We start from the raw sequence: 71,983 nt of genomic DNA, 5'->3' as shown, positions 1-71,983 counted from the left end.
CATAACCCAATGCTGTCTCATAAGGGGAAATTGTTTAATTATCTTTTCTATTGTATGTATAATATGTTGTTGTGCTTGTTTTTTCCCCCCATACTCTACTGTGCTGTGTAATGTTGGCACCATATAAATAAAGTACAATAAATATTTGATATTGATAAAGGATTAGGCTCTCCCTATTCCTACCTTACACTTTAAATGTTAACATGTCACAATAACAAAAACTATACCAATTCTGATCATTTGCTTCTAACTGAAGTGTCCCCAAACCTATTCTAGCGCAATGTTTCCAGTTGCTGACTGTTCTCTGAGCACCATTAGAGAATATGTTTTGCCCCTATTTAGTAAGGAGTGATGTGAAGTAACCCACACGTAATGATTTAGTCCTTTCCATTCAGGTGGGTGGAGATTCATTCATTGTGTTTTACCCCGCTTCTCATTATATGAAGTCTCTTGACTAGAGGAGCAATAAGAGCAGGAATCGCACACAACACATTTCAGAGATGTAACGTGGAGCTTAACATATTCTGTTTTCTTTAAGACCCAAATGTGAGGTAAAAGTTTATAGGTCAATGGCAATTTTTTAAAACTAAAAACGTTAATTGGAGTAGAAAGAAAGAAAGATGCACTTATTTGTATTATTATAAAAAAATATATATATTTTCTCTTTGTTTTTCCATCCCTGTAGACAATAAATGCAGTAGAAACGAGCCATTGCTGATCGTGGGTGATCACTCCTAAGGGAATCGGGGAAAAAGAATCCCCCCCCCCCCCTGCTGCTTGGCTTACAATGTTCAACACCACGGAGAATGGAGAAAAGGAGATTAAGTTTAAGCCATGTCCTAAGGACATTGGAAGTTGCTCAAAGCTCCCACTTTTTAGGTCTAATAGTCACACAGTGATGAGCACTTCCGTCCAGTCTCTCCATGATGGAATGGCTATGAAGCTAGGAAACCTGCAGAAATCAGAGGTGCCAGAAGTCCCAATAATAAAGGTCAAAGAGGAGCTGGAAGAAGTTGAATACCACCAGGCGTTGCCTGTGTCTGGAAGGGTGCTCAGCTGTAACCTCTGTTTTGAGACGTTTCAGTATGTCTCTGAGCTAATGTTCCACGAGCAAATCCATAACGCTACTAATCACTTTGAATGCCAACTCTGTGGCCGGCAATTTCAGAGCACCTCCAACTTGAAGGACCATTACAATGTTCACACAGGCGAACGTCCCTACAGCTGTGACTTATGTGCCAAAGCCTTTACTCAGTCTTCCTCTCTATTAACCCACAAGCGCACTCACACAATGGAGAAGCCCTACAAGTGTGAGGTGTGTGGGAGACTTTTCAAAGACTCCTCAAATTTTGTAAAGCATCGTCGTCTTCATGGCCAGGCACAGGAGCTGGGCAAGCATGCACAAGTAAAAAGCGAAATTCTGTCAGAAAAACCATATGGATGTACATATTGTGAAAAATCGTTTAAACGCACTTCAGATTTAAAAGACCATGAACGTGTCCACACTGGGGAGAGGCCATACCGCTGCAGGATATGTCAGAAGTGTTTCACTCAGTCTTCTGTGCTGACTGGGCACATGCGTATTCACACTGGGGAGAGGCCCTTTCACTGTGATATCTGTGGCAAGACCTTTAACAACTCTTCCAACTTCAAGAAGCACCAGCGTACCCACTTGGTGCAGGATGTGCTGGAAAAAGTCTCAAGAGATGCCAGGTTCACCCAAAAGAAGCATCCCCTACGGAGCAAGAATGGTTCTGGGTACTCAAAGGGTATCAATGCGGTCTTGTATAATAAAGGAATAGGAGTAAACCATAACAGGGCATTTCCAAAGATGATGCATGAAGAAGACTGCAAACTAGTGTTGGAGAAAAAAAATACTCAGGGAAACCGTGACAACGTCCCCAATATAGATGGGGTGCTACCTCCTTGTAGTGGAGTAACAAATATTATAAAGGACAAAGACAAAAAAAACTCTGACATAAGAGACAAGAAAACTGGGACAATTGTCCTTTTTCATGATGCTGTGGTAATGGCAGCTGGGTGTTCTGACTCTAAAGATGGCCTAAATGCTGAATTTGAAGCCAAAGTTTGTGCAGACAAAAATAAATTAGAGAACCACACAAAACCAAAACTGATCAGGTCTCTTGGCCATGGATACAAAAGCACCAGTTCATGTGAGGATGAAGGTGTAAACATGGACCATAATACAAAATATGAAAGCGAATTAGGTCAGCGAATGGTTGACGGTGCTAATGCCAAACACTCACTCCATTCTCAGATTACAGATTCTGAAGATGCCAGCGGTGAAATAGAGCCCAAAGGCCTCCTTTCTGGAGACTCAGAAGTAAGTGATCCTGATGAATTGGCGCAATGCAAAATGAAGAATCGACAAGAAGGTGCAATTGATGCGGAAATCTGCAGCGGAGAAGACCAAGCCGAGTCCGAGAACACGTTGGTAGAAAGGACCATGGAATGTTGGGATCCAAGCACAGCTGACAGTAGAGTTTGTGACCAGGAAGACCCTCAGTTTCTTGAGATGGAGACTAAGCCCTATATATGTTTTGTGTGCTCAAAGCGATTCAAAAGGGCAACTGATCTAAAGGAGCACTTGCGTGTCCACACGGGTGAAAGACCCTTCGTCTGCCAGGTTTGTGGAAAGGGTTTTACACAGTCCTCTGCTCTTTCCAGTCACCAGCGTATCCATACCGGTGAGAAGCCCTTTCAATGCGATGTGTGCTACAAGAGATTTAACAACTCTTCCAACTTTTCTAAGCACAAGCGGGTACACACAGGAGAGCGCCCACATAACTGCCCTCTGTGTGGCAAGAGCTTTCAAGAGAAGCGTAGGGTGAAGCGGCACTTGAAAGCTGTTCACCATATCCAGGAGTGAGGAGGTGCCTTTTTGCATCCATGCTGATGGAGGAAAGAAAAATGTATCTTTCAGAAAAGGCCATTTTATGGATATTAGTAGTTATTTAGTTAATAAATATTCTATCAGGATAATAGGGCTTAGAGCTCAGAAACAAGGCATCCAACATAAACGTGCATTGTACCAGTGCAAAATGCAGCAAGTATACATCTTTAGCCAATCTTTAAAGTTCATTAGATTTTATAGGTTACACATCATTTTAATTTTTTAACCAAGTGACTTTTTTTTTTTTAAACGTCAAGAACGCAACAGAAGGGGATTTAGGACCTGCCCTATAGTGCCTTTGGTGGGTACGGCCTAGTTTATGGTCTCATTACTGGTACATACGGACTAGTTTTCTCTGCTCTTATTGTTATCGGAAGCCTGAACTTTTTCCAAGACTAAAATTGTACACAATATCATTTCAAGGATACAGTGTTATTATCACAATAGAATAAATATTAGAAGGGCCATAAACCTTTTACAGAAAATCAAAGTTACCTGGTGAAATGTTTGTCACTCTTTTATGTTTCTTTAGGGGAGTTGGAATGAAACTGTACAGCTATTTCACGCTCATTTATAATATTTAATCACATGACATATTTACATGGACACTTTGGCCACAGTTTGAGGAGGTGATGGAACTGGGAACACGGGCTCAAATTTAATTTGTTGAAGTGGATTAATAATCAAGTGTATCAGGGTTCCATGTTATATTTGGAGGAATGACCCCCACCTTTTTGGCTGCCTTCTCCCCTTTGCAGACCCTCCAACATTTTGGACTTAAAAATAGGTCCTACTGTAGTTTCTGTACATCTGCTGGATAAAGGTATGTCCGAGTATCTATGCAGCTTGCATCGCCCAAAAACTGTTTAGTAAGTAAAGCTGGTCTTACAGGACCCCAAAACATGTAGTGTACATCTGCTAAATGGGTACGGTTGAAGGATTTGCCTTCCAGATACTCCAACAGTGATTGCAGCCAAAAATTCTTCCTAGGATGTTGTCGCTCCCTTGAGACATCACTGGAACGCCCCAGAACAGCACCAAGCCCCTTGAGCTTCCTTACCACACTTCCTATAGTTGGAGGCAGTGGGGAAAACGAAGTGAATGCAAACTACTACATAGATGACTGCCTTAGCCTGCTCATGATACTGAATAGGTGGGGAAAGACTGTTTTTTTTCAACCCACTATTGCTATAAAAGTTCATAAACTGCATTATAGGACTTGGGTTTTCTGTAGGGTATCCCTAAATCAGATTATGCGTCACAGGTCCACAGCGACAGTAATTTCATGGATACAAGTTTGTTTTTATTTCCTCTTCTGCCAGAAAGGGCACATAATTGTTTGCAATGCGCAAGAATGTTTTTGAATGAAGGAAATGGCTGGTTTTCTTACCTTTCATTACAATAGACTCCCTCTCTCCCCCCCCCCCTTTAAATCAGTCTGTCAATAGTGATTCATGTATTGTATACATATGCAACATACTACTGTGACTCATCCCGAATAAGCTCTTGTGTGTTGTACATGACAGTAAAAAAAAAAAAAAAAAAAATATTTTGTTTTCCTTCTTTTAACCCATTTGATTGTGGGATCAGCACTGTAATGAGGGCATTCACTGCCAGGAAGGTTTGCAAAGCTTTGCTATGCAGTGCAGGTGCCGCAGGCAGTAATCCAGTCTTGTGGAAGCTAAGATTCTATTTTGTTTTTACTTTACCTTCAATAAATTGTTTTAGGAAACTAAATATCACAGGGCTAAGCAGTTCCCTTTGGAAAGATATCAAAACAGTGGAAGGCCATCTTTGATCAGACTAGTTTTAATTCCATTGACATTTTAAGAGGTTCTATGATATCTCTGCATCTAGATAACTTATTATAATGGGTAATATATTTAGTGGGCAACAGTTTCCATGCTACCTATTACATTCTGTTCTGTATGTCTAAATGTACATGTCTATCTTCCTGTACATTTGACAAGAATTGTACAGTATAAACACTTAATAATTGTCATTTATATACGTGGTTTGTCCCAAGTAATTCAAAGGCATCTGCCAGAGGTGCAGTTCAGTGTATTCACACTCGCATAGGCTATCACTTACATTTTCCAATGTCTGTACTTTCATATAGTTTATGCATCTCCGTAGCTACCTCAGATGCTGTCTCGACATCCACTTACTTTGTAAGCCGCTTCCTATTAAACCAGACTGCGTATGCCGAGTTGGGGTTTACATTGTGGAAAAGGCCGTAAGTTATTTTTAAGAGCAGTGTATTATGTGCGTTGGTACGTTTTTGACAACACCAAAAAAATGTATTCTAGAGGAGAAAAATAAATGATTTAGTAGTATGTGGCAGGGCTCAACTTATAGTACATACAGTATATGTAAAAATCACCTCAAATATTAGATATTTATTTGCGGCACACATCCATATGCTAGCTGGGGATAGCCCCATGCTATACTTTGTATCGGGTGGCTAGCTCTAGTCCTCAAGAGATACCAACAGATCAGATTTCCAGGATATCCCTGCTTCAGCACAGGTGGCTCAATCACTGCTGAAGCAGCGATATCCTGAAAACCTGACCTGTTGGTGGCTCTTGAGGACCTGGAGTTGGCCACTCCGGCTTTAGATTGAGATCTTCCGTATTTTCCCAGTTAAAAGATATCTGTGGCTAGGTGCTCTTGATTAGTATTCCTAGGTTTTGAGCTCGGTTGCCATGTGCATCAATAACAATTTTTAGTTTAAATGGTAAGCCACATAATGCTTTACGTGTGTGTTTTCCTTTTTAATCACCATAAACAATGCTAATCTCCCCAGGATTCTCTCCTTTCTGTAATGCATCATGTTATGTCTCCCACTGCTCTGTACAACTCCCAAGTTTATTAGTGATGTCATCCCTATATCGGTGTGGCTTTTCTTTTTCCCAGTGGCCTTACTTTAATCTTGTGCATTTTTACCAATCTAGGACTCGTGTTTGGCCTACTTAGTACAGAGTACATCTTTTTTACATTCTCTTTAAAAAATAAAACATAGATACAAATTAACCATGGTGGATTACTGGCTCCCATGTTATGAGAAATAGTTCCTGGACTGCCAAGCCCTGGGCCCCCCACTCCACATTACAAAATGGAGTTATAGTAAGGACATGTCCAGACACGCGGATCCGGTTATTGGACACACGTTAGCAACTCCAGCCCTTCCGTACGCAATGCTTTGGGGAAAATAAGAAATGAAGTCACTCTTAATATTTAAGGTTGGTTTGTATAATTAATTTTTTTTTACTAACTGCAAGAAAACAGCTGTAGTGCCCTGTCACAGAAGAGAGGGGGGAAGCGCTAATATCTGATCCTTAGCTTTAGAAAAGAAAGCTATAGTTATTGTAGAAGGCATACAAGTGTGTAATATATTTTATTTCCTGAATAATATAACATTTAAGAAATGCATAAGTCAGAGGCATACTGCTGGGTAGGGTATGTATACAATATAACTTCTAGCCTCATGCATTTTCCAATACAGTTGCATTGTCCTGACAGACCAGGAGAGGCGTTCATAGTATTGCTGGGCCATCCAGTGCTTTAGTGGAAAATAAAGGGGTGAGAAGATGTCTCCTGATGTGCTCAATAAGACTGTCACATGAGTAATGTCCAGGTTCAATGGGCGATGGGGGTAGGATAACGTCTAAATATCACAATGGGAACAACACCGCAAATAGTGAAAAAAATTGTGTTTTTACTAAACAGTTGTAATAATAATGAAATAAAATCTTAAATCAGACTTGTTTTTGTGTTTGAATACGAACTCTTATTGTTCCCCTGCTCCTGCCAAAGATATTAACATTTTTTTTTGTTGCTGGTGTTTAACAATAACAAACACACAAGTAGGATCAGCCATAAGAAAGCAATAACGTCCTGAGCAAGGCTGTGAGGGAGTCAGGCCCCAGGTAATAGTTGAATGGGGAGAGGTACTGTACTGTGAATGCCCGTGCCAGAGGTGGTAGGCCTGCAGAGAGGCTGGCGGGTCAGGCCCCCTCACTCCCCAGGCTATATAGTGTCAGTGCCAGCCCATGTCATGATACAATAGTGATGTGACTTGCTGGGTCTGGAAATATCATTGATTTCCCCATAAATAAACAATAAAAAAAAGTGAATATTTTTAAATGTGGGTTATTTACCTGAGCTATACATACCACAGCGGTCTGCGAGACGTCCCAGTTCAGGATGATAAATGGCCACTTACGTTTTCAGCCTTCTCTTGCTATATAATTAAGTGAAGTAGGTGCTGAAGCTAGTGACAAACTGTGCTGTTCAGTAGTGGATCTATAGGATAGATCAGTGTTGACTAATTTTCTCTATAAAGTGTTGCTAATCTCTGCAGCCAGATTTTTTTTTCTATGATTGTGTAAATTCGCAACACAAAATCGTTCAATATTTTCCAAACCTATACCAAAGAAATTATGACAGAGCTTCCGTTTGGTGATTTATATGGCTATGAAGAAGTAATGCTGCAGTGATTATTATGGGGTTAGAGAACAGTCCTTAAAAAAAAAAGTTCAGGAAAGGTTATATTGAATAAATAGTAGAGATGAGTGAAATTGTCAAAATCCAATACACAGATTTTCTACATTTTGTACCAAAATCTGACAGTAGATTGGGAACTAAAAAAAACCTAGAGACCTATTTTAGTAGTCTCAAATATATATACACTGTGTGTATATATAGATATATATAGATATATATAGATATATATAGATATCCTTTCAAAATAACATGAAGATACTTGTACTCAAATAGGAGCGCACCTGGGAGAGATATAAATTATATTTAAATGACACACCCCACACTTCTTAATATGATTTCCATAAATCCTACATTAACAAACCTAAGGCACATTATGATGAAGGGGGTAGTGGTGATCAGAACCCACAACCTCTGCTCATCAGGACAGCAGCTCTAGTTACATAGTTACATAGTAGATGAGGTTGAAAAAAGACATGCGCCCATCAAGTTCAACATATGCTAAATTTAGATGACAGATACTTTATCCTACATCCATACTTACAGTTAAGTGTTAGCTAAACCAGCTACTTGGTAGCACCACTGTCAGCATACTTTTGAGCTCTACTTATCACTGCTCACATCTGTAGCCCCTTCCCCCTGGCTTCCTCTAAAAACAGTCCACTTCCTGGTTGCTAGTTCAATGTTCCTTGTGCACAAAAAGGAGCACACATGGGAGACATGCTAATAGCCAGTGGTGCTACCTAGCTGCTGGTTTAGCTCACACAGCTAGAGCTGCTGCCTGGAATACTAGAGGTTGTGGGTTCTGATCCTGCTGGACCTGACACCAGTACACCCTTCCTCACAGGGTGGCTTATGTTTGTCAATGTAGGTCTTATGGAAATCCTTCCGTAGGCGGTGCAAGTCATTTCAATGCACTTTGCATATCTCCCAGACATCTAAGGTGCGCTTCTTTTTGAGCACGGATGTTTTTTCATATGTTATTTGGAGGGAGGTTTGAGAGAATATACTGTATATAGTGCTTGAGACGATTCTCATAGCTAGCTGTCGTAAACAGAATGTACCAGTAACAATTCACAATAAAACTTCATCTGGAAGGAAATGTGACAACTATGTGTAACAATAATGTAACGGGTATTCCCTGTGAATACAGACGCTACTACCTGCTGTGTATACCTGTGTGGCTCTCAGGAGCCTAAGCCTCCGCTCGGGGAGCCTGGGGTACATACATATAACACAATCTCGTGGTGCAACGCCTCCACCTGTGATGGCTCCCGCCAGAGGAGGAGTGGTTCCACGCAGGATAAATATATATATATCACTCCACACACCGCATGTAAAATAACCAATGACTTTACTGTAGCAATACTTATTCATATATAACAGGTGTCCCTCTCTAGAGGAGACACTGACTACTGCGTCTCGCAGGACGCTCCCACCTACACCGGGTGATCCCACCCCGTGTCCAATAACCCCACACAATATGTCCCGCACCCTTAAAGGGAGATGATATGTGTGACTGCGCAGCCACTAGTCCCGTATTAATAATATATGTAGGATCGTTGGTGCACTTGTTGATGGTTACCTGCCGAGCACTCCAGTGCCCGGGCCTGCCAAGGAGCTTCACAAAGGATCCAAAGGCTGACGAATCCAGGAACTACCGTCCGGGGCGATCCCACCCGGATGGCTGCTGCAGCGGCAGCGGAGGTCTGAGCCCAAACACCTGCATGGACGCGCGGCGTCCGCTGTGTCCCTAACTGACTCTGTGTAGTAAGGGGCAGGGTCCCTAACCTGGCACCTGTCCCTACAACACTCAAACTACCGGTGACTCAGGGCTATCTGGGGCCTAGGGGGCTGCTGGCCTAGTGCAGGGAGTCACTGACTCCTGCACCCTACCTCCTTCCCCTAGCTGCTCCTGACGCCGACTAACTTGCTCCTAAACCCCGCGAAATGTATCTATCCCTTAGCAGGGAGATAGTGTAGCCCTATTGGCTCCCTGGGGTCACTTGGGGCGCTCCTAAGGCTCATGGGAGATGTAGTCCCTTCTGTGAGCCCTCTCCTGATTGGCCCTCATTCGCGCGTGTCTCCTGCGCATGCGCGAACTTCCCTGCTGGCCACCGCACCGAGATCTGCACTGCGCATGCGCCAACAATTAGAAAATGGCGACACCCTCGCCGCCCTGCTTCGGGAGCGCCGGGAGCCCTAACCACGAATGCGGCCCTGGCAACCGGCCGCATGCGTCCGAGGCAACCCCCAAGCAGGATCCTGACCGCCCCCACTCTTACGATCGGCCGACGGGACCGCCATTGGGCTCGGTGGCACCCGCGATCGCCAGGAAGGTGAGGGGGGGGGCTTGGCAGACAGGGGGAACCTGGCTACATCAACAAAGAAAGATATTTTTGGTGTAAGTGGGACGTTTAACAACCTAGCTGTTTTTGCTGTGACTTTCTCAGAACAAGTGATATTTGAGTGTACAAATCAAAAGGATGTTGTTCGTTCATGTCATAGTGACTATTACAATGGTGACAAGATAGAGATCCCATGAGTGTTTCTTCATGTCTTCTACAGGTTCCCTAATCCTGCTTCAGCCCCCCCCAACCCCCCCCCCCCCACCCTGCCCCCTCCATCACATCACACAGTGGTTAAACTGCAGGCTCGGATTCCAGCTAGTGACAAGCAAATGAGCATCTATCCATTTTTATGCAGACTCCGTAAACCTACAGCATCACATTACACAACCCTGGGTCTGCAACCCTGTCTTTAACCATTATCACCCAGCAAACAGCACTTCCACTGCAGCAAGGGATTCTGGGAAATGACATGCAAATGAGCACACAGTGCCACTTTTTATCTCATGCTCACATTCCATGAGCAACCCTTAGTCAATGCATGCTGCTTTAAACACAGCTTTTAAGCAATGACTTGGGAGATGCAAAGTCAGTTAACCCACCTTAATAGTCATATATATATATATATATATATATATATATATATATATATATATATATATATATATATATATATGCAAATATAGCTGTATGCTCATCTGCATGTCTTAGGCAGGTCTGCAACCCCGCCTTTCCCCATTATCACCCAGCATACAGCACTTCCACTGCAGCAAGGGATTCTGGGAAATGACATGCAAATGAGCACACAGTGTCACTTTTTGCCTCAATAACCATTGTTAATAATGGTTATTGAGGCAAAAAGTGACACTGTGTGCTCATTTGCATGTCATTTCCCAGAATCCCTTGCTGCAGTGGAAGTGCTGTATGCTGGGTGATAATGGGGAAAGGCGGGGTTGCAGACCTGCCTAAGACATGCAGATGAGCATACAGCTATATTTGCATATTTGCTTTCCTGTGGAGGGTTTTTGTCACTTTTTTCACTCACCATAACGTAACTCAGTATTATGGTTTTATATATATATATATATATATATATATATATAAAATCAAAAAATAAATAGATGATACCGTTCTGTGGCTAACGAAATGCTTTTATTTGTGCGAGCTTTCAAGATACACTGATCTCTTCTTCCGGCGATGTTACAATGAATGAAGCAAGGATAACTTAAAAACAGTGTCTCTTGGAATGTTATCTGTGCTTGTCCTTCCCCCGGTGTGGATGTGTTTTATGGCTAGAGGTGTCAAAGGGTAACTGAAAGCAAGTGAAGAAAGAGTGTGTATGTGTATCAGTGTGAATAAAAATGAATGGAGAGCCCACAGTATAAACAGTGCTCTACACAAGGTGTGTGTGGAGTGAGAGGGATATAAATGGTGTGGGTGGGTGTGGAAATGTGAGAGTTTGTAGCACAACTAAAAGTGTGTGTGGATACTATGTGGTCCCTATTGGTGTATATGGATGGAAAAATAAGGAGTATTAGTATGTGTGAGAGACAGCTGTGTGTGCATACATATAGCACAGTGTGTACAGACATGGCCTTTAGCGCTCATGGGAAGAGAGTTCGCTAGTGTCAGTAATGACTCATAAAATTTCGATCTCTGTTTAGGCCACTGCTAAGTGTCCCGAACAGTTGCATAAATTTGTATTCATGCAGCTGTCTCTCTTTCGGGGTCTTAAGATTACCTTTGAGTATGGCAACCCTCAGATCGTTCATCTTATGGCCAGAGTCAGAGAAATGTTCGCCAACAGGACTGTCTCTTGTTCCGCGTGTGATGCTGTGGCGATGCAGGTTCATTCTCTTGTTTAGCTCCTGTCCTGTCTCACCTATGTAGTAGCAGCCCCCTGGGCATTTCATGCACATGATGAGGTGCACGACATTGCTGGAGGAACAGGTGAACCCTCCTCTGATTTTGTATTCCCGATTCTTGTGTGGTATTTGTATTGTGTCCGCTGTGTAGAGCATTGCGCAGGTTTTGCATCTTGGGTCCTGGCATGGTTTTGTCCCGCATTCAGTTGTACTGCTGAATACTTTACTCCTCACCATAATATTCGATAGATTATGGGGTTGTCTGTATGATAATAAGGGTGCTTCAGGGAAGACCTGTTGCAGTCTTGTATCTTCCTGGAGGATGGGTTGTAGTTTCCTGGCGATCTTGCGTAGGGCTCCTAGGTGTGGGTTATATGTGACCACCAAAGGAACCCTGTCGCTTGTCTCCTTCTGTTTGTATTCAAGGAGATCACTTCTTGGTATTCTGGTGGCTTTGTGAATTTGCTGGTCTACAATTCTGTGGTTATATCCACGGTTTATAAAGTCTGATCTCAAGGCTTTAATCCGCTGGTCTCTGTCTGCTGTGTCGGAGCATATCCGGTTGTATCTTATGGCTTGACTGTAGATGGTTGCATGTTTGGTGTGTGTCGGGTGGAAGCTGTTGTCCCTCAAATAGCTGGCTCTGTCTGTAGGTTTGCGGTATACAGAAGTCTGTTGTTGGTTGTTCTTTATAGTAATGGTGGTGTCTAGAAAATGTACTTCATCCGGGGAATGGGTGAGTTTGAGGTTGATGGTCGGGTGGAAAGTATTGAAGTTGTCATAGAACTGTAGGAGGTCCTGTTCGACAGAGGTCCAAATCAGGAGGATGTCATCGATGTAGCGAAGGTATGTAAGTGGTTTCAAGTGACAGGTGGACAGAAAGTCACTTTCCAGTTTTGCGCAGAACAGATTGGCATACTGTGGCGCCATCCGAGTACCCATACCGGTCCCGGTTGTCTGGAGGTATGTGTCATTTCCAAATGTGAAGTAGTTATGGGTCAGAATAAATTCAATGCATTTAGTCACTGTCTCTGTGAGTGGCTCCTGCGATCCCAGAAAGTATCTGCAGGCTGAAATCCCATCCTCGTGGGGGATGTTTGTATAAAGTGACTCTACATCCATAGTTGCTAGTAGTGTTCCTGTAGGGAGGGGGCCAATGGCATTCAGTTTGTTTAGCAGGTCGGTGGTATCCTGGATATAGCTGGGTGTGTTCCTGACAAGTGGTTTTAGAATGCCCTCCACCCAGCCAGAAATATTCTCGGTAAGTGTGCCAGATCCAGAGATAATAGGGCGCCCAGGGTTACCCTCTTTGTGAATTTTAGGGAGCATGTAGAATGTGCCAGGTTTTGGGTTAGCTGGTATCAGGTCCAGAATTTGTTCTCTTGTGCAGATCGGGAGTGTTTTAATGATCCTGTTGAGTTCTCGCATGTATTTTTTAGTTGGATCCTCCTGCAGTTGGGTGTAGTACTTTGAATCAGAGAGTTGCCTGTGTGCTTCCCGCAGGTAGTCTGTGGTGTTCATTATGACCACTGCTCCTCCCTTGTCCGCAGGTTTGATTGTTATGTTGTGGTTGGCCTTTAGCGATTCTATGGCTCTCCTCTCCATCAGTGTCAGATTATATGTTTGTTTCCTTACTTTGTCCAGGATGGTGGTTTTGGCGCTGTGTCTGAAGCTTTCAATGTACCGGTCCAATGTGGGGTTGCGCCCAGTTTGTGGGATCCAGTTTGATTTTTGCTTCTCCCTGCTCATGTGCAGCGGCTCTCCCTCTGCAGTGTTGGCATAATCTTGGTTGTGTCTGTCATGGAAGAACTCCTTAAGACGCAGCCTTCTGAAGTATTCTTCTAGGTCACTGCACAGCTCAATCTTGTCCATAGGCTTGGTAGGGCAGAATGTGAGACCCTTTGATAATACTGAGGACTCTGCTTGATTAGGTGTGTAATCTGAGAGGTTAACAGTGCAGTCCTGCTCTTGGTGACTGTCAATGTTTGTATTATTAGTTGTTGTGCTGGCTGCTGCAGAGTATCTCATTCTTAGCCTCAGTCTGTGCAGTTTCTTTTCCTTATTGCTAATTAGACCCTTCAGGAGTTTTTCATGGAATGTTTGGAGTCCTCTCCATGTGTCTGTGTGAATTTCTCCTGTCTCCAGGATGCTGTCTATTGTCACCTTTGTCTTTCTCCTGTTGCTGTAACAGATGCTGATGAGATGGTTCCTTAATCTTTCTGAGTTCCTGGTGCACAGTTGTTGGGAGGATTTTGTGTTGTATGTGGTAGCAAGTGGGTTTTTGAGGACGAGTCCTTTTGGGATCAGATGCTCCTTCTTGCATTTGCTGAGGAAGATGATATCGCTGTCTAGTTGTGCCTGTTTTTTCAGTAAATCCTTTAGCTTCATTTGGGTGCGGTACAATGTGGTATCTTCCATATTTTCATGTAGAGGTATCAGTACCGTGTTAGCCGAGCTTCAATAATCAAAAAATAAATAGATGATACCGTTCTGTGGCTAACGAAATGCTTTTATTTGTGCGAGCTTTCGAGATACACTGATCTCTTCTTCCGGCGATGTTACAATGAATGAAGCAAGGATAACTTAAAAACAGTGTCTCTTGGAATGTTATCTGTGCTTGTCCTTCCCCCGGTGTGGATGTGTTTTATGGCTAGAGGTGTCAAAGGGTAACTGAAAGCAAGTGAAGAAAGAGTGTGTATGTGTATCAGTGTGAATAAAAATGAATGGAGAGCCCACAGTATAAACAGTGCTCTACACAAGGTGTGTGTGGAGTGAGAGGGATATAAATGGTGTGGGTGGGTGTGGAAATGTGAGAGTTTGTAGCACAACTAAAAGTGTGTGTGGATACTATGTGGTCCCTATTGGTGTATATGGATGGAAAAATAAGGAGTATTAGTATGTGTGAGAGACAGCTGTGTGTGCATACATATAGCACAGTGTGTACAGACATGGCCTTTAGCGCTCATGGGAAGAGAGTTCGCTAGTGTCAGTAATGACTCATAAAATTTCGATCTCTGTTTAGGCCACTGCTAAGTGTCCCGAACAGTTGCATAAATTTGTATTCATGCAACCGTCTCTCTTTCGGGGTTTTAAGATTACCTTTGAGTATGGCAACCCTCAGATCGTTCATCTTATGGCCAGAGTCAGAGAAATGTTCGCCAACAGGACTGTCTCTTGTTCCGCGTGTGATGCTGTGGCGATGCAGGTTCATTCTCTTGTTTAGCCCCTGTCCTGTCTCACCTATGTAGTAGCAGCCCCCTGGGCATTTCATGCACATGATGAGGTACACGACATTGCTGGAGGAACAGGTGAACCCTCCTCTGATTCTGTATTCCCGATTCTTGTGTGGTATTTGTATTGTGTCCGCTGTGTAGAGCATTGCGCAGGTTTTGCATCTTGGGTCCTGGCATGGTTTTGTCCCGCATTCAGTTGTACTGCTGAATACTTTACTCCTCACCATAATATTCTTGAGATGATGGGGTTGTCTGTATGATAATAAGGGTGCTTCAGGGAAGACCTGTTGCAGTCTTGTATCTTCCTGGAGGATGGGTTGTAGTTTCCTGGCGATCTTGCGTAGGGCTCCTAGGTGTGGGTTATATGTGACCACCAAAGGAACCCTGTCGCTTGTCTCCTTCTGTTTGTATTCAAGGAGATCACTTCTTGGTATTCTGGTGGCGTTGTGAATTTGCTGGTCTACAATTCTGTGGTTATATCCACGGTTTATAAAGTCTGATCTCAAGGCTTTAATCCGCTGGTCTCTGTCTGCTGTGTCGGAGCATATCCAGTTGTATCGTATGGCTTGACTGTAGATGGTTGCATGTTTGGTGTGTGTCGGGTGGAAGCTGTTGTCCCTCAAATAGCTGGCTCTGTCTGTAGGTTTGCGGTATACAGAAGTCTGTAGTTGGTTGTTCTCCAACAATATGCTCCGACACAGCAGACAGAGACCAGCGGATTAAAGCCTTGAGATCAGACTTTATAAACCGTGTATATAACCACAGAATTGTAGACCAGCAAATTCACAAAGCCACCAGAATACCAAGAAGTGATCTCCTTGAATAGAAACAGAAGGAGACAAGCGACAGGGTTCCTTTGGTGGTCAAATATAACCCACACCTAGGAGCCCTACGCAAGATCGCCAGGAAACTACAACCCATCCTCCAGGAAGATACAAGACTGCAACAGGTCTTCCCTGAAGCACCCTTATTATCATACAGACAACCCCATAATCTCAAGAATATTATGGTGAGGAGTAAAGTATTCAGCAGTACAACTGAATGCGGGACAAAACCATGCCAGGACCCAAGATGCAAAACCTGCGCAATGCTCTACACAGCGGACACAATACACATACCACACAAGAATCGGGAATACAAAATCAGAGGAGGGTTCACCTGTTCCTCCAGCAATGTCGTGTACCTCATCATGTGCATGAAATGCCCAGGGGGCTGCTACTACATAGGTGAGACAGGACAGGGGCTAAACAAGAGAATGAACCTGCATCGCCACAGCATCACACGCGGAACAAGAGACAGTCCTGTTGGCGAACATTTCTCTGACTCTGGCCATAAGATGAACGATCTGAGGGTTGCCATACTCAAAGGTAATCTTAAAACCCCGAAAGAGAGACGGTTGCATGAATACAAATTTATGCAACTGTTCGGGACACTTAGCAGTGGCCTAAACAGAGATCGAAATTTTATGAGTCATTACTGACCCTAGCGAACTCTCTTCCCATGAGCGCTAAAGGCCATGTCTGTACATACTGTGCTATATGTATGCACACACAGCTGTCTCTCACACATACTAATACTCCTTATTTTTCCATCCATATACACCAATAGGGACCACATACTATCCACACACACTTTTAGTTGTGCTACAAACTCTCACATTTCCACACCCACCCACACCATTTATATCCCTCTCACTCCACACACACCTTGTGTAGAGCACTGTTTATACTGTGGGCTCTCCATTCATTTTTATTCACACTGATACACATACACACTCTTTCTTCACTTGCTTTCAGTTACCCTTTGACACCTCTAGCCATAAAACACATCCACACCGGGGGAAGGACAAGCACAGATAACATTCCAAGAGACACTGTTTTTAAGTTATCCTTGCTTCATTCATTGTAACATCGCCAGAAGAAGAGATCAGTGTATCTCGAAAGCTCGCACAAATAAAAGCATTTCGTTAGCCACAGAACGGTATCATCTATTTATTTTTTGATTATTGAAGCTCGACTAACACGGTACTGATACCTCTACATGAATATATATATATATATATATATATATATATATATATATATATATATATATATATATATATATATATATATGACATACATACAAACAACAGTCATTTCTATTAAATGTGTCTATTTTCTTAACTCACAAGAGACTAAGTAAATACCACATGCAGACATGATTTCAGCCGAGCAGCAGTAGGACCCTGCTCCGTGATCCGTGCTGTTACTAGGAAAGGAACTGCTGGACACGGCCGCTGACATGGGGGGAGAGCTGGGACAAGAGTCCTGAGCCCAATGGCTGTGGGGGGCCCGGCCAGTTGGCACTTCAAGTTACTTCTGCGTCCAGCTGTGGGGCCTCTGGTTGCCGCCGCCGGGCCCCGGCTCTCACCCAGCTGCTCTGCCTGCCTCTTCCCACACTGGACCTCACTCTTGGCGGTGCACGCTGGAAGCTGGGAACGCCCGGAGGTCGAGCCCAGCTTCCGTCGCGCACCAGCTGGAGAGAGAAGCTCGGCATGGGAAGAGCAGAATGGGACGTTTTGTCTAACTTCTGAGAGTGCTCTGCCGCTGAACAACTCACCGCCAGGACACCTCGCCACTTGACATGTCGCCGCTCCGATTTCGATCCCTGCTGCCGCTGAGATCCCCACTCAGATGCCATGCGAGGACACTGCTTCATTTTTAAATGTCCCGCACGCATGGGACATTTAAAGATGGAGCGGCAGGATGTGTAGGACATCTGAGCAGGGATCTCAGTGGTAGCGCGGAACAAGGTCGGAGCGGCGACATGTCAAGTGGCGAGGTGTCCTGGCGGTGAGTTGTTCTGCCAGCGGAGGTTTGGTCATTGGCCTAAATCAGTGGTCTTCAAACTTTTCAGTACGAGGGACACATCGTATAGTCCAGCGGTGCGCAAACTGTGGGGCGCGACCCCCAGGGGGGGCGCGACACTGCCGACGGGGGGCGCGGGGTTTACAGAGGCCCCGCGCGCTTCCCGAAGGCACTTAAATTAAGTGCCGGGGGAGCTGCAGGGCCTCTGTAAACCTAACTTACCGTGGCTTCGGCGGCTTCCTCCCTGCGGCGCCATGGCAACGCGGCGTCAAAATGACGCTGCGAGGTCATGTGACGTCACGTTGCTATGGCAACGTGACGTCATTACGCCGGAGCGCGGGTAAGTTGGGGTTGGGGGGGGCGCGGGAGCGAGGGGACAGCCGTCAGGGGGGCGCAGGGAAAAAGTTTGCGCCCCCCTGGTATAGTCTACACATTTTTGTGGGCCAATAAAAAAAATATTTTATAATTATTATATATTTATATATTTTATAAATTAATGAATAAGTTTTATTTGGATCTTTTGGGGGTAATCAGCATGATATGATTCAGAACAACAGAGAAATGTGTTACAAAGAAAGGATGCCGTGCTCACACTGGGAAATTATATATAATGAGCAAAAATATATATTTCAAGTTGCTGCGGGCCGGATAAAATCTTGTGGCGGGCCTGATGTGGCCCCCGGGCCCTAGTTTGGAGACCCCTGGCCTAGATGGTGGGAAGAGGCAAGCAGTAGCTGGCCAGAGACGGGACCGGTGGCGGCAACCAGAGGTAAGTGGCAATTGCATCTGGGGTGGGTGTTGGTGGTAATCATATCTGAGCATGGAATTAGTAATTGTATTTGGGGGGGGGGGGTAGTGATGGTGTTTGTATCTGGGGTGGTGCAGTAGTGTCTGTATTTGGGGGTGGGGTACTGTTGTCTGTATTTGGGGGGGTAGTGGTGTGTGTGTGTGTGTGTATTGTTCATGTGTGGCCAGGGGAGGAGGGAGAAATAAGTGTGAGGAGGGGATAATTGAGTTATAGTGGCGGGGCGGGGGAGAAGAGTGACAGACAGAGGGATGACAGAAATACAGGTGTGAAAGGAGAGGGCTAGCAAGGCCACCAACACGGGGGAGGAGGCCACCAACACAGGGGAGGAGGCCACCAACACAGGGGAGGAAGCTGCCAACACGGGGGAGGAGCCCGCCGACACAGGGGGTGGGGGACCCCGGTAAAAACGCTAGTCCTGGGCCCTGTTAAATCTATCGGCGGCCCTGCTGCTGGACACCAGATTATCAAATGAAGAGCTAATGTTGCTGGTGCTTCATGTTGTTACCAACTATCCCAAGCTATTTAGCAAAGAGTCTCCCATCACCACAGCATAGAAAGCTGCTCTATGGAAGGGGAGTTAAGCAGCCATCAGTGCCACTTGTTTCTTTTTGGGGGGGAGGGGGGAATCATTTTTTGACGACATTAACTGGTTTAATCTTGGAGATGATCCGCAGCCCCACATCCTCCGTGGCCCCCTTGGTTCCTGGGATATTAGAGATTGTATCCACCATGCAAATATACTTACCCAGGGCAATCCTACTTCCGTGGCCAAAAGAAAGTCATTGACGCTGCATCTTATCTGTAGTTTTTTTGACTCACACACTGGCAAAAAAGACTTCAAATATCTTGGGGGAGGGAGTTGCACAGAGGTCAAGGGAACAGAGATCAGCTCTGGGGAACCACCCTGTTTAGTTACTTAAAAAAAAGTGTTGGGGATGGCTGCTTTAAGTGAATGTGTCTGTGTACAGTTGACATCTGTAAGAAATGCTGAACAGATGAAAGAAGAAAGAGACAAGTTGACTGCACACTCCACCTGGCTGGGAAACTTATCCAGCCTCTCCTACTGCAGGAAACAGTGCTACACCACAAGACTGGCACATTGGGTACATGGTAAAACAAATTAAACATGTATAGCCAGGTCCCCCCGGTCTGCCTGTTTGCCCCCCCACCCTTACCTCTGCTGCCGCGATGGATGTTGCGGGGAGGTGCAGTGGCGACGGGCTTGTCGGCGGCTTCTGGCAAAGGGCGCCGCCATGTTGGAGTGCGGGCGCATGCGCGGAGACTCGCGCATGCGCAGAGGGAGCGCCGGTGGCCATTACCAAGTTGCGCATGCGCTGTCCACTAGGCGCACATGGTGGCTGTTAGGGATAGGCTCTGTGGGGACTACTAGCCCCATAATGCTTAGGGACAGAGAGTCAGTTGGCCGAGCACAGCCAATAGGGCTGCAGAGATAGATACATTTGGCTCGCTCAGAGCTTGCAGACAGTCGGAGCTGGGACACGGATAGGAGGTTGTAGGTGCAGGGCGTCTGTGGCCCCTGCACTAGACCAGGTATCGTCCTAGGCCCCGACTCACCTGGGTAGATTGTGGCTGATACAGGGACAGGCCCTTAGGTAGGGACCCTGCCCCATTAGCTGTTTGATAAGTTCAGGGACACAGCTGCAACGCTGCACAGCCCTGATAATTGTGGTCTGGGACAAGATACAGAGACTATCTTCACGGTGGGACCTTTCAGCGGGATACCACCCCACACGGAGGCGGACTCATCGCTGGATGAGCGGATCCACTCTGTCTTCATGTCAGCGCGCTCAGGTGTGGACACACCCGGCAAGTACCTCACCACAACACGTGCACCAACCAACAACTCAAATTAGTGGGCAGCGCTGTCTCACACATTGGGGTTGGGTGTGGGACTCTTGGGACACAGTGTGGGCTACACGGTGGTGGGTTATGGCTGTGCGAGGCTTGGTGGGTAGTTGTACCTATTAGTGACCATTAGAACCGTTAAGAGTTATATGTTGCCAGTAAAGGTATTGTTTTATACAAAGTGTGTGATTATTGTCATTGGGTCATGAGAGGGGCTCCTCCCACTGCGCGGTATTCCTGACAGGTGGAGGGGCTGCACCGAGACGTTAATTGTATCACCCCAGGCTCCCCGTGGTGGAGACTTAGGCCCCTGTGGGCCAACAGGTAAAGGCAGCTCCGGTAGTATCTTTATAGCGAACACCCCACTCTCACGGGGGTGGGTGGGTGGGGGTACGAGGGCTACACGTGTATTATCTTAGTTCTCAACCTTTTTGGTGAGCAGGGAAATGTAATAACAAAAAATGGCTACTTGTTTTTATTACAACAATAAAGCAAATTAACGTATAAACATAGTATCAAATCAAGCAGCCTTTTACAGGTTCAAATTCTACATACACCAACATTATTCAGCCCACGTGTTACTTCATGGGCACACACAACCCCTGCTGCAAGCTCAGAACACAAACCCACCACACCACATCCATTTGTGGCAAAAGGAGTGCTACTGGGTTGTAACCTACAGTAATGTATACAACAAAAGACATCACTTCATAGTTGCATGGCCTTGCTCTTTGTATGTATTGGAAATGTAAATTTTTAGGAAGAAAAGTCAGCTGCTGCTAACGAAATGGTCATCCTTCTCCTGCAGCATGTCAGAGGTTCATCCAGCAGCTGTGAGGACACTAATACAGAGCGGGAGCAGAGGCAGAGCAGAGGCCGCAGCCTGACTGTGCATCCTGCCCATGTGGCAGCTGCATTTACATCGCTGGCCACAGAGCTCCTCCTACACTACAGGAACCAGTCCAAGCCATATAGGGTTGCCTCATGTCTGACCTCTCCGCCCTCTGCAGTATCGCCATCTGCCATTCTCTCAACACAGAGCATCAACATCAAGGCACAGATATAACTGCTCCACTGCATACTACCTCCAGCAGCCTTTGCTCACTGCAAGAGAGGGAGGAGATGCATATTGTTCTGTTTGTTTCTTGTATATTAAGGCACCCAGGCCTCAGTTGCAGTAAATAGTGAATAATGTCTATGTTTATTATTTATCTGTTGTATTTTGTACTGAATTAAGTGGCATATTATGACCAGAATTAAAACGAATAAGAAGAACAAATCCAAGTCGTGTCTGTGCTTTATTATGGGCTGTATGTTGGCATTCTTTACACATATAATGTTTGTTACATTTACTTTAAAAATCGTTGGTCTTATTTTACCTTGTCACTATGGTCATTCTAAAGAAATGAATATTTTGAATATACTTCTATGTAATCTTGTGTGCTGGAAACACGAAGGGCAGCGCCACAGTACAACTTGGTACACAATTAACATTTCCCCGTGCCTTTTCTTACATGGCATGCACATGTAACGGGTGGATATTTATTGAACATGCCCAGTGTGGACAGCCGTTCCCTTAGAAGACTGACATTAGAGATCCTTGGGTTACATTGAATTTCACTGAAGTATAATGGGAATGCCATGCAAAGGAATGCCTTTCTGGACACTACTGCAATAAAACATACCACTGTATATACAAATTATTTAAATTATAGACACGGTTTTATAATCTGCTGTGTAACAGCTCTCTTTAATAAATAAAGAAATATGACGTATACGTGAAGACATATGACATGTCACTTTGATCAGTTTGGGTACATGCAAACCCAAGAAGCACGACTCATCACATGCAACTCGTGCAGATGTTGGTAAAATCTTGTGTAACTCTTGCTCAATTCCAATCAGCATGAAAGTCAGATTGCTTCATGCCTTGTTACATTGGTGACTGTTAATCTGTTAGAATACATTAGTACTTCAGTGTTTATTTATTTATAAAATATTTTACCAGGAAGTAATACATTGAGAGTTACCTCTCGTTTTCAAGTATGTCCTGGGCACAGAGTAAAACAAAATAATACATGGTTACAAATACAGTTACATAAATGAACAAGGTATACATTATATACAAGACATTGCATGCACAGTTAAAGAAAATATATATTATGAGCGTATGAAACAGTTACAGACCAGATTAAAGTGTGAGACAGCCTTAGATTTGAAAGAACTTAAGCTGGTGGTGGATATGAGAGTCTCTGGTAGGTGGTGTGTGAGGTGATACCTTTTTAATTTGGACTAACAATCTGTTAGAATAGAAATGAGAACTAAAGAAAGGAAGAATCCCTCCGTGCTGCACTAGAGAACAACTGTAACAGGTTAAAAAGATACTTCATTAATATTAAAAGTAACATATTATGCTTGGGGCTTGATTTAATCAACACAAAAAAATAGAAGTGTATAAAAAAACTATTAAAAATTGAGGCATAATATTTTACTTTCAATATTAATCAAGTATATTTTTTAACCTGTTAAGGGTGTTCTCTAGTGCGGCACCGTGGGATTCTTCCTTTCTTTAGTTCATATGTAACCTATTACCTGCTAGCACCACAGTTATGTTTTGGTCTTTACATACATCACACCAGTGTTTCCCAAATGGGGTTCCCCCCTATCTCCCCACTCCCCCATAGCGGCTGTGGAGAGGGTGAGCAGCCATGAAGAGACAGACTGGTCGCTCCACTGAGGCTCGTGCGGGAAGCCCCGGCTCTGCGCGCTGCTCGTTCGGGGAAGATGCCGCTAGCGCAGCTGGCTGACCCGTGGCAAAAGCTGCCGGTGAAGAAAGTGGAGAGTGAGGTGCGTGAGAAGGGAGCGCGGGGAGGGTGGCGGTCACAGCTCGCGCCGGAGCAGGAGAGCAGTGACAGGAGAGGAGGGCGCATGGGATATCTACTTATACGGAAAGTGTATGGCAGTATAGAAAGGTGTGAGTGAGCAGGGGAGGTGTATAGGAAGGAGTGAGGGGAAGTGTATGGGAGAGTATAGAAAGGAGTGAGGGGAAGTGTATGGGAAGGAGTGAGGTGTGTGTATATGTGTATGTATATAGTATATATATTATGTATGTATATATAAATGTGTGTGTGTGTGTGTTGTATAGTAAAGGAGCAACATGTGCATTGTAGAGCAGCATTTCCCAAATGGGGTTCTGCGGAACCCTGAGGTCTTCTAAAAATGTTTTGGGACAGTGGGGGACTTTTAAAAAACCCTGGCGTTCTGTGAGGTAAAATTAAGTGTTTTGCGAAAAAATAAAACATTTAAAAATTGCAGCCGCCAGGAGGGACGGAGACACCAACACCACTGCGCTCCCTTCCCCCCTACACCACTGCGGGCTCCCTTCCCCCCTATACCACTGCGGGCTCCCTTCCCCCCTACACCACTGCGGGCTCCCTTCCCCCCTACACCATAATAATAAACAAAGAATCTGATGCTATATTTATCATATAAGTAAGAGTAAAACCTTATCATTTTTTTCCCTGATGGGCACGTATACAGGGCGGCTGCATTTATTTATGGGACATGAAAGAGGACATAACGTGTAGTTGCCTTCCCCCTGGGAAAATATAACTTTCAATTTAAAGGTAATTGATCTTGAACAAAAAAAAAAAATTCTGCTTTTTTTTTTTTCACGTGCTACGCTAAAAATATTTAAGGGGTTCCATTTTGTTGTGCAAAATAAAAAAGGGTTCCACGACTAAATTTAATTGGGAAACACTGCATCATACTAATACCCTCTTGGGTATTGAGCAGGGTCTACACCACGCCCCCACGGGTGTAAACTTCCTCTTACAAGAATAGAAATGAGGACACAGAGGCAACCATCCATGTCCCCTTCTAGCACTTAGACGTTCTTTCTTGAATCTCCTGGAACACCAGGTTACCTACCTGTCCCAGCAAGGGAACCTCACCACTGACCTGACACATGGAACATGCCGCCCATGGCCCCATCTCTGCCAGTTCCAGCAAGAGGCCCAAAATAGTTAATTTATGATATATTTATTTGGGAGAAGGGTGGAGGTCGGGCTTATTCTTTCTTTTGGTGGGCGTTTTAACTTCTAGATCTATAATTAATAAAAGGGTCATTTATCAGAAAGACACCCTGCAAACGCTGTGCACAAATACTGCCCCACATTTATCAAAGGTGAAACAAGCCTTGTTTTTTTGCTAATGGTTTGCTTTGATAAATTAGGTGCACTGTTTTTAGGCATTTTTTTCAGCAAGGACACTTTGATGAACTACCCCCAACAAATGCATTAATTACTTTTTTTTGCCGGTATGTGCCAGAAAGTTTGGCTTAAATATTTAGCTACTCTTATGGACCAGACCAGTCATAATCTATTAGGTATTTTCTTTTATATTGGAGTAAAAACTCGATGTTTGATTTTTTTGAATGTAGTCATGGAGAGAACAAAAATCTCTGTGAAGTCTCTCCTCCTGCATCTTACTATGCCCCCCCTACTGCTTTTTCAGTTTACTGTTTCCTCACTCCTTTGTGAATGTCTCTGTTCTCTCCAACTTCCCCACTCCACCATTATTTATACACCTCTCCCAACAACTTCTATACCCCTCAATAAAAAACACCCACACAAATCCTCCACTCACACCCTCTATCTACTCCTTCCCACTGCTGGGGACCTCCCCATAGCCCGAAGTCAAACATACACACCTGATCTCACTCATGTGTCCCTGCCATCTCTTCCCCTGTAAATGCTGTTAACCTTTTCATTTAATACTGACCAGCCTTAAATCTCACCCCACAAATCAAGTATCCCAATAGCCTGCACTCATGGCTATTGTCCCACACTCAGTCACTCCTACCACACATTGTGACCAAGCACTGCCATCTACAGCACTTATTGTCTCTAAGTTTCCCATTAAACCTCTTAGATTGCAAGCTCTTCGGGGCAGGGATTTCCTTTCCTATTGTCTGATTTTGCTGCACTTATTGTATAATTATAATTCCCTGTACTGTATTCTTTGTGAAGCGCTGAGTACACTTCTGGCGCTATATAAAGACATACAATACAAATCTCAGATACAATGGACAATATATTCTTTTTAACTTCCTTGATGTGTGTGTGTGTATGTTATGACAGCAGTGCGTAAACGGGAGAGCGAGCCCCCCATGGGGGATGGGAGATTTGTCTGGGGGGAGCAGGCGGTTGCAGAGGTCTTGCGCTCCTCCCAAAGGTATTTAAATTAATGCCGGGGGGTTCGCGTGAGGCCTCTGCAACAACAAAACTTACCGTGATTCAGATGTGTCTCCATGGCAACGCGGCGTCAAATGACGTCACCAGTGTCACATGACGCCACGGGTCACATGACATCACGTGACCCCTGGAGCATCATTTGACGCTACTGCAAGGTAGGAGAGGGGGCACATGACTGGGGGAGGCCTGGCAGGGGGGCGCAGCATCAAAAGTTTGTGCTCCCCTGTGTTATGCTATGTGAAATTAGTATGTTATTGTGAATGTAAGATTTGCCTTGTATGCGTGTGTATATATATATATATATATATATATATATATATATATGTACTTCGGTATTAGGTGATACCTTTTTTAATTGACAATTTATGTCATAGGACAAGCTTTCGAGAGTTCTCCTCTCTTACTCAGGTCAGCAATACTGGTTTACAAAGGAATCTGTGGCTAAAACAGAGGTTAGAACAGAACAAAAACCCCAGAAAGTAGATAAGGTGGGGTGAAAAAGGGATGTCGGAAGACATTGGAAGGGTAATATTATGGTGACAAGGAACAGCATGAACAGGGAAGGGGATGCTGTGGGGGGGAAGGAAGGTGTGAATAAGAACATTGGCAGAGAGGCAGCCAGGATAATTACAAACAATTGTGATAGTGTGTGAGAAACCCCATATCCGCATTAAGTCCTCTTGTTTTAGTGTCAAAGAGTCTTATCATTCTGAGTTCAAATGTTTTCCGTTCTTGGGTGGGTTTAAACATTCCATTGAGGATTTTGATTTTTAAATCATTTATGGAATGATCTGGTTGTGAGAAATGATGTCCCACAGGTGAGCAGTATCTTCCTTCTTCATGGTGTTGTATAGGGTGCCTGTGCATATTCATTCTGCCTTGAAGTTTTTGGCTGGTTTCACCAATGTAGCATCCTTGGTCACAGTTACTTCAGAGGTATCTGTACCGTGTTAGCTGAGCTTAATAATCAAAAACGAGTAGATGATACCGTTCTGACAACGAAATGCTTTTATTTGTGCAAGCTTTCGAGATATACTAATCTCTTCTTCCGGCAATGTTACAATGGATAAACCTCTCTTGCTTTATGCGTAACATATACATATATAACCCCCCCTCTTCCTGGTGTGGTTACTAAAAGTACACTAGGAGTTAATAACAATATATAATAATATAATACTATAACAATAGAAGTAAGCTCCAACCAGTGGTGACACAGCATGCTGTGTCATCAGAGGTATAAAGGAGAGGAGCAGAGGATTCTGGGAGAGTGTTCTGGCATGGCAGAAGAAGAGAAGTTTCATAGATCAGAGTTAGGGAAAGAGTTCCCCATAGTATAGCTTAGCTCAGGCTCCACTTTTGTTGTGTTCCAGTTGGGGACAGTGCCCCAAGGATTAGGATCCTCTAGTATGGCCATATGTAAGAGCATGCCCTACATAAGGTAATGCAGAAATACCTCAGTGGCCCATGCTGAAATGCTACCTGGATGTCTGGGGAACAGCTCTACAAGCAAATTCCCATCCAGTGTTCAGTGTTCCCTGAGGAAGTAGCAGTTCCAAAGCGGGGTTGGAGAAGTACAGATGTAGCACAAAGGTTGATCGCGCAGTTAGCACAGAATCCGCCACGAATACGGTCCTGGCACCCGTGTGCTCATGAAACCCTGTGACCAGACTAATGGCTGACACAAAGCTACGCCCAGTCAATTGCAGAGCTTCCAGGTAATCTCCATCAGGGACCCATCAATCATCCTAGTTCAATACCCCTTACACCCCCCTAGGCCCATACCTTACCCTCCCCAGGCCTTAGATACCCTTCAGTCTAGGGTATCCCATCCCCATCAGCCTAAGGTACCTTCCGTCCAGCCATACACGAGCCTGAGGTATCCCTTGCTGTTCATCCGTCTGGGCTTGAGGCAGCTCACCATCAACCATCCTACTACCAGTTTTAAGTAAGGCACACTTGTCCTTCTAGACATATAAAAACACAAACTGCTGATGTAGCTGAGAATATATAGTTTGGAGGTTCCAAGTGTAGGGAATATATCCCTACTGTGTATTAATGAATAAATAGAATCAAATCAGCTAGCACATACCCGATAGGTATGATAAATATATAAATAATTATGCAATATATTCAATCTGCATGTTTATCAATATTCAAGGTGTATAACCCATAAACATCACCATGTATAAAAAGAGTCCAGCATAAAAAGTGTCTACATCAAACCAAAAAATGATACAAAATTATATATATAAAAAAAAATGGGTGATGCAGCTCTCTTCACTGTGTCAGCGCTTACCTGTGTTTGAATCCTGTACCCGACAACCCCTGGATGGCGCCTGTGCATGGGGTGCGTCTGCAGAGACGTCATGTAGGCGTGGCCTAATCCTGATCCTCAGTGTCTTTGCAATGTTACAGAGCCATAGACACAGCGCCCCTGACGAAGAGATTATACTTGAAACGCGTAGGGCTGTCTCCTATGGCTTGCATGCTGTGATTCCAGTTGGACTACTCGTGGCTGACACAGATTACCCAGTGCGAGAAGATTATCGGCTTAAACCCAACCTCAGAGTGATGTAAGGAGCACGTAGCGTGCGGACGTCACCTGACACGTTAACGCGGAAGCAGGACAGCTTCGGTTGCCGAGGGAAGACAACAGTGACTGGTGACAAGTACCCGGCAGGAGATCTTGGACGTTGCAGGTGTTACAGCTTAGGCTACACAGCTCATCGATCTACACTTGTGTGCTCACTAATGACTCACGTCTGTAAGTGATTTTTAACAGTTTCTCTTGATCAATTAAACAGTCTTCCCTATGGGCCTTGCACTCTCTTTTCTTTTCGCACCTGTCCTTCTGTAAGGTGTATACCTCTGTAAGGAAAGCGACATTACATTGTAATTTCTGTACAGTTGCTGATTTTTGGGTTATCTGAATAAGTTATCAAAGTAATATTTACGTTTTAATATTAAGTATATTTTATTTGCACATTGGTTTGAGTTGTGATTCGAAGTGACAGTTAATTGAAGAGTTCTTGTAAGAAGGGTCATAGCACCTGGTTTGTAGTCCTCTGGTTAGCTTAAAGAAACGGTCACCCTTATACACAGTATATTCTATATCATATATTATAATAACGAAGCACAGAAAGTCCTGTTTCTATTACCTACTATTAGTGCAACACATTGAAGTTTTAAATGTGACACTACAAGTCTGGTTCTCCGAAACAGAAACAAATGAAAGAAAGAGAAGATGAGGATGACAGATTGAGAAACAAGAAATTATTATTGAAGTTCTTAACCAGCCTAAATCCAACCAGCAAGATGTTGAAGATAATTTATCTTCTGAGGCAGAAGTCGAAAAGGACGATAAGGAAGCAGAACAAGCGGAAAGTGCTCGTTGTAGCACTTAGTCTTTCACCAATGAGACTGCAAGTCAAGAAGAGATGCCCGAGGTAGAAGAACAAGCTCAAAGTAGTGTCTCAGTTTGAAACAAATTTGGAAAAAGATGTTGACTGGAAGGATCCAGCTATATGGCCAGATGCACCGCAAGACAACGACAGAGAAAGGATAGTGCTCTGTGGCAAAAAGACTGACAAAGAATGAAGGGAAATGATTAAATGCATGCCCATGGATTGTGAAGAAGGCTCATGCCCAGAGTTTCTTTTGTATGTGAAATCATCAGTCGTGAAAAACTTACACAGGACTGGCTTGGATGGAGCACTAGCAAACACGTATTGTACTGTGTCACTTGTCTTGCATTTCCTCACGACCCAAGCAAAACTGGCAGTTTACTCAGCAAGAAAGAAGGATTTAATCCGTCAAAAATCAAGTTGCATAAACTATACGATAGACTACCAGAACACAAAAAGAGCAGTCACCACAAGCAAAGCTGTTGGAGTTGGAGAAATCTGCAAAAGTCTGTTGGAGGACATGGAGTAGATGCTGAAATGCAAAGGAGTTTACAAGAAGAAACTGAGAAATGTGCTGCCCTGCTAGAACGATTACTGGACGTGATATTGTTTTTGGCATCAAGGAATATTGCATTGAGAGTGCGTTCTCAAAATATTGGAAATTTACAATGGGAATTTTTTTTCTTGGTTTACTCGAGTTGATATCACATTATGATCCTTTGCTGCAAGAATATTTAGAAAGAGTGAAGAATAGCCAAGAGAATGGAAACCCAAATGTAATTGATTAATTTATGTGGAAAGCGTATTCAAGACAACATTCTATCAGAAAGGGAAGCAGCTATTTCTTTTTCTGTGATATGTGATGCCCCGCCAGATGTTTCGCTCAGAGAACAGAATGTCATTGTTCTGCGATACATCCCCAGAGACTTCGTGACAAACGATTGGATCATTCAAGAGAGGTTCATTGAATTTGTCGACTTTTTTCACAAGACAAGTGAGGAGATTGCTCATGTAATCTTGACCACAACATTTCCGCATAGTATCAACGTTGAAGACTGCAGAGGACAAGGATTTGATAATGGAGCTAATATGTCTGGCAAAATAAAAAAAGGAGTAAGAGTGAGCATACAGGAAATATACCAAACTACTATATTTTGCCCCTGTGCAGCCCAGTCCTTAAATCTTCCGGGTGTGCATGCAGCATCGTGTTGTACAGAAGTGACCAAACTTTTGTGGATGTATGAATCGCTTGTATGTTCTCTTCATTGGTTACCCAGAAATGTGGCACATTTTGAAAGATAAAATTGGGTGTTTACTGCATGGTCTAATTCAGGGGTGCTCAAAGTTTTCTCTGCGACCCCCTGCCTGCTCGCACCCCCCCCCCCCCCTGCTTGGCTCCGGCGTCAAATTACATCACGGGGTCATGTTGCCATGGCAACATGTCAACCCAAGGCGTCATTTAACGCCAGGTTACCATGGCGACGCATCGCCTAAGACCAGGTAGAAGTTGCAGAGGCCTCGCGCGGTCCCCTGGCATTTAATTTAAATGTCTTAGGGGAGAGCACGGGGCCTGTGCAACTGCCGCACCCCCCCCCCTTGAAAAATCTTGCGCCCCCCTGCTCTAATTGATACTAGATGGAGTGGAAGCAGTTCATCCAATTGCTGAAAAACTTCCAGGGATAATTGAAGCTTTAAAGAAGATAATTTATCCAAAAAGTTTTCAAGTGAAGCTCTATCCCCAGCAGTCGGCCTAAAAGATTATTTCTTTTTATCCTTCAAAGCAGTTTTACTTGTAACATTCTGGATACAAGTTTTGAAGAGAGAAACCTGATTTTGCAATCAAGATCTATTTCAATCGAAATTGGAGCAGTAAATATTAAAGCTCTTTCTGCAGAAATGCAGTCACTTCGGGAAAAGTGGCAAGATATGAGAAGCCAGACTTGTTGCTGATAATCTTGATATACCTAAGGAATTAAGCACACGTCCACGTCGTCAGAGGAAAAAGACAAAGCATCTAAATGAATCTGAAGACCATCATGAATGGGAAGATGCTGAGACATTCAAGTTAATGTTTTCATGTGGTACTCGATTCCATTATTTGTGAGCTTAACCAATGTTTTCAATCTATGGAATATGTATGCTACTTGTTTCCTCCCGTTTTAAAATTGACAACTATGACAGAAGAAGTTGTGACAATCGCTGAAACTCGGGTCTAAATACCCTGAAGCAAAACAAAGAAGACAACCGTAGAATCACAGAGGGGATGGGCTAGGGAAGAAGCTCCCTAGTCATATGCACTCAGCTGCAACTGAGGCTGCGGCCCCGCTGCCTGCGCTGCACACGAGACTGGCGGCGTGTTCAGCCGAGTCCCCCAGTCTGCAGGGGGAAAGACAGGGGGGGGGAGCATGACGGGGGTGCGGCCATCACCCGGCAGGTTTGCCCTCATTGGCTGAACTGCCGGGGGGAGTGGCCTAGCACTACGTGGCCACTCCTGCTCTTAATTTTCGAGAGCAGGAGTTTCACTCGGTGCAGCGCTGCAGTAGCCAGTGGGGACCTGATGTAGTAAAGGGGTGCATTACCCAGGGCAATAAGCCTGTTAGAAGTCAAAAGAACGTCTCTGACAAGTGATAACTGTGCTTAATTGTATATAATTTAAAAAAATCATTAAGTCCATAGACTAATCAAGAGGGACACATCCAAAAAAAAAACAAATAAAATGTTAAAACTGTTGATAACAGCGATGAAAAGTAGCCAACATATAGTTAGAAGTCCTGGTAGGTGGATCGCTGTGGACAGCTATATTGGAAAAACTTTCCCAAAGGATCAATCACTATGCTTTGCTTGTATAATTTGTTTTAAAATGATATGCCATTAAGCCCAGTTATCATCACTTGTTGTCAGGGATGTTCTTTCGACTTCTAGAAGGCATATTGCCTTGGGTAATACACCCCTTTACTACATTTAGGTGCAGCTGAGTGCATATGAGTAGGGGGCTTCTCTAACCCATCCCCTCTGAGGTGGTTCTTGAGCTCTTTGTTTTGTCACTATTATTCCTAGTGTACCCTGCCTTCCCCTACATTACGATTATTAAGAGGCTGTGCGGGTTTCTCCACCGCCCCCATCCCCCTTTATTCTAAATACCCTGAAGATCTTACACCATCTTTAGCAAGTGAAATTCTGCATTTTCGAAAAGTATACGACACCACATTTGCAAGTGACTCTGTTCCACTCAACTTATTGAATGTGATTTAGAAGCTACAAAAATCGAGGGAATATTTATTTGGAGGTATGCATTGCTCTCAGAATTTTCTGCACCCTACCTCTATCTGTGGCTGAAGGAGAACGATCATTCAGTAAATTATCAATGATAAAAAACTACTTCCGTTCAACAATGAGTGCACAATGCCTCAACAGTCTAGCAATGCTGCCCATTGAGCACAAACATGCTCAAAAACTAAATTTTTGTGACCTGATAAAAGATTTTGCCAGACTAAAAATGAGGCAATTGTCGACTCATCAGACTTGGAACCATTACAGCGATTATTTTTGTGAAGATTCATATAGGTTTAAATAGCAGCCCCTGACAACTTTTGAGATAACTTAATACAAATATTAAAATAAACAGATTGCATTGTAATGTTTTCAGAATTCCAATAGCAAGAGAACATTTAGGCAGTTGGAGTGAAGGGGGAGGGGCAGTTGGAGTGACGGGGATGGGGCAGTTGGTACAAGGGGGTGACAAGGGAGTAAGGGGATGACGGAGGCAGTTGTGGACAAGAGGGTAATAGGGGCAGTCAGGGTGATGTGGGTACAAGGGGGTGACAGGAGGGTAAGGGAAGGCAGGGAGGGTCAGTTGGAGTGACAGGGGAGGGTCAGCTGAAGTGATGGGGCAGTGGGTACAATGTTTCTGAAAAGAGAACAAGTTTGGAAATTCAAATTAATGGGTCACTGACACATAACTCTGCCTACTTATGTTTGCATTGGTATTCCGTTAAAAAACATTTAATAGTTTAATATAAAAAATAACCAAATGTCTCCAATATTACATTCTGCCCAGTGCCTAATAAGCTATCTTGTACTCTTATCACTATACTGTAATTCCCCTGTATTTTATATACAATTAAAGTAAATTGGTATTTTCATGCGAGTGTCCTGATCAGTATTATCCCAATTTAATGAATAAATCCTTTTGAGTCAGCTCTTAAATACTTATCACATGTTCCATGATCAAATATGCAGTGACCTCAAAAGGCATAATATTTAACTTTAAAATTCCTGATGAAATAATTGACTGAATGATTCTATGCAAGAAAAGCCAGCGTCTAAGGCAGTGGTGCGCAAGATTTTCTGGGGAGGGGGCCACGGCGGTTACAGAGGCCTTTAAATTAAATGCCGTGGATCGCACGAGGCCTCTGTAACTTTACTTACCCCAATTTTCCAGCGATGCGTCACCATGGCAACCCAGCGTCAAATGAAGCAGCGGGGTCACGTAACGGCACATGACCTCGTAGCGTCATTTGACCCCGGAGCCGGGCAGGCAAGGTGGTGCAGAGAGAAGAGTTTGCGCATCCCTGGTCTAGGGGACTAACTGCTGGGATCCAATGTTTCACTGGGAAAATAATACAATGTACAATTTGAGCAAAGCACCACAAGTTTTCTACAGCTACAAGTGTTGCAATACCAAAGTGTGGTGCTAAAGTTTTATTTGCCATGAATCGTCTATAGCCTAAAACAGTGGTACTCTAGCTTGCTCTTCTCACTTTGGATTGTGTTGCAGAGTCCTACATGCTGATCATAATTCTGTGCACAGATTTGGCTAATTGAACACAGTTCTGGAATGGCTTCATGTTCACACTCACATTCCTTGCACTTCATCCTGGATTCTCTGAATGTTTGCGATAGTTTATCATGCATACAAAAGGTAAACATCAGGCCCTGCCTGTAGCATTTACAATGTGGATTTCATCAAGGTGCACTCAACTGCTAGGATTCAGTCAGCAGTAATGCAGGGTATGGGATGGATGAGAATGGCAGTTAACGTGGGGTCTTCGTACGATAACCCACATTACCTTCCCGTAAATTGTTCTTTCATGGACCGGTCATAAAACGTAACATCTGGTGTACCTGAAGGAGAGAAACACGTTGGCTAGCCTCAGACATTCAAGGGATTATCTGCACAAGGCTCCAGTGGGTAGTTATATTAAACTGGTGGTTTATTCCCTAGTCTGTCTCATTTCCTTTACTATGACTCCTTTCTAACTTTTCATATTTAATGTTACATTTCTGACATTAAAAACATCATTTATTAGTGCACACCAAAGAAATACAGAGGGTCTTGGGTTTCGTCTACCCTTTGCTTTTCTGTTATACAATATACAAGAAGAGTTCAGGAATCAGCACATGTGCTTTCACTGTATAAAAATCAATGGAATAACATTAAAATGAATGGCAAAAATAAGGGCCACATGGACGTCCATGTATCCCCATTATTGCACAAATCAGACCACCACAATCCATGACCTGGTTATACAACATCCTAGATTTCCTTGTTGCTATACCACATTTGAATTTATGTGCCCCTATTCTTCAATATGCTGTGAACCTGTCTCTACATCAGGGTTAGTTAGGGGGTGCTGCTGCTTTAACAAGTCTCCTTTGTGTAACAGTGTCAAATACTTGAATGATTAGGTGTATTAGACCTTTCCTGGTCTCCTTCTGCCCATCCATCTTCTGGATTTAGTATTAGAATACCTGGACTTTAATCGTTATGTTGCTTTATTTGAATCTAAATTTGCAGACATCGTCTTGTTCCCGGTGCCGTAAAAGTGTTTTAAAAACAAAAATTATACAATAGCACAAGATGGCATAAAATAAACTCAGATTTTCAAGTGAATTTAGTAGAGCGATAGCAGCATATAATAAATTTGACTCAAAATAGTGAGGGTAATATTTTTGTTCGATAAACATTTGTTTTTCCAAGTTCAAATAATAATCAGATTTTAGGTACAAATAGTTAAAAATGTCTACTTTGCCTTTGTGTTACAAATACCACATGTGAAATCTAGAAAAAACAGACCGTTTTCTTTAGCACATTTTTTTTTACTTAAAGCCTTGAATAACAGATATGCGAACTCACAGGTCTTAACTTTTCACTGCCCACTACAGTCAATGACATATTAATATATACAACCATTCAAAACATAATTTCAATGCAGGGGATGTAACTTCTGCTTTAGCGACGACCATATTCTTCATGGTGGAAAAAATAATTGAGAGCAGGTTGCTTTTAGTAAGAGGAAAAATTATTCCGTTATAAAGATTGCTCAAAAGCATTACTATATTACTATCCCTCAAGTGGTCAATACCTCCATCGAACACCAAGGCAGGTGACTGAAAGTTTGACTTACAATAATGCAGACATGAAAAAAAAAATTAAAAAAATTTTGGGGATTAAAAAAAAATAAAAAAAACACCTACAGTATAATTTTAATGTGATGTGTTTTCTTCTAGCCACACGGTTTTAAAGTTTGGATTGCATAGTTATCTGCCGAGTACATAGTCAATACAAACTCATTCTATAATAACAGGAACCAGACTAGCTGCATAATGCTGACAATTAAAATGGTCTTATTTTAGGAAGGCTAAACCATAATGCTTTCAATAGGCTTTGTATTAAAAAAAAAAAAAAAGAAGTAGTATAATAATTGATACTATTTGGGGATTATTCATACCGGATTTAAGTTGAAATGTACATACAGTACTCGCCTTATCAGGCCCGCACACTTTGAGCCAATCAGCAGTCAGATGTACGGGGTAAAATAGAGGAAGCTCCACTTTGGAGGCCATAAGCAGCCATGTTATTTGTGGCAGAAAGTTTAAACTGAGACAGACACGGAGCGAGAGTGTATAAAATGTTTTCTTGCCAGCTAGCTGCTTCTAAAATTAGAGGCTTAATCTATAAATACGGCAAATATGGTAATATTGGTGTTTTCCTTTCATAGCCAGAGCCACAGGGTGGTAATTCCCAGGAAATACCGTCTGTCAATTGTTCTAAATGCATTTATGGAGATTAGGAACTCTGTCAGGTAATATTCGCCCTTATATATGGGTTCCTGATCCAAAGAACGGTGCAGAAAATATATCGTTTCTTAATGACTAACAAGATGCAGATAAATTCATAAATGGAGTTGTATACGCATGTGGTCACAAGCATCATCATTCCAAGATATTTCAGCAATGGCAAAGTTAGTGAAATCATCTGTAAGTGGAACAGAAGCCAGAACTTCCATCACATTGCAAGTGGCAAGAGGGTTGTGTACAGAGAGATGAAAACAATGTATAAATGAACAGTGAAAAACACAGGTGTATGAAGAGGGAGCTGAAGGGAGAGACAGAAAAACATTTAGTAAGGCTCCGGAGGGCACAGAATAACATTAAGGACATGCCAAACCTTTTCAAGTGGACAGTACTAGAGAACATATTTAAGCAACTGTAAAGAGATAAATCGCTCTCAGGAACACGTCCTTGGTGTCTATGCCCTTTTAAACCCAATGTAAAGTAGATTTTTTGGTAAAGACCATTTGGACTAGATTAATAAATGCTTAGTTTTAAAGTAAATAAACAAAACACATTTGAACACTGAACAGGCCTGTGTTGCTGATGCCAAGTAATCCTGGATCATTTCTATTTTTTCCACAAGTCACTTCATATCAGACATTACATCTGCATCTGCAAATAGAACAGGATTCCCAAACAGGATTAGGCAATATAAAAGTGTGTTGGCCCATGCTGTTTTGATGCAAAAGCTCCAAGTTTGCAAAGAGAATAAAATGTGTAAAATTGCTATCAGAGGGAGACACAAACGGACAGAACAGTTAAGAACTTCATTGTTATAAGTCTTTCACAACCAAAACATATGTATTACCAACATTTGTATTTAAAGCAGCAACCCCCCCCCCCCCCCCCAAAAAAAGTCTTAATATAACCTGATGGAAATAGATAAGCACAAGAACGTTTCATTTAAAAAAAAAAAAAAAATAAGAAACCTTAATTTTCTGCAGAGTTTTCACTAGATTATTCCACTGGCACCAAAACGGTCTGGTCTTAAATGTTAATAGCAGCAGCCATTTTATTCTCCCAGGGAGGCAAATTTCCAGCAACCAATATGTTCAGAATTCAAGTGGATAACTTAAAATGGTGGGATTGTTAGGAAGAGAAGAAAAGGGACTTCACAAGGGTTAAAAATTTAAATAAAACAATTCACACAATATATTTGTTATATTGAGTGGACTGCTGCTTCAACGTACAAAGTAGATTACATGTATCGGCTATGAGTATATGCTATCCAAGAAACATTTTTTACTGGCTCATTTCTAGCCCTTCATGTCCCTTTTACATAGGAGCACATATATCTTAAGTAGGAATGGAAGCTTAAAGAACCGCTACAACCTATTCTGACAAGATATTTTAAAAGAAAAAAACTTCAAAATAGTAAGAGTAATCAGAGTACACTGAAGAAGCCATGTTTAAAATGTATGGTACAAAATCATATTCAGTAAATGCAGGAGAATTTTTTTTTTTTACCGCAAAATAAAAATCAAGAGCATCCCTATATTATTGAGATATAGGTTGCCATAGAGGACCAGAAGGTAGCTTGGCACGGAGGATAAAGGGGTTCATACCAATACAGCATTAATGTAACCTTTGGACCAGCGAAATGAATGTGGAGCGTTATTTTAAAATCACATTTCCTTTCCCCCCTGATTGCATACTTCATTGTGAGTTTTGCCTTGTCCATTTTGGAAAAAAGAATTGTAGGATAATTTGATTGAGTGCAATAAAGACAACAACTACCAATATAAATCATTGATAGTGTAAGTTACTAAACAGATTCACACATGCGTCAGCATGATTGCCAAGGTTGCAAACTCTTCATTGGCTATTGTGATAAGTTAAGCACAAAGCCAAAAATAGCTCTGGCAAAGCTATTAAACATGTAATATAATAGCAAATAATGTTAACAGCAAAAGTGCTTTAACTTAAATATATCTTCAATAAAAAATGTGTTTACTTTAAAAGATCAGTGCCATCACCGATTTGTTTCATCCATAATCTACCAGTGTTGTATGCACTAAATCACTTTGCAAAATGCGTCCGATATACTAATAAAACAGATTATGGGCTGGCTTTGTTCTAACCGGTAGGTGATCTTCTGAAATGTGACGATGTACTTCCTACCATATTTTTTTAATGGTAAATGTGAAACCTTACAGACATTTCATTATATGTTAGTTAAGAAAACCATTTGCTCTTTGCAATGCTGTTTGTCTACTACCATTTAAGTATCATTACTGGTACCAGCTTTCCACCCTGAAACAAAGTTGCTTTTGTGTCTGCTAGAGGTCTGGGTACATATAAAAATTAATAGGGGGGGGGCGGAAAAAGCCAGCATAAAATATTGAAACCATTCTGGACTCCGTTATATAGTTAAAAAAAAAAAAATGTTAGGTCTGATGTGGCAAAACCATCTAATGCGATCGCAAATAAACTCCACTAGCATGAAAAAGAAAACAATCTAACAAGTTCTTTTTCACAGCTGCCTAGGGTTGAACCCACGTCTTTGCCTTTTTAGGTCCACATTCATGCCAAAAATCACTATTAAGGCATGGGAATTATTTGTCTGATGAAGGGGCCATTCTACATAATTCTTTGGTTAGGTCTCTGCACCATATCCTGTTCTCAGGAGCTCTTCATAGGAATACGCAAAGGTTTTCTTCAGTAGCCCCTAATCATGTGCTGTGCCTCATCCACAAGTTATGCTTCAGATCTCTTTTATGACGACCCTTTGTATAATACCTGGAGCCTTCTTTTGCATTTATTTCTAAATCACTATTGGAGAAGCTCTTACTTATATAAAACAGTTAAAAATATGTTTTTTTTTGTTGTTTTTTTTTTTAAAGGTATACATGTGTGCATTTTTTCCCAAGAAGCAGGTGTTCTTTAAAATGGCAGTAATTCACAACACTGGCTTTATCAATTACATCCATCAATGTATGTCAGCAGATGCCCATCCTGCTCTTTCAATGAGCTTAGAGTCACAGGCAATGACCAGCTTGGTTCATAGCTTGGCTCGGAACTTTCACACGCAGCATGGACCCTCCCAAGGAGAGTTGGGTGGAGCTGCAGCTTCTCGTAATTTTTTAGTTGGGGTGGGAGAACGGTGGCAGAAAACTAAGATTAGATGGACTGCAAAGTGAGCGTGTAAAATGTAAACCAGGTTTAAAGTTGGTTAAGAAGTCTTCTGTCCTTCTGCAAGTGTGGCTGCAGCCAGTCTCTCCATTTTATGTGCATGCCGGTGCTTCTTCAGTCCATAGGTATTGCTGAAGGCCTCCCCGCAGGCTCCACACTTGAACGGCCGCCCACCCTGGTGGGTTTGTACGTGTTTACTGAAATACTTCGGGTCCTTGAAGAGCTTGAGGCAACAAGAACAGCGAAGGTCAGGTTTCGCATCATGGGAGCGTTGGTGACGCAGAATGGAGGAAATGTAGAAGAAACTCTTGCCGCATTGGTCACAGCGGTACACTTTCTCACCAAGGTGCACCCGCTGGTGCTCTAGAAGATTGGAGCGGTAACGAAAAGTCTTGTTGCAAGTTTGGCAGCGTTGAGGACGAGCCACAATATGCAGTCGCTGGTGCTCTGCCAAGCTGGATGACTGGGCAAAGCGCTTGTTGCACAAGGCACACTTGTAAGCTCTCTCCCCGGTGTGTACAACCTTGTGCTGGCGAAGGTACCAAGAATGCAAAAAGCCCCGTCCACATATAGTGCAGCGGTAAGGCCTCTCCTCAGTGTGGCAGCGCTGATGGCGCATCAGGAGAGCTGCTTCCCAAAAACGCTTGCCACATACAGAACAACTGAAGTGCCGTTTCTGGAGGTGGGTGCGACGATGAAGGAGGAGATCATAGGCTCCAGCAAAGTTCTGACCACAGACATTGCAGGCTAGAGTGCGTCGTACTAAATGCACATACTTATGGGTCACCAAACCCAAGAAATGCTTAAAGCTCTGACCACAAATACTACAAGAGAACCTCTCCCCACTGGGGATCATTGGGTGTTCCTCAAATGGGGATGCCACAACCCCAGCTGCTGCAGCTGCTGCTGCTACTACTGTGCCGGTTATCATATCACTTGGCAGCCCGTTCTCCATGCAGCTGACCTGTTGGTTGTCTGTGGCCTCTTGGCACTGACCCACTGGGAGTATGCGCTCTGGAGCAGTCTGGTGGACTAGTTTATGCCACATCAAGTTCTCAATGAAACCAAAGCATTTGCCACAGGTATCACATACATATGGCTTCTCATTCATGTGCAACTCCTTGTGGCTCATGAGGTGAAAGGAATCTGGAAACCTCTCACCACAATCCGTGCACCCAAAGGTGAGTCCATCAGGTGGGAGGGTGCCAGCCGGCAATAAACAGGGCAGTTGAAGTCGATGGATCTGCTTGTGACGGGTTAGGCTCTGGGGGTAGCCAAAAACCTTTCCGCAAAGGTCACATTTGTATGGTCGCTCTCGAGTGTGTACCACATGGTGCTTAGTGAGATGGAAAGACTCTCGGAAGCGCTTCCCACATACTGAACACTGGTGAGGCTTCTCTCCAGTATGAATGCGTTCATGGCGTTTCAGTGTTTCCCTTCTACCAAAACCACGACCGCAGACAGTACAGCAGAAGTTTTTGATGGCATGGTTTGAGAGAGATGAGTGCCTCCTAAGTGGAGCAGAATTACCATAAATAGTTTTCACAATTTCACCAGTGGCTGCTGGACCAGGTTGGGCAACATCTGAAGATAGAAGTGATGTTGCTGCAAATGTAACTGGTACAGTAGGCTCCTTGCTTCCCTCGTTGATAGACTGCTCTGGCTGTGCTAAAGGCTGCTGCAAAGGAAGACCTTGCTCATGTATCTGCTTGTGTCTTAATAGGCTCTGTGGTGCAGCATACGACTTTCCGCACACATCGCACTTGTAGTCCGGTCGCTCACCTGTGTGAGTTGCTTGGTGTTTCAGCAGGTAGGTTGTGTCACGAAAGGCTTTACCACACACCTCACACTGTACTTTCATTGAGTCTGAGTGGGTCTTCACATGGCGCTTCAAGCTCTCGCGCCGATTGAAGCTCTTCTCACAAATGCTGCAGCTGAATGGCTTCTCTCCAGTATGTATAATTTGGTGCTGGTGAAGGTGGCTTTGCTTCTTGAACACCTTCCAGCACAGGTTGCAGGTGAACGGTCCCTCCATCAGGGTGGGGACACTCTGTTCAGTGCCAGTTACAGGCATCGCAGCTGCCCCTATTGTTGCCTCTGCCATTGCGGCTGCAGCTGCTGCCACCACAGCTGCCGCTGCTGCCGCCTCTCCGTCTTGGGTCGCCACAATGCCAGAGCCTTCGGGGCCTTGTTCCTCCTTATGGCAACGCCTATGCCGGATCAAGCTGGAGATGTGATTGTATGTGCGGCCACAGGTGTTGCACTCGTAAGGTCTCTCGCCGGTATGCACCAACATATGCTGCACTAGGTGCGACGATTGTTTAAAGGACTTCTGGCAAACCGTGCAAGGGAAGCGACGGTCAATTAGATACTTTAAACGACGGAAGTAGTTCTTATCGTCCTTGGCTTCAATTTCAGCTGGCGCTTGCTGAGTCACTGGGAGGGTGCGCTTCAGGTTGTTGAAAAGGTGCTGGTGGCTGGAAAGGTCAACAATTCCCCACTGCTGTGGGTTAAAAGTTCCGTCAAAGAGTGTCTGGACAGTTGGGATAGTAGGTGGCACGTTGTATTGATGTGGGATAGCAGGATCTGACTTTTTAGGTGGGGAGGCAGAGGTGGATGGTACTTCTACCTTGAATTCTTTGGGTTTGGATGTGCCGGCAGCTGCGAACTGAACGTGATTGGTCTGGGTCTGATGGCTATAATCGTATGGAGGCTGGGGACAAGGAAGAGCTGCTACAGCCTTGGCATGTTCATGGTGGTTGTACAATTCCATAGGCTCAAATCGTTGATGGTTCAGGAACTCCAGGAAATCAAAGGGGTAATTTTGAAAGTGAATGCCCTCATCCCCGGCATTAGCTTCCATCTCACAAGTCCAAACTTTCCTGAGAGAAAGACAAATGAGAAACGAAAAACAAGGTTAGATGGTTAGATAGATGAAGGTTAGAACCTCTTAGACTATCACCTAATTATTACATGGAATAGAGTTTTGTGGGTTAACAAGTGCTTTAAGGTATTTAATGCATATCCTTTTCAACTGTCACACTCGAGACCCTGTTGCCCTCAGCTTCCTCTTCAAAAACAGGTTTAGCAGTCTGTGATATTGACTTATTAGAAAACATTTAGTCAAAAATGTACAAATAAAAATGAATACTAAACATATTGGAGAGCTTTGATACACTCCCAAAAGTTTTCACTTTGAGCAATTCCTGAATGAAATATAGGACACGATTCTGGGTGTAAAAACCCTGCTTCTTGAAGCACATCATCACTTTCTGTACTATACATGGAAACTCCACAGCTGAAAAGGTAATAGAGTTGCAATTTTCAGCCCGAAACGATAGCTGCAAAAGAGCACAGCCATCATAAAATAAGGGCAATATAGAGGTCATGTAATGGAGGAAAAAACGCTGCAGCGAGTGCAAAGTTGCAACAATGTTGGTGGAATTAAAATATACTTTACAAGATTCACAATGGCATATTGCATATTTTAAAGTGTGCTGCAAGAAATGTTTCTACATCGATATTTTGCCCACAAACTACTGTAGAACTTCACAATTAATTATATCACGGATTTAACAACAAAAAGTTTCACTTTATCTTTACTTTTAAGAAAATAGCATAAGTGCTGAACAAAGTTATTATACACAGGGTCAGGATGAGCATGTGGACTACGTTTCACACCCTTACGCTTAGAAATGTGTGACAAACAAGACAATGCAGCTACTTCCCACGCAACGTAAAACCAAATAATAACATCTACCTGCACAGGAGCAACTGCCCATTCTATAACAAGTGGAGGTTAGGTATTGTCCTGCTGCACTCAATATTTTGAAGCAGCGATTCCCCTTAAATAACCCCCTTTCCCCCATAGAATGTGCACAGGACATACCTGAAAACGAGAGGTAACTCAATGTATTACTTCCTGGTAAAATATTTTATAAATAAATAATAGGATTGGAACTAGGAGATTCTCCAGAGCCAAGTTACTTCCTGGTTTTTAAATGGGATTTAAATGGCCGTCTAATAGAGATTTTGCAGCCATTTCTTTCTCCTTGAAGGAGATTTAAATCTGGCAACTCCACCAGTAAGAACAAAGGTATAAAGTATACTGTTTACACAAGATCCCAAACTTACTGCACTCAGAGTCGATAGTATGTATGCATGCGTCTTTATTTATATAGCACGATTAATATACATGCGCTTCACGGTTATTTTGGCTGGCCTATTCACTGAGCATTTTTTACCCCAACTTCCAGGGCACTTTAAGATTACATGGTGTTTGATCTATCGGCATACTGAATTCGTGCAACAATTGTTTGTCTTTACTCTGCCAATACGAGGCAATATATTGCACAAACAATATTAAAGTCCCCAGCGCTAAAGTCCAAGATACCGTGATCTTCAGATAGTCTCTGGTATTAAAGATGGTAACTGGGCTCTGTTAAAAATGTTCCAGATGGGATGTGTCCTAGGAATGGACAGATGCACGTCTGAAATACAGATGAGAGGCACACCTGATTGCGCAGCGTTTTCTAGCAATCAGATCCCTATCTAAGACAGTGATGATTCCTACTCACATGATGAACGCCAATGTAGTCAGTGGAGAGAATCTGTGCTTGTTCCTCTTCTTTCAGCTCCTCTCACGACCCCACGTGCAGGCAGCTTTCTGGAGGAGACCTCAATCCACAGTGGCGTCGGCGGTTGGCTCCGTTGCGAAACCCCCACCGAGGGAAGGAATGGGCACAATATGGTGTAGTTTGAAACACTTTAATTAGCTAATACACTAAAAAACACATTTAAAATACACTCACATGGTGCAATACCGAATTGTATTGCTCAAATTGCCGTCCGCAGCTTGCAAATCCTGCCCGCAAGATACAGAGAATCCCTGCACGCATACACGCTGATGGTACTGTGTTTTTTAGTGTATTAGCTAATTAAAGTGTTTCAAACTACACCATATTGTGCCCATTCCTTCCCTCGGTGGGGGTTTCGCAACGGAGCCAACCGCCGACGCCACTGTGGATTGAGGTCTCCTCCAGAAAGCTGCCTGCACGTGGGGTCGTGAGAGGAGCTGAAAGAAGAGGAACAAGCACAGATTCTCTCCACTGACTACATTGGCGTTCATCATGTGAGTAGGAATCATCACTGTCTTAGATAGGGATCTGATTGCTAGAAAACGCTGCGCAATCAGGTGTGCCTCTCATCTGTATTTCAGACGTGCATCTGTCCATTCCTAGGACACATCCCATCTGGAACATTTTCAACAGAGCCCAGTTACCATCTTTAATACCAGAGACTATCTGAAGATCACGGTATCTTGGACTTTAGCGCTGGGGACTTTAATATTGTTTGTGCACTGTTTTGTATCAGGTTTGGAATAACCTGACATTATTGTCACCTAGCCGCTTGCTCTTACAGCATTAGTTAGACTGTTTGTTGTGTTAGCACGTATTATATAATTTTTAGCACTGTATATATCACACCTTAATTAGTGTAGGTAAGCGCTTTTTGGAGGGGTTATTTTCTTTGTTTTGTACGAGGCAATATATACTGGAGGCTTTTGATGGTCTAGGTGTTGTGTGTGTTGTTATGTCTGGTCCGATTGTGGGCATATATTAACAGACTAATAAAGACACTACAGTAATATACTCTGACGCTGTTGCAAAATTAACCCTACGTGTGGGCTCAGGTATATACTGACAAAGAATATGCTAGCAACTGTGTGTTGCTCCAATAAAATCTAATATGTGTGTTTGATATATCACTGTATAATGTCTCATATTTTACATCAAATTAGGATGCCACACTAATTTGGTAGTGAGCTAAGGCATTGTCTATGCCTAGAATTGGTGGTTTCCCCCTTTGATAACCAACAACACTATTTGTGGTTGCTAGCATCTACATGTCACAAATTACTACACCAGATCCTGTATGCATCACTAGTACCAACCAAACTGCATCACAGTACCTATCTGTACCTTATAGGCTAATGTTGATACTACATTCATGTGGACCCTACTTATTTAGCAACTACTACCAAGGAGCCGTCAGATTTGGGGATTTTAGTGTGTGTGTGGATTATTGTTTTTATTAACTGATAACATTTGTTGCTTTTTTGCATTTTATGTGTTGCACGGTTTAGGGACATTGATATTTCAGGGTTTATATGTATTAACGGATCTGAGCTGTGTAACATTTGTTACTGAGGTGGGGTTGGATCCCCTCAGTATATGTGTCTTTAATAAATGACATTTCCTTAATCCCCGGTGCGCATTGTGTGCATTCTCTTTTTTGTTTTTCAGGGTGTCCCCCCCCCTTTTAGGGGGGACCACCTTGAGGTGGGAGCTGCTAGGGAGACGCTCCACACACGTGCAGCAAAGGGATTCTCAATTACCAGTCACCTGTAGCACGAGCGCTGAATATCCTCATTACCTGCTTTCAAGTATGCTTTATACCTTTGTTGTTCTAATATGCAGGCCTGCACAACTCCAGTCCCCGAGGGCTGCAAACAAGCCAGGTCTTCAGGATATCCCTACTTCATCACAGCTGGCACAATTAGTGGCTCAGTATGACAGAACTAGGGATATCATAAAGACCAGGCCTGTTTGCAGTCCTCCAGGACTGGAGTTGTGCAGGCCTGTAATATGAATATATCCCAGTGCACCGGTAACAACTTTACATCAGTACTTGGTAGAGCGTTGAATCATTCAATAGTTACGAAGCTCCACCAGTAAATGTGGGGTCACTGTAAATGTTCTGAAACACTAATTATGGCAACAAAGCCAAATATCGATGCAATTATCTCTTTCTGTTCTGCAGGAGACTGCATCCCAAGGGACAGCACACCAGGAAAAGTGACACCCCATAGATCGGGCTTAATAGAAGGCATTCCAGTTCAACAGCTAATTAAATGTGCAGATTAGTCAAATCACTGCATTACTGAACAGTTAAGATCATTGAATCCTGATTGAGATCAAAGTGTATTCATTTAACCAGAGAAGTTGCATTGCTGACTTCCATGGCCTGAGTGTGAACATTACACTGGCCAGAGGTATTTTTAGCTCATGACCTGTGCTGCAACAGCACTGCTAGACTGAAATCTGCCAGAGGCAGGAAATAGCAGATATTTTTACAGTGGCAGTGCCACTTACTTGAACATTTTCCATTAGATAGCTGTGTAAGCAAGTCTTCCTTTGGCAATCTGGACCCTGATATTTACTGCAACTCACAGATATATGTAGTAGGTGGAAAAACTGCAAGCCTGGGAGCCCCACCTCCTCCGTCAGCTAGTAATGAGAGACTTGCTATTTTAGGTCAGGCTGTTGAGTTGAACTTTGAGGCTTTAATCTGCAGAATTAGATTTACTGGAGCTTTACCTAAAACCCTCCATCTCACAAGGATCAAGTATGTCCTTGTTGCTCAGCAACTTAAATAAAAGTAAATGGTTCAGCTTTCAAATGTTTTCACTCCCAACCTGCTGTTGCTAGCTAGATTTCCTTACCCCGTCACAGCAGCTGTGAATTACAGCTTTTATCCAACATGTAAAGGGATCCATTTCATCTGTACTAAAGAAACGTAAAAATCGAAAGTACAGACAAAAAAAAAAGCAACAGCACAGTGCTTCACAAAAGGCAAACACTAATTACATGCAACCATAAACTGCCAGAACGAATTCAAACAAAATGATGTTTCACTATGATACATGATCATGTTGCCATATGCACATGTTATACACAGGTAACATTATTGATACTTACTGTGGTGAAAATCTGCCTTTATCCAAATGTTAGTGAAATTAAGATAAAATGGCAACTCAACTGCCAAGTAGATCAGGCCTGGCTAAACTTTTGAATAATCTGAGACACTTTAACAATAGAGGTATTATAAAGGGAAACTATGAAGGGTGGGGGGGGGAGAGAAGTCCTGAGTAAGTAAAAGTAGCGGGAGAGACTTCTCTTTGAGTTGTGAAAAGGTGTTACTATATTGCACAGTTCTGTATCAACAGACAGCTAGATTTACTGACATGAACACAAAAGGCATACGAAAAAGGGATACTTTTTTTTACCAAAATCTGGCATCGCCATCATTCCTTCAACCCCACTTGTGTTGTCAACCACTCCCAACAGTGAATGTGTTAACCCCTTTCAGAAGCGGAGCAATTTAACCAACACACTGATTAGCAAGTGTGGCTTTTCTGTATGTACAAAATGGATGTTGGGATAATTTTGCTTATACTTTTGACGAGTCAGTATATCAATACAGTGCGTTTCCAGTGGCAGAGGGGATGATATGGGCCATCAGGATTATAGTACAAAGCCAATATTGTATATTTGTAGACTGATTCACAAAAGTTTGTGGTAAAACTGCATACCTATAAAAGAAATGTGATTCTGCAGAGGCAACACAAATTTAGTAGATATTGCGAGTATATTTATTCAAGAAGCTCTATAAACCCTTAATACAATCCACACAGCATATATCCCACACACAACAACCTCATAAGTATATACAAAAAATATATATATATAAAAAAAAAAAAAAGGTACAAAAGGACTTTGCTGCATACCTCATGGAAACATGTTTAAAAAAAATATGAAACCTCTGGGAAAAAAAAAAGGTGACCTCAAAATAAACACCCAATAAAAGAATCCAGTATAAGTAGATGTAATACATTAAACCTTATATGTGCAAGAGAAACACCTGCTTGGTTAAGGAGATAAGCGTTTCAACTATTAAGTGTCCGAGAGGTTAAAAATGAAGCTCTCCCCAGAGCAGACTAAATGTTACCATGGTAACCTCAGAAGCTAGATTTAAATAATAAAAAAAAAAAACCACCATCATGTATTAAAAAAAAAAATGATATATAATTTTTTTGTTAAAGAGCAGGGGGCAAGATACTAACATTATACGAGTTAAAATCAGGCTTCTGGGGTTTAATACAAATATCCTGACAGAAATAAATAAATGAAGTGAACTGTTGCAGTGCATGTGGTCTGTGTGCTTCCTTGGATCCTTTTGTAGACACCATATTTACGGCTGAGGATGCAACTTCCTCTGTGATGGAAAGATGAAGGAAATTAAGCATTCCGAGTGAAACAATAAAGAACATGTCTGCAGCCAGAAAGTCAGAGACCCTCTTTAAATAAGTATTTTCTTTTTCGTCTGAAAAAGCAGCTTGTTCAATTTAATTATAAATAAATACTGTGAAACAAATGTTGAGCTTGTGTCTCCCTTCGTCAGATAGTGAGATGCTATTCTGCTACGGACATTAAAATCAACGAATGACCCTATAAGTTCATCCTGCATTTACTGCAAACAAACGGGAGCTTGAGGGGAGAGAAAAAAAAAAATGTAAGCTTGCCCACGACTGACATAACAGTCAATCCATCTGTGGATAGAGAGGCTTTTAGTAAATGGCAATGCTATTTGTCAGGGAAATCCTCAGGCAAAGGGGTTAAGAACAAAGGAAATAGGTTTCAAAGCTTTCATCCGAATAAGGAATATTCTGAACTTATTTGCATTCTCTATATAAAATGGTAACTCATGGTATCACACAGTTCCATCCATGCACACTGTTCTTTAGTAATATATATATATATATATATATATATATATATATATATATATATATATATATATATATATATATATATATATATATATAGATCAGACAGACAAATGCTCAGTTTACAGAGGTTACAGTACTCGATGTCCCTATTTCATAGGAAAAAACGGAAGCGAAAGCAAAGACACTGAAATATGATAACTAATGCTACATTGAGGTAAACCGTATGCAATCAAGTTATTTCCCCAAAGCTAATTTATTTATAAAATGTTTTACCAGGAAGTAATACATTGAGTTACCTCTTGTTTTCAAGTATGTCTTTGGCACAATTGTGATGACAGATACATGGTTACAAATAATGCAAGCCAGAAAAATTAGCAACGTTTCTACGAGTTTCCAGAAAAATAGGTACAAAAACCATATACTCGCTAATGCAAGCAGCATGCAAAATAATAAATTCAATTAAAATCTCTATTAAACCACCACCCACACAGAACCAGTTATAACGGCAAGATACAAAAAGGGGGGTTAACACCCTGTGATCCCACGTTATCTACTACTCAAGTCACTGGCAATCACTGCAGAATCTCTGTTTATTAAACCTGTAATGGAGGTTAGCGAATCCCCAAGTATAACCTTTAGCTTACCCTGTCCTGATGAAGGGTCCTATTGAGCTGAAATGTTGGCATTCTACGTACCTTATTTTGATAAAGCAATACATTTGTAATATTTATATTGTGTGCTAGGGATCCTTCTATGAGTTTGTTCCTGTGCATAAGTGGTCTACACATACATGAAGCAACAAACTATAAGCCATTTTGGGTGATATATATTTAAGTGTATGGCTGCTACTCCCCCCACCCTTTTAAACATTATGCCATGTTTAGTGTAATTAAGATCCTATGCACAGCAGCAAACTTAATCTATTTCTCTTTCATCCCCATCGGACGGTGTTGAAGAATGTGTGGTTGGTGCATTACAAGTAAATAACGTACGCCAGCAGAAATAATGTTTGTGGTATTTAATAAACCACTATCCGAGATCACTCTGGACACATTTGTTTATTTCAGTACTTCCCAAGCCACACAGACGTGTAAATAGTACATGGAATGTATATCATTCCAAAAGGAAATGTTCGTGCATTTTAACCCTTTCATTGACAGACGCTTGCAACATTTTACTTTGTAGCAAGTTACAGATCCAAACCAAGAATGGGTTAAGAAGGGGCGTCAACGATCCCCCGTGTTAAAGGTTGCTTCCGAATTATTAATGTTTAACCTCTTCCGCTGCCAGAGGCACAAAAGGGTTAACGCCCTATATACTTTATGGTACTTTCGCTGCGACTTAGATCAGAGCATCAGAACTCCCCAGCATAACACATGGATAGGTTCAGTATTTTTATTTATAAAATGTTTTACCAGGAAGTAATACATCGAGAGCTACCTCGTTTTCAAGTATGTCCTGGGCACACAGTTAAGATGACAAATACATGGCTACAAATACAGTTACATAAGTGAACAGGGTATACATTATATACAAGACATTGCATGCACAGTTACAGATAATATATATTATAGGCGTATGTAACAGTTACAGACCAGATTAAAATGTGAGACAGTTTAAGTTTTGAAAGAATTTAAACTGGCGGCAGCTGAGAGTAGGTTGTTCCAGTTGTGAGGTGCACGGTAGGCAGCAGCATTACAAATCCCCTCCTACACAAATAACAGGCACCTTACTGGTGCACCTTAAATAAACATGTTTTAATAAAAAAAAAAAAAAAAAAAAAGGAAGGGCTCACCTGTCCAAAGGAAACCAAGCATCGAGCTTGTATCCGCACTCACGTGATGCGCCTCAAATAAAACAAATGCATGGAAAACGGATCTGTTAGAATCAGAGTGGCTAAAATATAATAATGCGGTGGGTTTTATGAGATCCAAACCCTGCAAAGGATTAAGAGGGCGAGAAATCCGAGCAGATTGCTGACATGAAAACGCATCATTTGTGCAGTTTGATGGAACACGGCGCTTGCCGCCCCAGGCTGTGGGAGTGAGGGGAAGCCGGTGGCGACCGGGCGCAGAGACCCATGGTGTCCGCAGACAGTCCGCAGGCCCGGAGAGATGTCACTGGGAGGAGGAGGGGACTGGGGCAGGAGAGATGTCACTGGAAGAAGGGGGGGGACTGGGGCAGGAGGGATGTCACTGGGAGGGGGGGGAGTCCCCCTGCACCCGGGGCCCGCGCCTGGTTCTCTCTGCCCTTACTGTTCAAAAGGTGGAAGTTACACCCAATTTGGAGCGGAGGCAGGCCAAAACCGGAAGCGACGCCTCCCCCGGAACCGGAAACCGGGTTACGTCAATGTATCGTACCGGAAAGAATTCAACGTGGGTGGGACTCAGAGGGGACTTGAACCCTTTCTATACCTACACCGAAAGGATAATAATAATCTAGTAACAATGAGTACTTCTCCCCCCCGTGCTGATTGTAGCCTTTTGTACAAGTTAAAGGGTTATTTGAACAATTGATATCCCAGTTTTTTTTCGCCGACTTGTTCGGTATCCTAGCAACCGGTGCGCAGCCATGTGGGGAACTTCCGGTGTGGGAAGCGGGATTACAATGACCTGCCCCTCCCCCCCTTTATGTTGATTTTATGAAGGATTAACGTGTCAGAGTTTAATAGCACAGAGTTTATTATGGGCTGTGTGAGTATTTTACTGAGGAGTACTGTATACTGCCATGAGCCTTTTTTTTTTTTTTTAACTGAGGCGTATACTGCCATGCGACTTTTACTGAGGAGTATACTGTCATGAGACTCTAATTTTTTTTTTTAAACTAAGCAGTATACTGCCATAAGACTCCTTACAGTCCGTAGCGTTCATGTAAGTAAATGGGCTGTAAAATGTTTTAAAGCAGTAAACAGCTTCGTAACTGTGGACCTATTTTAGATTCTGTAGCCGACTCCTTAAAATAAAAGTACCATATCAAGTATTATAGGCTAAAGCTGTAAAATTCCAGGCATTATTGAATTCCCTGCTCTCTGATTGGTTAAAATTATGTGCATTATTTATTCAGTAATGCCTGGAATTTTTGGCAGCTTGCAAAGTGTTTATTTCTAGCCAATCAGCTTTTCCTTTTGTCAGAACAGCTCTGAGACAGGGCAGGGGATTGGTCATGAAGCAGCAGCCATGCAGTGACTCTTCCCCCTCCCTCCGTGAACACAGTTCCATGGACACAGTGAGGAGGGAGAGAGTGTGTTTGTAGCTGCAAAGTAAGGCTACGGCCCCAGTGCCTGCGCTGCGAGGCTGCCGGTGCGTGCAGCTGAATTCCACGGTCTGCAGTGAGCTGCAGGGGGAAAGACGGGAGGGGGGGCGGCATGACGGGGGCGTGGCCATGATGTAAGCCGGCAGGTTCGCCCTCATTGGCTGAACCGCCAGGGGGCGTGGCCTAGCGCTCCGTCGCTAGGTCTAATCACAATTTTAACGTGAGTCTGAAAAACGCACCGTGCAGCACGGCGGCCGCCCCTCGCAGCGGGCCCGGCCCCATTGAGGGGCGGCTCTTGTCCCCGTATGTCGGACACAGCAGTAGCCAGTGGGAACCAAGCCTAAGGCTGAGCTCAGACAGGCTGCTACACAACCGCACGTCTGCGAGCCTCTGTCTGCTGGGCAATGAGTGCTCATCCCCAGCAGACAGAATGACAGAGGCGGAACTTTAATTAAAAAAAAGAAACAAAGTGTGTTTTAAATTGGCTGGCGAAATACACAAGACGCGTCAACGCTGCACTGCGCCATCGGGAGTTGTTTCGTGTTTGAAAACTCCCACAGAACAAAATGAGAGTGAACGTGCACGTGCACACGTGTAGCATCCTGTCTGATCTGGGCCTTAGAGTCTGTCTGCAGAGTTTGTTTGTAGCTGCCGTTTCTGTCTATCTAGTGTGTGTGTGTGTCTGCTGCTGCTGCTGCTGCTGCTGTAGAGTTTGAGTGTGTGAGTGTCTGCTTCAGTGTGTATGTGAGTATCTGCTGCAGAGTTGTGTGTCTGCTGCAGAGTTGTCTGCTGCAGAGTTGTGTGTCTGTCTGCTGCAGAGTTGTGTGTGTGTCTGCTGCAGAGTTGTGTATGTCTGCTGCAGAGTTTGTGTGTGTGTCTGCTGCAGAGTTTGTGTGTGTGTGGCTGCTGCAGAGTTTGTGTGTCTGCTGCAGTTTGTGTGTCTGCTACAGTTTGTGTGTTTAGCTGCAGAGTTTGCGTGTGTTTGTAGAGCTGCAGTGTGTGTATGTGTACAGCTGCAGTGTGTGTGTATTGCAACAGCAGAGTTTGGATGTAGCTACAAAGTTTGTGTGTAGCAGCAGTTTGTGTTGTGTGTGTGTAGCTGTTGTTTGTCTGTAGAGCTGTTGTGTGGATGTGTGTACACAGAGGGACGGCAGTGTGTGGATATAGATAGCTGCAGTGTAAGTGTATATAGAGGTGCTTTAATGTATTTACTATTTTATTTTAATAAAAAAATCTATATAACTATACAAAAGTGTCTATTATTTATGAAAAAAGCCTACATTTGGCCTATAATAGTAATAATCCCCTCAGAACAGGGCATTACTGGCCAATAATGCCTGGGTTAAAGTCCCGCGGCTTCGTCTCGGGCCTTCAACTCTTCCAGCCAGGGGCATTATTGTCCAGTAATGCCCTGGTCAGAGGGGATTATTACTTTAATATTACACTGCGCAGCCCCCTTTATATGATGCATGGTTTTTACACCATATATAAAGGGTTTATATCGATTTATGTAACAAAATGTGAAGGGAAACAAATATATATTCATACCTTCCATCAATTTAACTGGTATACTGCCAGTTTTTGGGTCCTGTCATACTGGCTGTACCTATTAAATAGAAACTTTGTGTGTGCTAAAATGCTTAGATTAAGGGACTTCCCTATGATTTGCTTGGAGTTTAGGGGTCTTCTGGGGAAGTTATATCAGCTATGCATTTGGAAAGCAGCTTTGGAAGACGCGACAATGCAAATGTCAGAGTTCTTCACATGGTTCAAGGCATCCATGGTTGAATCATTTAAAGCAGTAAATGAAAAAGCCTATGAGGGTTCAGGCAAGTGCCCAAGACAAATGACATCTCAGGAAGCAGAGTTCTGGGGAGCAGAATCTGACATTGAATATGTACTTGCACTCTTCATCAAATGAAGAGGAGGCTAAGGCCCCGCTCCCAGAGTCAGCGCACCTGCACTGCTGACAGGCGGTGCGCTGAGATACACAGACCGCGATATGTGGTCTGTAGGGAGCCGGAGCGGGAGGTGGGCGGGAGGTGGGAGGTTTGACAGGAAGGGGGGCGTGGCTTGAGCGGAGGGACCCGCTACTCTCCCCCCCTCCCTCCACAGACTGCAGGAGGGAGCTGCTACTCTCCCCCCACTCCCTCCAAGGGCTGCAGGAGGGACCCGCTACTCTCCCCCCCCCCCTCCCTCCACGGACTCGGGCTGGAGCACTCATACACAAACACATACACACACACACACAGGCAGGCACTCACGCACTCATACACACACACGCGCGCACACACATGCAGGCACTCACACACTCACACACACACACACACAGACAGAGGCAGGCACTCAGGCACACACATACACACACACATACACACACACAGGCAGGCACGCACGCACTCAGATACACACACAGACAGGCACGCACCTGCTTTCACTCCACACTCCTCCCCGCTCCCGGAAGCCTCTCCTCCTCCCGAAGCCTCCCCTCCCCTCCCCATTGGCTCACAGCCACACCACGTGACGCGTCAACGCTAGGAAACACCATTCTCTTGTGTCTCCTAGCGGCTGACGCGCCACAGCGTGTAGTCAGCTGTGCTGCCAGGGGGGACCGGGACCGGCTCGCGAGGATTCCCCTGCTGGTGGGGAACTCGCTACATTGCCGCCCGCGCCAATGAGCGCAGCGGGACCGAGGCCTAAGGAGTAGTAATCTAGCTTCAATCTGGAAGATATAGAAAGACTCCTCAAAGAGACGACAGCAACACTAGGTCTCCTTGAAGAGAAGGAAGACTTAAATACAATGGATAGACTCTTTTATGTGCCAAGAAGAGGAATGGAACCTTTCCTGTACACAAAGTGTTAAGGATCTAATACCTCTAAATTAGTAGAAACATCCTGACAGGAAGAGTGGCACTTCTAATAAATTTGCAAGGATGTATCCTTTCAAGGAAGAGGATAAGGAAGACTGGAAAACCAGCCCAGAGTGGATGCAGCGGTAGGAAGATGCAGTATCTTTTAGAGAACCAATGGAGAAAAAGTTGGAAGGCCAACTGAAGAGGCTATACGTTAACGTAGGTTCCACATACAAACCCATGATAGCATCAGCGTGCTCTGCTCAAATAATGAAGAGCTGGTTCTCCAAATTGCAGGAGGCAATAGTCAGGATCTTCACGCCAAAAGATCTTAAAGGATTCAGTATTTATGAATCATTGGATTTCCTATGCAATGCCTGATTTGACGCAATAAAGCTGTTAGCAAGATCATCAGCACTGTCAGTGGCAACACGCAGTGTCCTTTGGATGAAACCGTGGGCAGCAGACATTTCCTCCAAGAACAAGCTGGTCTATATACGGTTCTTGGGGAAGTCATAGTAAACCGAATCTCAGAAGGAAAGGGATCCTTTTTTTCCACAGGATCAAAGGTAGAGGCAGTCAGTCATCTTCAGTTAGGAGCTAAACACAGTTCTTTTGAGGGATTCGAATCTCCAAAGGACGCCAATCAAGCAGGAAGGCACATACATAAAATATTCAAATAGAGGGAGACACTGATATGGAACAGGCCAGTCCGTTCCCAAAAACTACTTTCTCAGAATTAGCAGGTCTCCTTCCTTGACCCTCTGGCAATAGGAGACAGACTCATGTGGTACAGGAATACCAAAATAAAACATCGTTGGGTCCTACAAATGATAGAAAGTGGTTTCTATCAGATCTTCTAAAACAGTAAGTAATCACAGTAGTCTCCAGAAGTCAAAGAGACAAGGGGTTTTACTCCATCCTAATCATGGTCCACAAAAAAGAAGTCTTTCCGACCAGTACTAGACCTCAAATATCTGTACAAATACATCAGAAAAATGCACTTCAAGGTGGAATCCATCTCATCCATTATCAGCATAATAAGACAAGTGGATCTCAAGGATGCTTACCTGCACATTCCCATATCAGTTACATCAAAAATTCCTGACATTTTCAGTGATGGACCAAAATTTACAGTTTCGAGCACTTCCATGAAGCCTTTCCACAGCCCCTTGGATTTTTACCACAGTGCTAGCGGTTACAGAGGCAGCTATCAGGTAACAGCAGATCTTTGAAGTTTCTTATCTGGATATCGTATTTATATTGTATTTATAAGGGCAAGCTCCAAAAAAGAGGCTTTGCTTCATGTACATAGCGCTTCACATTAGTAATACACGTGACATAATAATATAATACATAATGGGAATCAGCGCTTCAGACATAAAAGTAACATTAGGAAAAGGAGTCCTTGCCCTGAAGAGCTTACAATCTAAGTGGTAAGTAGGGAGAACTTACTAGAACGCCCTTCTACTGTCTCTAAGTTCAAATTGCAAGGAGTTAAAGTTAGCGCATATGCGATGTACAGTATCTACAAAAGGAGCTACCCATATGCTTCATTAAAAAGGTATGTTTTAAGATCGGTCTAAAGGTGGGGAGAGAGGGTGCTAGTCGGATATTAAGGGGAAGGGCATTCCAGAGGCTTGGGGCAGTGAGCGAGAAAGGGCTTTAGATACAAAAGGGGTATGCAGAAGACATCCGTGAGCAGAACTGAAGTCAGGCAGGTATAGTGAGAAATTAGGTCTGAGAAGTAAGGAGGGGATGAAGAGTATATAGCATTAAAAAGGAAGAGTAAACAGGATTTAATAGGAAGCCAGGAGAGGGATTTCAGCAGGAGAGATGCTGAGACAGATTTAGGAGGGACTAAAGTGATTCTAGCAGCAGCAGCAGCAGCAGCAGCAGCGTTTAGGATAATAGACTGTAGAGGAGACAGATGAGAGGTAGGAAGGCCGGACAGAAGAAGGTTGCAATAGTCAAGATGGTAGAGAATGTGGACCTCTGTTAGCCAGATTTTAGTTACATTATTATTGTGAGGGAGGAATCAAATTTGATACCTAGACAGCAGGCTTTTTGGTACTGGGTGTATGTTAGTTCTGCCAACAGTAATGGAGAAGGGGGCAGTAGGGCCAGGCCTGGGATGAAGTAAGAGGAGCTCCGTCTTTGACATGTTAAGACTGAGAAGTCGGAGAGCCATCCAGGATGATATAATGTAGTGGAGAGACATTCAGAGACTTTGGACTGTACAGCGGGTTTATGGTCAGGGGTTGAAAGGTAAATTTGTGTCATCAGCATAGAGGTGATATTGGAACCCAAGAAATGTGATAAGAAAAGAAGTCCCAAGACAGACCCCTAAGTACATCCACAGAAAGATTGACAGAGGAGAAGGTTATCAAATAAGTCACAGAAAGTATGAGGGAGAGGTAAGAGGAAATCCAGGATAGAGCTCTGTTACACATATAAAGAGTATGGAGAATGTGAAGGAGAAGAGGATGGAAAGGCTGCAAAGAGGTTGATTAATATAACTAGGGTGTAATGACTTTGTTCTTTGGTAGCATGGAAGTCATTAGTTATTTTGGTGAGGTCTGTGTCAGTGTAGTGAGGAGTGCAGAAGCAATATGGGAGAGGATCTAGGAAAGAATAGGAGGTAAGTGGTGCAAACGAGAGAACACAAGGTGTTCAAGGAGTTTAGAGGCAAAAGGTAGGAGGGAGACAGGGTGATAGTTAGAGATAGTTAGGATCAAGTTTGCTGTTTTTGAGTAAAGGTATTACTGTTACATGCTTGAAGGAGGTGGGAAAGGTACCAGAGCTGTGGGAGGAATTTAAAATGTGTTAGTATAAGGATTAGAGTGGGAGCAAAAGGTTGGAAGAGGGCATGTGGTGGAGGGTGCAGGTCAGCAGCAACACTTCCTCTGTGACAGGAAAAAGAGTCAAGGAAAGGAGGACAGTTTGGAAGAGGTGTAGAATGAGGAAACAGGTGTCAGGAGTGTCCCTAACGAGCCTTGAACTTGGATCTCTCTGCTTCCCAGTCTGGAGTTCTGATGGCCTGCCACCGGGGCTGCTGTTATCTGTTGCTGCTCTTAGCTGTGAACTGTCTGGAGGCTGCTGATTGCTAACAAGGGACAGGTACTGGAGACGGGGTAATAAGCCCTATATAAATCTCCCTTTCCTGTTTCTCCTTTGCCTGTTTATTGTGGTTCCTCCCTGTGGACAAGCTGGCTGCCTCTTCGTACGGTTGCTATCAGACCTAATTTCGCTTGCCTCTCTCCAGCCCTCATCTCTATCTGCTTGCCACCAGCCCTGACCTGCCTGTTTCCTGACCATCATTACCCGCCTGCTAGCTAGTCCCAGCCATTGGATTCTAGCCCTGCAGTTACTCCCTGTGACTAGGTGATGCCTTGCCGAAATGAATCCACCTTTGTCTTGAAATAATGATGAAAACGTTGTATGGTGCTCTAAAGAATACAGCGAACACTACACATGTCTTGATTGTAGAAAGGTGGATTAACCCAATAACGGATATAGATATGGGATGTCCAAAAGATGCATGTAAACACTACAATCCCACAATGCACGGTAGTAAGGATGTTTGAGTAGTAAGCATCTATAAAGGAACAATCATTATGAATAAAGTCCAGAACTATCCTGGAGAGACTCACATGGGAAGGTGTCCACGATGAAGAGTGGGTCCTCAGGTGTCCAGGTGTCCACGGGTTAACTGTGCCTCCGCCTGTTGAAGAGCAAATGTAGCAAAGGAGGGGAGAAAACGGAGCACTAGATCCACGAGGCTATGCCAAAAAATGCAAGGATGCGTTCCCACAATGCAGGCTTATTTAATGGTCAGATACAAAAAAGATACACACCAACGCGTTTCGGACTATAACATTCACCTTGAGAAAGGACTTGTTATAGTCCGAAACGCGTTGGTGTGTATCTTTTTTGTATCTGACCATTAAATAAGCCTGCATTGTGGGAACGCATCCTTGCATTTTTTGGCATAGCCTCGTGGATCTAGTGCTCCGTTTTCTCCCCTCCTTTGCTACATTTGTCTTGAAATAGTCAACAAAGTCCTGAGGTGAAATGAAGGAAGAAAAACATGTAATAGACAGGTTGGCTGATCAATTACAAGAAAAGCAAGCTGAATCCGTCTCAATACCTCAGATTTTAATGGACGAAGTTCAACACAGCATCCGCCACAGTGTCATTGGCATCAGACAAGATAGAGGGCATTGTACAGAGGGTAAAACACCTGCATTCCCTCAAGTTTCCCAACAGCAGAGCAATACATGAATATGCTGGGGTAGATGGTGGCGGCCATAGAAGTAGTACCATGGGGCCTCTTCCACCTGAGGCAATTACAACACAACCTATGGTCGCCTGGAAGGACTTTCAGGATCTGGCACAGAAACTTTATCTCACGACCAAGACACAATTCTCCCTGATATGTTGGGGAATCAAGACCATATCTAGCCAGAGGCAGGTCGCTGATACCCAGAAATGGTGTTCTACTATGACAGGAGCAAGTATCTCAGGGTGGGGATCCAGCCTGCATGGGGAACATGGTTAGATTCAGAAACAAGACTCCAAATCAAAATCTTGGAACTAAGAGCTATTCTCGAGGTTCTACTCCATTTCTCACATCAGATAAGAGGTCAGCCAGGAAAGGTCCACTCAAACAACATGACTGCGGTCTCATACATCAACAATCAGGGAGGCACAAGAAGTTTTCAAACAGCCAGAGAGTAGGCCAGGATTTTCAGGTGGGCGGATCACAACTTTCCAGCAATTTTGGCAGTACACATAGCTGAGGAAGACAATACTCAAGCATATTATTTAAGATGCAAGACTATAGACCCATGAGAATGGTTACTGAATCAGACGATATTTCAGCAGATTGTGTGCAAATGTGGGGAACCATTAATAGACTTGATGACTACAAGATTCAACAAATGCCAGAACTTATTCTCAAGGCATTGGGATACACAGGCACATTTAGTATTTATTTATAAAATGTTTTACCAGGAAGTAGTACATTGAGAGTTACCTCTAGTTTTCAAGTATGTCCTGGGCATAGCGTTAAGATGACAAATAATACATGGTTACAATACATAGTTACATAAGTTACATTGTATACAGTTAGGTCCGGAAATAATAGGACACCGATACAAGTTTTGTTAATTTCGGCTGTGTATCAAAATAAATCCAAGTTACAGTTAAATAATGAATATGATCTTAAAGTGCAGTCTATCAGCTTTAATTTGAGGGTATTCACATCCAAATTGGAGGAAGGGTTTAGGAATTACATCTCTTTAATATCTAGCCCCCTCTTTTTGAAGGGACCAAAAGTAATTGGACAATTGACTAAAAAGCTGTTTCATGGACAGGTGTGGGCTATTCCTTCGTTAATTCATCATCAATTAAGCAGGTAAAAGGTTTGGAGTTGATTCCAGGTGTGGCATTCGCATTTGGAAGCTGTTGCTGTGAACCCATAACATGCGGTCAAAGGAGCTCTCAATGCAAGTGAAACAGGGCATCCTTAGGCTGCAAAAAAAGAAAGAAAATCCATCAGAGAGATAGCAGGAACATTAGGAGTGGCCAAATCAACAGTCTGGTACATTCTGAGAAAAAAAGAACGCACTGGTGAGTTCTGCAACACAAAAAGGCCTGGACGTCCACGGAAGACAACAGTGGTGGATGATCGTAGGATCCTTTCCATGGTAAAGAAAAACCCTTTCACAACATCCAGCCAAGTGAAGAACACTCTCCAGGAGGTTGGCATATCATTATCCAAGTCTACCATAAAGAGAAGACTTCACGAGAGCAAATACAGAGGGTTCACCACAAGGTGCAAACCATTCATAAGCCTAAAGAATAGAAAGTCCAGATTAGACTTTGCCAAACAATATCTAAAAATGCCACCCCAGTTCTGGAACAGCATTCTTTGGACAGATTAAACTAAGATCAACCTGTGCCAGAATGATGGGAAGAAAAAAGTATTGAGAAAGCTTGGAACGGCTCATGATCTGAAGCATACCACATCATCTGTAAAACACGGTGGAGGCAGTGTGATGGCATGGGCATGCATGGCTTAGAATGGCACTGGGTCACTAGTGTTTATTGATGATGTGACAGAAGACAGAAGCAGCCAGATGAATTCTGGTGTATAGGGATATATTGTCTGCTCAGATTCAGCCAAATTCAGCGAAGTTGATTGGACGGCGCTTTACTTTACAGATGGACAATGACCCAAAACATACTGTGAAAGCAACCCAGGAGTTTTTTAAGGCAAAGAAGTGGAATATTCTGCAATGGCCGAGTCAATCACATGATCTCAACCCGATCGTGCATGTATTTAACTTGCTAAAGACAAACCTTAAGGCAGAAAGACCCACGAACAAACAACAACTGAAGACAGCTGCAGTAAAGGCCTGGCAAAGCATCACAAAGGAGGAAACCCAGCGTTTGGTGATGTCCATGCATTCCAGATTTCAAGCAGTCATTGGAAAAACAGTGACAATAGCGCTCTAACAAACCCAAAATTATAATAATAACCACTAATGTGAAAGTGACGATGTGGTTAATGAAACAATATCAGTGATAGTGCACGTGCCTAATTAAAGTGCATATAAAGTGAAAAAAGACTCAAAATAAACTACAACCCTTAAAAAAGACTGTTTCACTTGTCTTTTCTTGGATGATCTTTCAAAAAGTCAGGGGAGCTCGTCTCGTAGCCATAGAATAGAAAAAACATATCATAGTACAATAATGTTTTAACAGTGAAAAAAGTGAAAAAAAATCCTCCAAAATGACTACTCACATTCAAGTAATCAAATCAGACATTCATCCAACTTAAGGGGTGGATGCGCCCTATGTGATAACAGCAGCCACCAGTCACCACCTCCAAGGAAGAAAAAGGAGAGACCATATACTGTAGAGGTAAAACAATTCTAATATAAAATACACGATTGAAGGCTTACACTTAATACAGTCGAAGTAGGCACTCATAGGTAGCGGATGATGGATATCCCTGGGGTCGCGATTCCTTGGGTTATTCGTTCACCTCCGCTCTCTCAGGAAACATTTGGATCCACACCGGGGCTCCCGTTTCGTCACTTCCGGTACGCCGAGAACCACCTAGGCTCCCGATACTTTGTTGAACCTTGGGACCATGAACAGTCTTTTGTAGTCAGATCTCAGATGATAAGTGCTGCATGTGGTAGGGGTGAGGAACTTGTTCAGATAGACGGGTAGCTTGCCCAGAAAGTATTTGAAGGCAAGACAGGAAAGATGAACTTTGCGCCTAGACTCAAGTGATGACCAATCTAGTTCTTTGAGCATTTCGCAGTGATGTGTGTTGTAGTTGCATTGGAGAACAAAGTGACATATTGAATTGTAGAGGGTGTCAAGTTTGCTATGGTGGGTTTGGGGTCACGAGCCGTATACTATGTCCCCATAGTCGATAATTGGCATTAGCATCTGCTGTGCGATACGCTTTCTGACCAGGAGACTTAGGAAGGATTTGTTCCTATAAAGTACACCTAGTTTGGCATATGTTTTGGATGTCAGGGTATCAATGTATACAGTCATTCAATTACCCTACAGTGGGAATCCTTAGCGCATGTGCAGACATTGGAGGAGGAGGGGGTGTTTCTCTGCCTCTGTCAGAGGCGTGTCCATGCTTGTAGCACTGCCCAGAGGGGCGTGTGTCTCATGTCTGACATGGCTGTCAGTAGCAGTGTCATCCCCTGGACTCTGGCGTCGCTCGCATGCGCGGGAATCAATGAGACCATAGAGTTTACCATAGAGTGGCATTCCTGGGACCCTGGCGTCGCGCGCATGCGCGGGAATCAATGGAACCATAGAGTTTATCATGGAGTACTGGCGCCGCGTGCATGCGCGAGGAATAAGCTTTTCATTGGTTTAACACACATTATGACGTCACGATTTGGCGCGAAAACGGGCAGTCAGCTGTACTTAAATGGTTGCTTTTAATACATACAGCACTTCTTGATAAAGTTCCTTTGAACGAAACGCGTTGAAGGTTTGCTGTTGTCCCACATGATGATTTGTTAATAAAGGACTTTTATTGCTAAGACCTGCTCCTCTCTACTGCTGTGCGCTGCACACCCTGGCTTTGGATTTACACTCAATACAGCTGCACGCTTTGGAAGGGAGACTGGAAAGGAAGGAATATTGAAAACAGTGAGTACTATACCGGGGGCTACCCAATGAGGAAAGAGGGGGCTGTCTATGGGCAACCCACTCCAACCTTCAGGGTACCTTACGCCGATTCAAAGGCACAGTACTAAGACTATAACTGTCATTACCCAGATAACTCTCCCTTCCTTCAATACAGTCCCAGCACTTTTGAGCACCATCACAAACATACAACTAACGTTTTTCCTTTATGGTGGCTCGTGCATAAGAGGACTGGAGATGAATTAAGGAATTGCTACATGAATATAAACTATTGCTTATTCTCAATAGGAGCAGGTCTGTGCATTTCTTCAATTGTTTTATGGACATTTAGTCACATTGTTTGTGGGAACCTTGATGGATGATATGGAGGAATTACAAGAGAATACAACTCCAGTTGCATACACCTTCAATTGTGGAGATGATACAGGTAGAAGGAAAAAAGCCCTCCGAGTCTTTGAAAATGTAGTAGAAACTGACACAAATGATATCTGTGATCTGAAAATATATTTTCAAAAATTAGAAAGACTGTTGATTTATAAAACCCGAATTTGGTGGGACATAGTGGCCACAGAGAATTATCTCAAAATGAAAAGAATTCCACGGGGCCTTAGAATGAAGAAAGCCCCAACTTTTGGTTTTCCAGATAAAATTTTTGAAGAACAGTGGATCACCATGTTGAATACCTGTTCCTTTGGCCTAATGGAATTAATTTTGCAACACAAGATCAAAGAGAAATCAACATTAGATACACAGATTAAAGAACTTCAGGACAAATTGCGGAAATTTAAGGACATTGAGGGCTTTTCCAAATATGACCAGATATTAGCCAAGACAGTGGAGGAGGCAGAAAGAGAAATCATGATACGTAAACAAAATAAATATGATCGTGATCGCATAGACTACGAAAAAAATCAGATATATAATTGGCAGAGAACTGTTCCTGTGCTTGACCGTTTTTCAAGGGATACATCTAATAATCAATCACGTAGATCAACCCCAAGCAAATCTATTTTAAAACCCAGCAACTTTGATTATCAAAGCGGGGATTCTGAACTGTCTGACGTGGAGACTACATCACACTCAGTCTCATTTATGGACATGGAGAATAGATCAAACAATTCTCAACGTGGGAATACTGACCACCCCAGAGACGAGAGGCGTCAATCAGACGGCATGATGGCCCGTGGGGAATCTACAGCCGCGAAACAAAACGACACTTATCAAACTGATCAACAGTCAAAAAACTATCTTATGTTCAGGAGAGACGAAAGAGGACAAGGAGGGGGGGGAAAAAAAGACACGGGTGGCAAGAGAGCAAACAAAAGGAAAAAGAATTACTAACCTGTACTAATAACGTTATCAATATCTCAGGTATAGAGTTGTCCCCTGTTGAGACCTCACTCCTTAATAAGGGATTAAAATATGCCCCTACTATGGACGTCGATCTCTTTGGTGTGGTGATCGATGTCCATAAGTTCGTGCGCAAACTTACTTTAAAAAGATTCTTCCATCACTCAAGTAGTGGAGGTGGGCCCCAGCCCGAGACAGCTCTAGGACAAATACCTGATGAGATGTCTGATTTAACCATTTGTAAAACAACTAACCCTTCTTGTGCACCATTTTCCTCCCTCAATATAGGAACTCCTGACTCCTTCAGAGACGATTGTATACTTAGGGACATGGAAGACCTTTTTCTAGAGGGTAACACTTTAGAAGACACACAAACACACATTTTGGGAGATTGGCAATCCAAACTCAGGGACAAATCGTTTTTTTACCCCACTTTTGCGAAAGGTCCATATCTGAATATGTTTGAGAACCTTGTGGTCCGTGATCTAAGATTGCTAGCTCAGGGCTTTTCCTTCTCCTCCTCGAGGTATGACAACCTCAATAAGGAGGAGAGAATTGCTATTAAGTCACTACAAGACAATTCAATGCTAGTAATAAAGAATGCAGACAAAGGGGGTGCTGTGGTGGTGCAGAGTAGGACTGACTACTTCAAGGAAGCATTTCGCCAACTTGGGGATGTGTCCTCCTATTCTGTACTACCACGGGACCCCACGGACTGTTTTTTGAGGGAACTCCTTGAGCTTGTAGATCTGGGTATGGCTACACATGTTTTGACCAAAAGTGAATCAGATTTTATTGTTAATCGCCATCCTATTATTCCCATATATCACCATCTCCCAAAGATCCATAAGACTTTGGTCGACCCCCCTGGTCGGCCAATAGTCTCCAGTATTGGATCTTTGGGAGATGGTTTATCCCAATATGTGAATGCATATCTGCAACCTTTTGTCAGGAATTTGCCCTCCTTCATTTTGGACTCTGGGGACTTACTAACTAAACTACAACACATTAGTTGGAATCAGGATTACCTGTGGGTCACTATGGACGTGGTCTCCCTGTATTCGATTATTCAACATGATCTGGGTATGACGGCTGTCCGCCATTTCATAGAATGTCCGGGAAGCTCAATACTTACAACCACATTTATAATGGAGTCAATACTTTTTTTACTCACTCACAATTATTTCCTTTTTGATCACAAATTTTATTTACAACTTCGGGGGACGGCAATGGGGACAAGTTTTGCCCCCTCCTATGCCAACCTTTTTATGGGGTGGTGGGAGAATAATTTCATCTTTGGTAGCACAAATCTTTATAGGCACAATATTGTTTTTTATAAACGTTTCATTGACGATCTTATTTTCATTTGGCACGGGAATACTGACACTTTATTAGAATTTACACAATACTTAAATAATAACACTTTTGATATTCAATTCACTATTAACTATCATACTCAACACATTAGCTACCTGGACATTCTGTTTTATATTGACATCAATCAAAAAATACAATCAGATATCTACAAGAAGCCAAATTCTCGTAATTCGTTTCTTAGAGCGGACAGTTGTCACCCCAGATCTGTGATTAAGGGAATACCTAAAGGTCAATACCTCAGACTGAAGCGGAACTGTTCAACTCTAGACAGCTTCATGACTCAGTCTGAGGAGCTGACAAAAAAATTTATTGAGAGAGGATACGATCGGGAGACCCTCCAGAATACACTACAGGAGGTAAAAGAAATTGAACGAGTAACAGTGATGCCACCCGAGTCCAGAATGAGAAGGATTGGTGCATATACTGACACAACATCAACAACAAAAAAAGATAACAAAGATGACGGAATATGTCCTTTGTTTATTTCACAGTATAGCAAATCCAGCAGCCAAATAACTAAAATTGTGAATAAACATTGGGAATTATTACGGATGGATCCAATTCTCAAGGAATACATAGACAAGGGTCCCAAATTTGTTTACAGAAGAGCAAAGACATTAGCCACATTTTTATCACCGAGTGTAGTATCAACACCTACTAAGAGCTCAGATCAATTTATGACAAAGGGATCCTTTAGATGCAATCACTGCAACATGTGCCAGTTCATGAAACCTGCACGACATGTCTTCTCCCACAGTCCACATAAACGCCATACTATACATAATTTTATCAATTGTAATACTACATTTGTAGTATATTTGATTAATTGTGGCTGTGGGAAGAGATATGTCGGCAGGACCACAAGAGCTTTAAAAATCAGGATGCAAGAACATTGCAGGCTAATACGTAAGAAGGATATGGAACACCCTGTTTCCAAGCATTTTTCGGAATGTGGACAAGGAGGAATTAGTAACTTCTCATTTATGGGCATTGAAAAGATAATTAGAAAAGAAAGAGGGGGCAATATTGAGAAAACATTAGACTGTAGAGAATCCTATTGGATATTCACATTGAGAACACGGTACCCTGATGGAATAAATGTGGAATGGAATATCAATCATTTTCTTAAATAAGTGTATCGTTCTTGATAAAAGAATATATTTAAAAAATATGATCAAAAGCTTTCATTGGTACTTATATATACCCTCATACAATATACAGTATGAGCAAAATTAATTAATAACGTCTCTATGAAGATATACTCAGACTCTGTCTTAATTATCTCAATTATGGTAATAATCATGAACAGTTCTTTATATCTTTCTGTATCCTTCTGATAAACTTGATTTAGAAGAATAACTAACTCAACTTCTAACTTAACATCCATTCTTGGTTTATAATGGGATTATTTATTATTCATATTAAGTTTACTTTAGGTTGAGGTGATACAAAAATAAAAACATAACATGTATATGTATAATACTCCACATTGAAGTGAAATGTTTTGAATAATTAATATGATTACCATCTTCATCCAGCAGGGCATGCAATTTGCTGTTGATTAAATAAGACACAAGATATATTTGTTTTTTTAAAATTTGTTTTTATTGTTTATTTTTTATCATTAATCATATACATTTTTGATAAATATAACTTTTAATAATAAACTGTCTTGTAATATGTTTTTTCTTTTTTATAAAGTGTATTGCACATTTTTTGTTTATTTAAGCATTCATGTTTGATTTTGTATAAACTCATATTTTGTTTATGTGTAATCCCCATTGTAGTACAGTTCGCTGCCTTATATTCCCCAGCCCCAACAATAATATCTGTTGTTTGGTTTAGTTACAAAAACGTATTGGTTAAGGCAAATTAGCAGTCATTCAATTACCCTACAGTGGGAATCCTTAGCGCATGTGCAGACATTGGAGGAGGAGGGGGTGTTTCTCTGCCTCTGTCAGAGGCGTGTTCATGCTTGTAGCACCGCCCAGAGGGGCGTGTGTCTCATGTCTGACATGGCTGTCAGTAGCAGTGGCATCCCCTGGACTCTGGCGTCGCGCGCATGCGCGGGAATCAATGAGACCATAGAGTTTACCATAGAGTGGCATTCCTGGGACCCTGGCGTCGCGCGCATGCGCGGGAATCAATGGAACCATAGAGTTTATCATGGAGTACTGGCGCCGCGCGCATGCGCGAGGAATAAGCTTTTCATTGGTTTAACACACATTATGACGTCACGATTTGGCGCGAAAACGGGCAGTCAGCTGTACTTAAATGGTTGCTTTTAATACATACAGCACTTCTTGATAAAGTTCCTTTGAACGAAACGCGTTGAAGGTTTGCTGTTGTCCCACATGATGATTTGTTAATAAAGGACTTTTATTGCTAAGACCTGCTCCTCTCTACTGCTGTGCGCTGCACACCCTGGCTTTAGTTACCGTGGAGTGTTTGGGGCGAAAGCCAGATTGGAATTGGCTAGGGAAATTTGTCTTGGTATAGTAATCGCTTAATTGGGAGTGAACACATTTTCCCATGACTTTGGATAATATTGGGAAACGAGAGATTGGCCTGTAGTTTGAGACAGTGTTTTTGTCCCCACTTTTGGAGATTGGGACAACTCTGGCAGTTTTCCAGGTCTTAGGGATATGGCTTGCACAGAATAGAGTTGACTATGGAAGCAATTGGTTTGGCAATCGCTGGGGCACCAAGTCTTAGGAACTTAGATTGCAGTAAATCAGGTCCACATTGTCTGCTTAGTTTTAATTTGAGGAGCGCTTGTGTAATCGCCTCTTCGGATACTGAGACAAATTGAAAATTGTGAGCAGTGTTGGGAGAGGGTGGGACTATAGGGGTACTCACAGAGTGAGGTTCATGTTTGTGGTTTGGGTTGCGTTTCGCTAATAAGTTATTAGCATACCCCACAAAGTGATCGTTGAATGCATTTGCAATGTCAGTGGGGTTTGTCAGAGTAATATCCTCCTTAGTGATATTACTTGGTTGTTGATGGCTAGAAGGCTGGAATATACTGCTGATAACCTTCCAGAAGTTAGCTGGGTTTGATGTATTCTGGTGAAGACTGTGAGAGTAATATTGTGCTTTTGCATGTCTTGTTTGCCTTGTGCACATGTTCCGCAGGCATCTGTAGTGATTAAGATCCTTGGTAGTGCCAGTTACTTTGTAGCTTTTCCACAAGGCATCCCTGAAATGGTAGAACGCTATAAGGTCAGTTGTAACCCACGGAAGGTGGGCCCGCCGTACTCTTATTTGCGTAGTGAAGCATGGGTATCAAAGCGTTTTAAGAACTCGGATTGGAAATAGTCGAGCGCAGAATCAGGGTCGAGTATGAAATCGATTCCGTACCAAGGGCAATTGGTAAGGTCAGCTAGAAACTGTTGTAGGTTAAAGTTTCTAAATGTTCTATTGAGGAGAACTTTAGGGCTTGATTGGGGCGGTTTAATTTTCCTTACACAGTACAGTATTGCATGGTCACTGAAAATGTCAGGAAGAATGCAAGAGGATTGGATTCTGCTGGGATTTGAGGAGAGATTCCAGTCTAGCAAGGAATGGTTGTGAGATTTCAGGTTTATCCGTGTGGGTTGGGAAATGAGTTGTGATAGGTTAAGTGACTTGAGTTATATCTGGATTTTGTGGTTTTTTAGGGTCGAGCCAATTGAAGTTGAAATCACCAAGAACTAGCAGCTCACTCTTCTCATTCAGAGAGGAAATGGAGCCAAGAAACTGTGTGATATCAGTCAGGGACTGGAGAGGGGCATTAGGGGGGCATTAGATGCCAGCAACAAAGATAGGCTTAGAAAAGGGGAGGCAGATTTTGCCAACTAGGATTTCAAAAGAGGGTGGGCTTGGGGGGCAATTTAACAGTGTAAATTGTAAGGTGTCTGCAATATAAAATAACACCCCTCCTCCTCTCTTTGACCTATCTTTCCTAGAAATTGAGTATGCTTGAATGGCGATATTTGCATCAGGGGTTTGCCAAGTTTCTGTCAAAACGATGGCTTTGGGTTTATGCATAAGGCACCATGCCCTTAGTTCATCCAGTTTGGGCAGCAGGCTCTGGATATTTATATGGGCGACAGATAGACCTTTTTGGAATTTGAAGGGGGTATTCTCAGGGGTATGGGATAAAGTTGAAAAGGGAGGGCCTGGGTTAAGTTCAATATCACCTGCTAAAGAGAGTAATAGTATGAGTAGAAATTTGAGTAGTTGTTTGCAAGTTGTAAATTTGTGATGTTTGCCATTAGAGTGAGTGGTGGTTGGTGTGCTGGTTTTCAGAGTTCTCCACCAACATTCAGTAGATAGTGCAAGGCTTTTGAGTAATCCAGGGTGTATGGTTATGTTGGGTGTGGGCCAGGAGGGAGGAGTTTGTAATGGATAGAGAAAGTAATATTTCCACGAGGCCACGAGAACAAAGTTGAGGTATGTAAGAGATGTGTTCAGAGGCACGCAATGGAGACCGTTTAAAGTGAAACTTAAATGAGGCTTTATTGCGCCTGTCGCTTTAAACACAGCAAACATGTGAAAATCCGCAAACAAAATCTGCTCCACTTTGGAGTATATTTACACTTGTAGTCCAGCCCTCTTTAACTGCGTGGTTAGCCCAGTGATTCACCAGCCCAAATCATAGAGACATATATATATAAACAGTCTATAAGAAAGTCTTATCTGTTTCTTGTAGCTGTAGGGGAAGGCTTCTCTGTTCTCCTGGTGTCCACACCCTTGTGTGATAAGGCAATGTCAGGATCCAGGTTTAGAAGTATTATCCCGTGTCTTGCTGGCAGCGTGCAGTCTCTTTGCAGCTCAAGACAGTGTCCGTGTGCAGTCTTTCCTTGGTTCAGCCCCACGTGTGAGACTAAGGAATTCTCTGCTCTTTCTGCTTCCTGGGTCAGCTCAGCTCACGTGTGAGCTCAGGAAGAATCCCCCCTTCCTGTCTCAGAGGCAGGCTTTTTCTGACACCTGTAATCAGCCAGGTGGTGTTGGTTAATTGTCTACCAGCAGTTAACCACCACACTGCTGGATTAGAGGCACATTTTTGAACAGGGATAAGTCCCCTGTTACACGGTACATACCATATCACAGAGGTAGGTAATGTTGCATGAAGCTGTTGTGAGCAAAGTGAGTGTGTGCAGACAAAACAGCAGGGGTGTGCCTTGTCAAATTGTTTTGCTGCAGTGCAATGCTAGGGCCTATTCAGGGTTTGCAGAGGGTTGAGTGGGGTGAGGGGGCACTTGTGTGCAGTCAGTGTTGGGAGAGGCTGCAGTAAAATAAGATGTAAATGGAGGGTTAAGTGTGCAGGCTAACAAGCATGGGATCATAGTGAGGTCAGAGTAGCTCACCGTTTGATGCCTTGTGTAGAAGAGTTTGTAGTAGATCCAGTCCCCAGTCAACTTCTAGTCAAACTATATCCTAACTCAGGTGCGCACGCAAGACTTTATTGGGGGGGGGGGGGGCGCGCGGTTACAGAGGCCCCGCGCTAAGAGCTTGAGGCCTCTGTAAATGTACTTACCGGTTCTTGTCCACGTGTCTCCATGGCAACACAGCATCAAATGACACCTGTTATCATGGAGACGTGACATCAAATGACACCGGGGGTCACGTGACATCACATGACCCCGCAGCGTCATTTGATGCTCCATTGAAGGTAAGGGGGGCCGCGATCGTGAGAAGAGCAGACAGGGGGGGGGGGGTGCAGCGCAGGAAGTTTGTGCACCCCTCGTTTAACTATATATTCTCACTTAAAAATGCATCGCTCTTAAAATGCCAATGCGAATGCCATCCCTGCTAATGCCTCCCTTAAAGTGGTGTTACTTTTATATATCTAAGCAGTCACATGAATACTACATTCTATAGTGGATGATGTCAAGCATTTGTCATTGACCTAGTGGCAACATTGATTACCTGAGTGGGATTTTCCAACTTATCCAAGTAATCACCCCTCATATACATGTTGTTGTTTCTTTTTTTCACTCCTGTATGTAGGATGTTGATACCATCTACTATCTGAACAGAAATATTTTTATTTTACTCTCACATGCCCGTGTGGCGATGTATTATATATAGTACATTTATTAATATTTACA

At 43.0% G+C, this 71,983-nt stretch overlaps 2 protein-coding genes across 6 annotated transcripts in view; one reads left to right on the top strand and one right to left on the bottom strand.

Annotated features, from left to right (window-relative positions):
• The window catches only part of LOC142497441 (uncharacterized), an 11,024-nt gene extending 4,335 nt beyond the window's left edge, over window positions 1-6,689 (top strand). For both annotated transcript variants that reach the window (XM_075605230.1, XM_075605229.1), the window contains exon 2: window positions 686-6,689. In XM_075605230.1, the coding sequence (XP_075461345.1) occupies window positions 788-2,890 (2,103 nt within the window). In that variant the 5' untranslated portion in view covers window positions 686-787 and the 3' untranslated portion in view covers window positions 2,891-6,689. The remainder of the gene's footprint in view (window positions 1-685) is intronic.
• A 15,391-nt stretch (window positions 6,690-22,080) lies between these two features.
• ZNF865 (zinc finger protein 865) lies at window positions 22,081-51,203 on the bottom strand. Of its 4 annotated transcripts, none has more exons than XR_012802254.1 (4): window positions 50,660-51,203; window positions 33,905-42,175; window positions 27,938-28,509; window positions 22,081-22,339 (listed from the first exon to the last, which is right to left on the bottom strand). XR_012802254.1 is itself a non-coding variant. In XM_075605226.1 (2 exons), the coding sequence occupies exon 2, from the start codon at window positions 42,154-42,156 to the stop codon at window positions 39,334-39,336; it is 2,823 nt and encodes a 940-aa protein (XP_075461341.1). In that variant the 5' UTR covers window positions 42,157-42,175; window positions 50,660-51,203; the 3' UTR covers window positions 33,488-39,333. The 4 variants fall into 4 exon arrangements, 1 of the variants encoding a protein (XP_075461341.1); XR_012802253.1 differs by lacking the exon at window positions 22,081-22,339 and adding an exon at window positions 27,471-27,605; XR_012802255.1 differs by lacking the exon at window positions 22,081-22,339 and adding an exon at window positions 27,471-27,605 and having other exon boundaries at window positions 34,027-42,175.
• Window positions 51,204-71,983: the final 20,780 nt, after the last annotated feature.

Source organism: Ascaphus truei, chromosome 6 (assembly GCF_040206685.1).
Source record: "Ascaphus truei isolate aAscTru1 chromosome 6, aAscTru1.hap1, whole genome shotgun sequence".
NCBI classification, from domain to species: domain Eukaryota; kingdom Metazoa; phylum Chordata; class Amphibia; order Anura; family Ascaphidae; genus Ascaphus; species Ascaphus truei.
This window is presented reverse-complemented; position numbering and strand designations above follow the sequence as displayed.

What these genes read in the sequence shown, in the direction of transcription:
- ZNF865 (XM_075605226.1), bottom strand. Translation starts at nt 42,156, where the DNA reads ATGGAAGCTAATGCCGGGGATGAGGGCATTCACTTTCAAAATTACCCC.